This window comes from Akebia trifoliata, chromosome 3, assembly GCF_017979445.1.
Source record: "Akebia trifoliata isolate Shusen 1 chromosome 3, ASM1797944v1, whole genome shotgun sequence".
Taxonomy (NCBI): domain Eukaryota; kingdom Viridiplantae; phylum Streptophyta; class Magnoliopsida; order Ranunculales; family Lardizabalaceae; genus Akebia; species Akebia trifoliata.
Window position 1 is genome coordinate 52,106,307 of NC_141377.1, and position 72,089 is coordinate 52,178,395.

General features: G+C 32.8%; 2 protein-coding genes and 1 long non-coding RNA gene across 3 annotated transcripts; 1 reads left to right on the forward strand and 2 right to left on the reverse strand.

Moving 5' to 3' along the window:
- Nucleotides 1-1,275: 1,275 nt before the first annotated feature.
- Nucleotides 1,276-19,251, forward strand: LOC147407856 (CDPK-related kinase 3-like). The gene is made up of 11 exons (XM_086436622.1): nt 1,276-2,076; nt 9,674-9,804; nt 11,143-11,184; nt 11,344-11,452; nt 11,647-11,725; nt 13,682-13,978; nt 15,056-15,165; nt 17,356-17,463; nt 17,710-17,772; nt 18,672-18,839; nt 18,913-19,251. Exons 1-11 carry the CDS (start codon nt 1,528-1,530, stop codon nt 19,048-19,050), a joined length of 1,794 nt encoding a protein of 597 aa, XP_086292748.1. The 5' UTR covers nt 1,276-1,527; the 3' UTR covers nt 19,051-19,251.
- Nucleotides 19,252-34,875: 15,624 nt separating this feature from the next.
- On the reverse strand, nt 34,876-35,681 carry LOC147407857 (auxin-responsive protein SAUR32-like). The gene has a single exon (XM_086432864.1). It carries the CDS (start codon nt 35,440-35,442, stop codon nt 35,074-35,076), a length of 369 nt encoding a protein of 122 aa, XP_086288990.1. The 5' UTR covers nt 35,443-35,681; the 3' UTR covers nt 34,876-35,073.
- Nucleotides 35,682-54,564: 18,883 nt separating this feature from the next.
- Nucleotides 54,565-59,750, reverse strand: LOC147407858 (uncharacterized). Its single transcript, XR_015176921.1, has 3 exons — nt 59,173-59,750; nt 58,781-59,071; nt 54,565-57,387 (listed from the first exon to the last, which is right to left on the reverse strand). It is a non-coding gene; the product is annotated as an uncharacterized LOC147407858 (long non-coding RNA).
- Nucleotides 59,751-72,089: the final 12,339 nt, after the last annotated feature.

A 72,089-nucleotide genomic window follows, 5' to 3' on the forward strand; every position in this document is an offset into this window, starting at 1 on the left:
CATAAAGAAAAAATAACATTAACTTACAATAAAGGGGTTAAGCCTAATCTCCCATTTTGCAAGGGGGTAAATATAATATCACCAATTTTATAAAGGGGTGTTTCTAAAATATTCTATTTTTATATATTTTAATTGGAATGTAAATAAGTAACAATTGGTCTGCCAATAACAGTTACCTTTTATTTTTATCTTTAAATATGAATTGGTGGGCCTCCCACAAGTTAAAAGCGCGACGATGCTTCATAGAGAGAGACGCGTAACCTCCATGGATTGAGTGATTCAACTGCAACTCCGTCGTTTACTTACATGAATTTTCATAAGTACAAAGTCAAAGTCGTCGTATTCAGTTCCTACGGCGTAGATGTGAAGTGTTTGATTCTTCCATTCTTTTCTTTAATTTTATTATTTGTTTCTTTCTATAATAAAAAAAAAATGTATTTTTTATAATTAAATTATTAAATTAATTAATAAAATGCGACAAGAATACCCCACATGCAGAAAAAAAATAATTTTTGTTTCCCAGAAAGGTTCCTTTTCATAATTAACATAATTAATGAAATTAACAAGAGTACCCCCACCAGAAAAAAATAAAAAATAAATAAAAAACAAAACAAAAACAGGAAAAGACAGAAAGAACAAAAGAAGGCCTGGAGAACATCTTCGCTTACATTGAAAAAAAAAAAGATAAAGAGAAATCCAAAGTTTCAATTTTTTTTTTTTTTGTCTTTTAAAACAGCTATGATTCTGTACTTCAGAACTTGTATAGATTTCCAATATAGCGTTTCCTATGCATGCCATTTGGCCCAATCATTCTGGCCCATTAATATTGGCCCACTTTTGTAAAAGAGCCATGAGTCTGTACTCCAGAAGTTGTATACGTATCCAATATAACGTCTATACGCATGCCACTTGGCACAATCAATCTGGCTTGGCCCACTTATATAAGTAGGCTAAAGTCTATGGACCCACATCATTACAAACGTGGCATGTAAAGAAGACCGAGTTTGTTCGAAAGTCATGGTACCCTGGAGTACTAGATCTGAACTTACCAAGGGCCATGATTACGGAGCGATATCTACTATGACAAGCAAAACTCCTGCACTACTTAAAATAATGATTCACTACTTCCTACAGTTGAATAGTTATTTAGCTCTCAGTTTAATTTCTAGCCACGCCTAATTATCTGGTTCTGTTAGCCATGTCCCTCTCTTATTAGCGTGCGTGGCGCGTTACAAAAGCGGTAACCAATTAGATATCTAACTCCATAAGGCATAAAATCACTATTTTTTCAATGTCTGCGGATCTTCCCCTATATTACCTCTCTCTGTGAGTTGGTTGTCTACTTGTCTCTATCACTCTTTCTCTCTTACTCAGTTCGATTCATTCTCTCTGTTTAACGTTTTCTGACCGTAGATCTCTCTCTTTCTCTCTCAGAGGCCGAAATCCTCAGATCCGTACGACAGTCGATCATCACCGACTGATGCTTGGACTTTGACCAATCACGATCACAACGTCGTAGCGTAGACGATGGGTCTGTGTTACGGCAAGAACATTTCCGTCGTCGAAGACGACAACGCAGTAAGTGGCGATCATCCTCAATCTCAAACGCCGTCAACTTCAACGACAGTTAACGGCGCTGTTACCGTTAAAACTCCGTCCGTGAAGCACACACCTGCTCGCTCCTCCTCTACAACCTCTTGGCCGAGCCCTTACCCTTACGGAACAAGTCCTCTCCCCGGAGGAGTATCGCCGTCACCGGCTAGGTCAGGTAAGTCGACTCCCCGATCATTCTTTCGGCTACCGTTTCCTCCTCCGTCACCGGCGAAGCACATAAAGGCGGCGCTTGCGAAACGTCAGGGATCGGCGAAGCCGAAGGAGGGACCGATTCCTGAGGAGGGATCGGAAGGGGAGCGCGCGTTGGATAAGAGCTTCGGATATGGGAAGAATTTGGGAGCGAAGTATGAATTGGGGAAGGAGGTGGGGCGAGGGCATTTTGGTCATACTTGTTCAGCTAAAGCCAAGAAGGGAGAACTTAAAGGACGACAAGTGGCGGTGAAGGTCATTTCCAAAGCTAAGGTGAGATGGCGGTGGTTTTATTTATTTATTTATTTATAAATTATTTTAATTTTTCTTCCGTAGTAAATGATAGAAATATTAGAATTACTTCTATTGCAATAATCTGAAATTGAAAAAAAAGTATTCTGTTTGGGCTTCATTTACAAATGGAGAGTAATTACTGCAATCCAGCATGGTTATTAGGTTGTGTAATTATTTAAATTTATTTCCTTGTTGTAATCCTTCTGAACTTTGTTAGTCTTTGAGATTTAATTGTTGAGTTAAATAATAGAAAATATAGGAAGTAATTATTGTAAACCTTTAAATAAGTTGAATTGGATGTATTTTAAATGTTAAGTTTTTGAATGAGAAATAATTGGAGAAGGACCAATTTTTGAATTATTATTGCCAATCTGTTGAGATACTTATGGTATCCATCGAAAAAAGATTCAATGTATACCAACAATGTTGCAAGACTTTCGGAAGGGAAAACATGGTGATCAATGTACATTGCATCATAAAGAAGACCTAAACAACGCACCATGATCGAAGGGATTTGAGGAGAATAGTAAGAACTGAGCAATAAATGCACACATACCATCAACAACTATCAAAATCGACTTACCAAGATTTGATGAAATAATCTTGTAGCGATAGATTGTAGCCATTTCTTTGATCTATTTGGTGGTGATGATATACCATGATACCAATGGATGACAAAGATTGTCTTAATCAAGCTCAACTCACTCAAGCCCTAAGTGTTCAGTTTGGACCAATGGATGGAGGTGATTTGGGTGGCGTTCCATCCAAACTTCGTCAAATATCAACAATTGATGAATATCAATCTCAATTCAAAGGATAACAAATCGGATGAGTCAATTGCCTTAGTCATTCTTGCAAAGTTTTTTTTGGTCTCTGGGTTAAATGAAGAAATTGTGGTTGGAGTGCAGATGCATTGGCCCACCAGATTAGGTCAAGCTTTCACCATTGCATTATTGTAAGAAGTAGTTTTTGTGGCTCGTTTGACAGATCACTCTCTTCTATTAAAAATTCTCTCTTTTTCATCCATCGATCTACCATTGAAAGAAGGCCCTCCAATAAAACAACTCACACTGATTGAGTTGAATGAACGAAGGAAAAAAGGACTTTACTTTGATTATGATGAAAAATATCAATTAGGTCATCAATGCAAACGCCTTTTAGTTATTTTGGATTTTGGATGGTTTTGAGTCAAACAATCAAACGATTGATCATCTCCATGAAGAGCAAAAGACACTACAAGTGTTGATCATTGACAAGGCTTGATGTCAAGTGTGGTTCCAAGGAAGGGGGAATCGTAGGACTCCCATTCACACGTGGAAAGCAATCCCTACAATCCAACATATTAAATTGTGTTTATTTTTAAATTTATTTCTTAGTTGTAATCAAAACGTGATGAATCTTCCTCTTCTTGTGGGTGGTTTTGCACCACGACCTCCCCGACTAGGTAAAAATAGTAGAGATTAAGTGTACAAGAAATTTTATCATTTGTCTGAACGATAGATTGTGGCCATTGCTTCGATTCATTTGGTGGTGATTATATACCTTGGTACCGATGGATGGCAAAGACTGTTAGAGAGTTGATTAAGGTCAACTCACTTGAGCCCTATGTTTTGGTTTGGACCAATTGATGGAGGTGATCTGGGTGGAGTTCCATCCAAGCTTCATCAAATATCAACAATTTATGAATATCAATCTCAATTCGAAGGATAACTAATCGGATGAGTCAATTGCCTAAGTCATTCTTGGAAAAATGTTTTGTCTTTGGATTAAATGAAGAAATTAGGTTTGGAATGCATATGCATTGGCCCACCAGATTAGGTCAAGCTTTCACCATTGCATTATTGTAAGAAGTTGTTTTTTGTGGCTCGTTGGAAAGGTCACTCTCATCCATTAAAAATTCTGTCTTTGTCATCCATCGATCTACCATTGAAAGAAGGCCCTCCAATAAAACAACTCACACCGATTGAGTTGAATGAACGAAGGAAGAAAGGACTTTGCTTTGATTATGATGAAAAATATCAACCATGTCATCAATGCAAATGCCGTTTAGTTATTTTGAGTGGTTTTGAGCCAGACAATCAAACGATTGATCATCTTCATGAAGAAAAAGAGGGTTCAAAAGACGCCACAAGTGTCGATCATTGACAACGATTGATGTCGAGTGTGGTTCCAAGGTAGGGGGAATCTTAGGACTCCCATTTACATGTGGAAAGCAATCCCTACAATCCCACACATTAAATTGTGTTTATTTTTAAATTTATTTCTTAGTTGTAATCCTCGTGAATTTTAGGAGCCTTTGAGATTGAATAGATAACTCAAATAAGATAAAATATAGGAAGTAGTTATCTACACCTTTACATAATCTGGATGTAATTCGAAAGTTAAGTTTTTGAATGAGAGGGATAAGGACAATGGATACAAAAATCCACAATCTTTAGATACTCCTCAAGATCTGAATGTGATGAATTCTTCTCTTCTTGTGGGTGGTCCTGTACCACAATCTCTCTTACGATCGAGTTAGTTTAGGTAAAAGTAGTAGAGATTAAGTGTGGGGAGGGAAGAAGTCATATCTTTTTCTGTGTGGAATGCCTGTATTTATAATGAATGGGGATGATCTCTCCCAGAACTTCCATTTGGATTTGACTATATCTTAATTTAACAACCTTTCATCTTTACCTTATTCTGTTTATTAAATTTTCTGTCAATTATATGTGTTAGAATAATCCCAAGGAATATCCTGTGTCCAGATTTTTTAGGGATTTGGTCCAAATCTGTCATGTTGGAAGTACTCCGACTTCCTGACCTATATACATGGCATGGAAATCCGTCTTCCAACAGAGTACAACCTGCCATGGTTACTTCCTCAGATTCTCAAAATCATAGGTCCAAAGACTGATCCCTAGCTGACACGTGGCGTTATTATGATTTTGCCCTCCACAAGGACCAATTTTGAGTTTGTTCAATTGATTTATTATTGTCAAACCCTTGAGATACCTATGGTATACCAACATATTCAGATTTAACAAAGACAAAATTTTGATTATTGGATTAGCTTTTTTGTTGTTTTTGTGAACATTGAATCATTTTTACCTGTTGTTGTCATGGTTCAAAATATCAACATGTACCAGCCAATGCATATTGATATCGGCTGAGTTGGAAAATTGATGTATCAAATTGTCTCAGATTGTTTTGGAATTTATCGGAATGTTATGGTTGAGATAGTATTGATTTTCTCTTGATTGAAATATTGCCTTGAGACGAGATTTTAAACCTTGATTGCCCTGATGGTCTTTGAAGTTGGGTTTCCTTCAAAATTTAAGATTATTTCTAAAGGAGTACTATATTGTTGATGTAGGATTCGCTAACTTGAAATTTTGATTGGCTTTGAAACTTTAATGATGTTTGAGTACTCAATGGGGGAATTCTTACCACATCCGCTTCTAGTTATGGTCTACACTGGGGTTGAAGGCCTTGAGTTATCCATGTTTGAGATTGGTTTTCTTAAAAAGTGAGTCACTGATAGACATAAATTGATCATAATCGACAATTTGTTGAATGTGTACTCAATCAACCTCAGGCTTTGTTTCTAATAAGGATGCAGTTCAGCTTCGTTGGCTGGCATGGTGTGTACGGAATATCTTGTACACCATTATGAGCAAATATTAGTTGTTTCATGACTTCTAAATTTGATCAATTGTCACACACACACCCATCTCTCTTTTCTCTGTCTGTTAGGTGATTGTGTCTCGACTTGTTTCACCATCTTCCAAATAAGGCAATACAACCAGCAAGGTATTAAATTTTGATTGCTGTGTCTGTTTTGGTTTGCTTGGAAATGGACATATTTCAATCAGTGTAGAAATTAATTCAATTTTTTGAAATGACAAAAAAATCAAGGAAATTTTCATTAAAACTGTAGGAAATGATAAAATTAGGCATTAAAACAGACTCATTAAATTATCAAAATACATTAAACAACCATATGGAGTGTGAAAATAAGATCAACACTGTTTTGCCTCTTGACATGTCTGACCGTCTTCCAAATAAGGGTATACAAACAGACAAGGTATTAAATTTTGATTTCGGTGTTGGAAATGGACATATTTCAATCAGTGTGAAAATTAATGCAATTTTTTGAAATGCCAAAAACATGAAGAAAACTTTCATGGAAACTGTGGGAAATGATCAACTAGGTATTTTAAACACTCTAGACATTAAAATACACTCATTAACTTATCAAAATACATTAAACATCCATATGAAGTGTGAAAATGAATATCAACCCTGTTCTGCTACACATACGTCGAGCGCAAGTAACTGAGGGCCAACAGCGAAAAAGATTGCTACTCTATATGAAAATGAAAATGATAATATCACATTAATTACATGCTTAAATGAAGAAATAATTAAATTTTGTATTCATATATTAGTATATATTTTTTAATATGTATGAATAAATTAATAATGTATTCAACTAATTAAAACAAGGATGGTTGTCTTAACGTACTGATATGCTTAAAATATATCAAAATAAGATGATTTAGAAATTTAACTAGACATCTTTCATATATTCTAATGAATGAATGTTGTCCTAATATGCTCAATATTTTCTGCGTAATTTTTTCAAAAAAGAATATTTTGGTTTAAGTTTGCTATTCACCAAATTGTTTCACCGAAGTCTTGCATTTTTGTACCTAAAATTTAATAATTTCAGTTGAAATCCACTACTCACTGAAATATTTCAAGAAATGAATAATGATTTCCACAGAAATATTTACAAACAAAAATTCTCGGTTAAGTTTCATTTGGACCTTACGGTTGTGGAAATGAAAATATTTTGATATATTTCGTAGAAATATGTCCAAATTTAATACTATCCAATTAGGTAAGGACATATTGCATCTTCTCTCACCTATCACATGCCAATTGAACTCGACCAGTTCTTAGTTGCCCACGATGCTATGCTTTGACAACTGTAAATAAGAGGATGATTACCGAGGGAGGGATTTCTTCGTCCATGTGGAGCTTTGAGCATTATCGCCAAGATATAAACATGGTTGACGCCTAAAATCATGGAAAACATTGCATGCTAATTGGGCTTGACAGTTTTTTGCCCATGATGCTATGCTTCGACAACTATGTGTAAGAGTAGGGCTACTGAGATAGGGACTCCTTTGTCGTTGGAGAGCTTTGACCTTTATAAACAAGGTATGGATATGATCATTGGACTGCTAACTTACATGTATGGTAGACTGCCTATAATTATAACAACTTATGAATGGGGAAAAGATAAAGGGATGAGAGATTGTGAAGTGAAGATTGAACTGTCAAACCAATTTCTACTTCACTAGATATTGAGAATCTTTGAAGCCATTAAAGAGGCACAAGTGAAAACATGATTGGATGATCAACTCAAGCCATATTGGTAGATGGGTAACAATAGGAGGAGGCTGATGGTTTCTTCATTTTTTTTTTTCTCTTGAAAACATGCTCTTGGAGTACGTTGATGCTTCACTTTATTTGGAGAATCTTCTGCTATTGGATGATGTTGTCACATGTAGAGGAGGAGAGATAGATAACGTTGCAAGTGATGTGGGAATCGGAATGTTGATGATGAGAAAGTGTTCTTTCTTGATTCATTGTGCTACTTATTGCATTGCTTTCGTGTTAGAAGAAATTAAAAAGATGCTTGTAGCTAGAAGGGATGATTGGCAAATCAATTGTACATTGGTCAATTTCTTGAAGAGCATATGAGTCTGGTTGTTACAACAATTGCTACATCATTACTCACATATAATGCATGTACTAGGAAACTAATATAAGGACATGGCTTACCAAAGAACCATAGCTTTGTGGGACATGGGAAAATCATAGAATAGGTAAATTATGCAAACCTTGTTCCAGAGTAGCTTTTCTGTTATGTCAAATATATTTAGGACCAGTAGTTTTGATTCTTCGATTACATGATGGGATGAATTTATGTCTTTATTGATTGAATTAGCTAAGAGATTGACTTGGACGATGACCTATACATTGCTGAACTTTCACAAAAGCCAAACATGGAAGATTGTTAAGGAGAGAGAAACATGCAGCCTCAAAATGGAGAAATAGGTCTCAAAATGTTGAGGGAAATAGTTATAGGTGTAAAACGGAACAATGCTTATGCTTTACAGGACAACAGTTTGACAATAAGAGTTTGATTTGCTAGATCATCAATTTTTTGATCGATGTTATTTTGTGTTTAAACTTCAAATTTTTATCTGTTGTCTTCTTAAGAGTCAAGACACTACCAAATCCTAATACTTTGGTAATACAGTTGATTGCTACTTACCATCTTATTTAGTGTCCTTATGCCTGCCATGGATAATCGTCTGAATGATAAATTAGGGAATTTGCACAATCAATCATTTGAGGGTTCTATATTTCCTTTTTTTTGGGGGGGGGGGGGGGGGGTGGGTTTATAATCACTCTTATGAGTTACGATGGTTTGTGGTTCTATGATAAACACTTGTTTTTTTATTTTTTTCAAAGAATGAACCGTGGATGTCTTGCAATTTCAGTTCTATGGTAATGTATTGCAAAATCAATCGTTTTCAGTACACTTTAATTTAATATATTTTGAAGATTTCAAATGAGTTTTGAAGCTCAAAATGAGAACAGTATGTTACTAAAAAAAGAAAGAATAAAATTGTGCCCAAAGTTCCACTGTGTGCTTAAGAGTGCCTTTGTGCGTGAGTTGGCAAGCTCCTTAACCACTTTTTTCTCACAATCATAAATTATTTTGAGTCTAGAAAATTGTGAAAATAATTTATAAAAAAAAAATGAAAATGAAAATGAAGGAAAATAAGATCTCATATTGGCATATGGAATTCTTAAATTGTCAAATTATTAAATAAGATTAATCATGATTATTTGAGCTATATTTGCCAGGCTAAAATGAATCTCAGGAAACAATTTAAGAAATGCCTCATTTTGGTGGTGATGTGACTATTATGATGCTTTGGCAATATTACCACCCTTGTTATATTTGTATAACTTATTGTACGAAACCAGAAGCCAGAAATGTGGGTAATTGTTTCTTACATGAGCTTGCCGGTAACTACAGTTTGAGGATTCCTCTTTGTAAGTTCATGTTTGGGATCTAAAACACCTGAAACTTTTTGGTTCAGGTGTCTATCTTTTGTGTTTCAATGTTTTTCATTATTGAAAAATATTGTGTTGGAAGTCAGGTGGACAAAGCTAGGTCTTTTGGAATTGCTGTTGTAGTTTCATCCTTCCTAAGGTGATGTCGTGACATAAGTCAATAAAATCTACTGGGAGAAAAGAATGATTACCAATTAATATGAATTTATTTTATTGATGCCACATGGTTATTCTTTGTATCAATTCTACAATTGCTGCTAATGTGTTCAACAATATTACAAATAACATGTTGGCATTGTCCAGAGACTTTTCTTTTCCTGACGGTATCTTGATTATTATTTGTGATATTAGGTTTACTTATTTTTTAGTACCTTATAGACGTTAATGAGCTTGATGACTTGAGGGAAAATCTTAAATGAGCTTAATCTGGCAGATGGCAACAGCAATATCTATCGAAGATGTTCGTAGGGAGGTGAAAATCTTGAAGGCATTATCTGGACACAAAAACTTGGTCAGATTCCATGATGCATGTGAGGATGCAAATAATGTCTACATAATCATGGAGTATGTTGCTTCTGATTTTCATTTGATTCCCTTGAGACCTATTTTTGGCAAATATATATTTGGAGTTGATAAGCTTGTTAGGATAACCCCAGGATATTTTCTGTGTGGTTAAATATGTGTAATGACCATCCTTGCAAGTTTTTCAAGAGGAGTGCCATCATCAGTAAAAAAGAAGAAGGGTGAGCTAGACATACCCCTCTGTGTTTTCAAACTGATGACATACCCCCTTTAACCTTGGTCTTTTCTTAAAGAAATGATCTAAATGCCCTCATCTTCAACATCTAGCCAAAAACCCTTATTTTTCTCCCCTAAATATGTCATCTTCAAGCTCTTCAACCTCTATGGTGAATTATTTTGAATCAATTCGACCTCATCTTGTATCCATTGTTTTCAATCTCACCTTAACCCCTTGTAGAAAAACCCTTGCTTTTTCTACCCAAAATTCCATCATCTTCTACTTCTTTAAACATTCTATCTTGTTATTGAGGTTTGAAAGTTGAAGTATGTAGAATCTTAAGGTTGAAAATTAAGGCATTTTTTTTATCCAAGAGGCTAAAGATTACTGGTTTTGGAAAGAAAATAAAGGGTTTTTGGCTATAGGTTGAAGATGAGGATACTTTAAGACATATTTTTTTTCAATAGTCTATTTGAGTAAACCAATATCAAGGGGGGCATGTCATCCGTTTGAAAACATAGGGGTGGGTTGGTGGCATCTCAAATTTTCACCGAAACATGGAGGGATATGTCTAAATCACCCTAAAAGGAAAAGCCTTATTTCTTCTCATAGCTAAGAGCAAAATTCATAGACCTCTTGAATATTCCAAAACTGCTAGCAGTAGTGGCTTTGGTGCTCTAGTTGTCTCGTATGTTCGAGAAAATCTTTGTTTTATCGAATTATGTTTTAGAAAATAACGATTGACCAAGTTCAAGGTGTGGCACACAAAATCATAAATTTCCTTAATCTGATTTTTGCTATGAAGTTGTCGAGCTTTGGTCCACTATTACTTCCATCCTTAGGTTTGATTCAGTAGGATCTGTTTATGAGGTCAGCATTTGGGGGATGTGGGGATTCATCAGTTATGTTTTAAAAATTTGAGATTGATTTATCCAAGTGTATTTCCATTTTGATGAACTTTCTGTGAAAGAAATATCATCATATATTTTTGATCAGTGATTTTTGTGTTAAATGGTGATCTTACTTTTGAAGATTCTAAATTTAAGCTTGTGATAGTGGCATCATATGATCTGGTGGTAATTCCCAGGGTTTGTTCTTTTTCTTTTTCTTTTTTTCAATTTTTTTTCCTGGAATTTGTTAAAGTTTGTTTCTTTTCTTGTCAGATTGTGTGAAGGTGGAGAATTGCTCGACAGAATTTTATCCAGGTAAATAAGAATTACTTATTTTTGTAATGCCTATGGTAGAGGCTCTTATATTCATTGTTGGATTAAGGAAGGATTTGTCACTTATCAAAAGGAAAAAAAAAAAAGAGTAGGATTAAGGATTTATTTGAAGTCATTACATACTATTCTTGTGTTCTGCAGAGGTGGCAGATACACAGAGGAAGACGCAAAAGTCATTGTTCTACAAATTTTGGGTGTGGTTTCCTTTTGTCATCTTCAAGGTGTTGTGCACCGAGATCTAAAACCAGAGGTGTGCGTGATGAACTCATTATTTCATTAATAGTTGTACTCATTTAGGGTCTTGAATGTGTTATTTCCTTCTAGAATGGAATGGTTTCTTCCTCTTCATGTTTAACTGCCATTTTCTGTTATTCCCTGTGCTGCAAAAAAAAAATTTAGTGGGACTTTTAACCACCAACACTCTTTGCTCTTTCTGCTTGACAGAATTTTCTTTTTACCACCAGAGATGAAGATGCTTCGATGAAGCTTATTGATTTTGGTCTTTCTGACTTTATCAAGCCAGGTAACAATTGATTGTTGTGTTGAAATTTGTTACCATTAGTCCTTGATTGAACATTGTATTTTGCTAAATTCAGTGGTGAAACTATGGAAAATGAAGTTCCTAGTTCTTCTAGTTATAATCCTGCTTTTATATGATTCTTATGACTATTAAATCACTTCTTGAACACTCTTACTATTAAATTCACTTCTTGAAAGTGTTCCATAATTCTATTGACACCAAGTAGTAACGTTTATCTGCTTTGTTTTATGCCAGTACCGTTTGATACTTGACATCTTAATCATTTAAATCTGTAAGTTTAGGTTGGTTTGCTTTGGAATTGTTTCATCTTTTGCCTTTATCTGGATTTTTCAAGACGTTGTCCACGATGAAAAAAGCATGAGTGTTTGACAGGTAGCATATTCTAAGGATGTAAGGAGTAAATTTAAAAATCGACTAAAGAGAACCAATTGACCTATGTCACCTCCTTTGGGCCTTCGTGGATGTGAGACTTTTTTACTTAAAACGTTGTTCATTCATCTGTAGCACTATGTCTTATAAAGACCTTGGAACGGAGAAAGAGATACCTCATTGACTGAGTGTTAACAGTTTAGGTACTTCCCACAACTTAGGTCCAAAGGGTGCAGGCACTGAGCAATCAATTCAAAGATCAACTGAAAGAAGTGCCCTACTTTTATTCCTGTCTTGTTCCTTGGATAATATGAAATTGATTCTTCCTATGGAGCAAATGCAGTAGTGAGTGCCCTATGAATGGTTGCAGTGCCCCATCCCCTTAACACAGGAAAGAAAACTAGTCCCAATTTGAGAATGTACTATTTTTTAAACCAATAAATGGTAATAAGCTAGTTTGTGAGACTCAATCTTGTTGGTATCAGGATTAGACTGTAGTTAAATCTTATCATGGTTCATTCTGGAACGGAGAGTTGAACTTTGAGAGTTGACAATAGCAGTTGAACCAAACTCCAGCATTATGTCATTCGTGGGAGATGTTGGATGCCAGATGGTCTTCCAAGAGAGTACTCTTGCTCTTTTTAGCAATGACTAAAGAATAACCTCAAGGTTGTTGAGGCATGCAATTCGGGTGTGGTGCGTGTATATAGTCTTGAGGCTGTAGCATCAGGTCTGTAAAGAGAGGCTATAGGCTCAACAGGTTGAGGCATTTAACCTCAAAACTCCTTGTGAGGCTATAGCCTTGATGCTACAACTAACCCGACTTGTAAAAAATCATTTCTTTTTTCTTTTCGACCCAAAACATCTCTAATAATTTTAACCCTATTCCTAAAATGATTCTAATGGTATATGTTTTAAAGTATATTATCTTTTTTTTTTTGAGATAATTTCTTCTAATTTGAATATTTTTCTTTTTTTGTCTACAAAATCATGTAAAATCTCTTTCCCCACTTTTTAGTTGCTTTGTTCTTATTATTCTCCTTTTTAAATTGTTAGAAGATGGTGAGAGGAGTTGGATTTTGGACAGTTGGAGGTTATCTGTTAACTTGTTAGCTTCGTACTTGGATATTCGGATTTTAGATTAGATATTTGACTGATTTGTTATTTGGATATTCGGTTTATAATTCAAGATTTAGTTAATGATTTATGCTTATTTAAGTGACGAGTCATGTTGATGATGCATCGATACCGTGTATTTGGTTCAAAATTGTCGCTAAGGTAAATCATTGGAAAAGAATATCAATTTGCAACCAGATGACTAATATTTTCTTTACTCGGTGAAATGATTCTTAATATGTGGAAGATCTATTTCCATCGGACCAAGTTCACAAAAAATCTCATGAACTTCTGAAAATTCATGCAGAATATTGCCTTTTAGTTTCAGCATTCTGTGCATAATTAAGTTGTTACCATGGAAACTGCTATTCCTTTTTTTTCAATATAGTCTTGACTCTTGAATAAAGATGTTAGTTTAAACTATAAACATTTTTATCTTATGTTTTCGTGCAGAGGAAAGGCTCAATGACATTGTTGGCAGTGCCTACTATGTTGCGCCTGAGGTCCTCCATAGATCATACAGTCTTGAAGCAGATATATGGAGTATTGGTGTTATAGCGTATATCCTATTATGTGGAAGCAGACCTTTCTGGGCCCGAACAGAATCAGGAATTTTCCGCTCTGTGCTAAGAGCTGATCCTAACTTTGATGATTCACCTTGGCCTGCAGTATCCCCAGAAGCCAGAGATTTCGTAAAACGGCTTCTGAACAAGGACCACAGAAAAAGAATGTCTGCTTCACAAGCTTTGAGTAAGTTGTTGATGTCATTGATTTCTTTCCAAGTATTTCATAAATGCATCAATTCAAACCATCCAATGAGTCAATTAATTCATCTCTTGAATGAGTCATGGTCCTTGATTCAGTTCTTTTCAAGGCCATGTATTTTGTCAGTTCAAGTGGGTTCATATACATGCATGACACTACCTCATACCACATTCTTTTTGACTTTTGTTCACTCTTTCAGGGCCTTCAACTTGAAAGGTGCCGACTTAGCTAAGTTGGTCAGGCATGTAGAGTGTTGATCCCACAACCTAGGTTCAAAAACTGTTGAACCCACTTTCACATTGATCACTAACCCCTTTCTTGCCTAGTCAAAAAAAAAAGGAACCTTCAACTTGCATGTTCTTTCTAACTGAATTTGTAACTGGTCTTCACCGCGCATGTCCAAACCATCTCGATCGACTTTTCCATGGTTGATCACCTAATGGGGCTATCCCTACATTTCATGAATGCGTTAGTTTCAAATTTTATATGTCTTACTCTTTCCTACTCATCCGTCTCATCATGATCATCTTTGCATGTTCTCCATAAAGCATAGCCGGTCTTACTAGCGTCTTATTAAAATTTTCTTTTATTTTGATTGGGAGAGTTAATCACATAATGCGAAGCGCCATCCACTTTAACCATCTAATTCTAATTCTCTCCATCCTTTTATACAATAGAAGGATGAGTTAATCACATCTTATAAAATTTTCCTTTTAAGTTGATTGGGATGTGTTAAAGTACATAATACAAAGCACACCTCCGCTTTAATTATCTGACTCTAATTCTATGGAAATCATTCCCCCGAATCTCTACATCCTTCTATATAATGGAACCAAAGATAACGAAAATGGTTGCTTCAAGTTATTTCCCGATCATCAATTTTAATGGCTCCTTCTTCTTTATGGGTATTATCACTAGAGTTGCACTGCACATATTATTCTTGGTCTTAATTATTCTTTCAGTTAAATGTTGAACATTTGGGATATCTATTGTTAGTGGTAGCATTTGGGTATGGCCTATTTATGGCATGTTGGAAACTAACAAACACTTCTATGTTGTCAGCTCACCCATGGTTGCGAGATGGAAACTGCTCTGTGCCTTTAGATATATTGGTCTATAAGTTAGTCAAATCATATCTTCGCTCTACACCATTCAAACGTGCAGCCTTAAAGGTACCATTTATTTCTCTGTTGTCCATAATTTTATGGAATTAATGCTAGAGATATCATTTTGTTTTCCTTTTGCCACAAGTATTAACGGACGATACCTTTCACTCAAACCGTATGTTCACAGGATGTTTGTGATTTGTTTGGCTATTTCAATGAGAATGTGTTCTCTTTGTTTATGTTGAATTTCTTTGTTCCAAGGCATCGCATTTGACAGTGAATCTGTGAATGATATACTTTCTCTCAATCCCTAATACTACTGGAGTTATTGTTTACTAAACCATGCATCATTTTTAAAATATTTATTCACGTAATTGGTTTTGTTATCTCTTGGCCATGCATTTCAGATTAACAAACTGCTGTAGTTTCCATGCATTGTTTTCACTAAATTATAACCTCTACAAGGAGCGAGTTAGAGCTTCAAAGAGAATTTTGATTTTTTGGAATACATAAGAGAACTAGTGATGCTTGAACAACACATGGTCCTTGCCTGGGAGTGCAAAAATTAATTAGTAATTGATTTTTGGCATCCAAATTTTCAGCGACAGTACAACCAGAAACAAGTACTGTTGATCTTTTCATTGCGTAGATAAGAGATAAATTAGTTTGGTCTTCTCATTGCTTCCGTACCCCTCCCTCCCCAAAGGAGTGATCTCCTCAGCTATAATTTCCAAAGCCACAACTGTTGTCTATTATACTATATCTTTTTGGGGGGAGAAAATTCCACTTTGTCCCAAATAAATCATCAACCTCTCTGTTCCCAACATCCCCCAAAGTAATTCTAGCTAGGTTATCCAAGACCTCGAACCCTTTAAATCATGATTTCATCGCAATAAGAAGTCACCTAAACCATCTAATGGCCTTGTTTGTCCTGAAACCAGTTTCAGAAGGCTATGGTTCTTGCTGAGGTGGTGGACTTGGTTTCTCCCTGGGTTTTGCAGGATCAACAAAAAATAACCCACCCATCCAAGAACTTTGCATGTTAACAAACGACTACTCCAAAAGACCAATCTGTTGGAGGGGGGAGAACTATGAATATAAGAGGGTCACGAGGCTTAACTGGGGTATAAGACACCAAAGAGCGGAGGAAAATATACACTCAGCATCGCATTCATCCCCTCCTGAGCCTTCTCAGCCATTCTAGGTTTCGTATTTGACAAAACCAAATCTATAGTTGCCAAACCTATATTTGTTTTCACACGCATAGAGAAAGACTCTTTTTATGGTTGGATTATAGTCTGGATTTCCAATTTTCGGTCTAGTTTTCATGTAAGTAGGTATATAAAAAGGGGCTGATATTTTGTGATGGTATGAACAAATCTCCTTAGGGTTGGGTCGTCAAACATGGTATGGACTAAGAACAGAGAGTAAGTATGGTCTATGTATTGTCTATTACACTTAATAGTTAATCTTTTTCAATACCCCAGCAGCTTCTTAATCATTATATGCATTATCCAGTTATTGGGGGAAGCAATATGAATTGTTTAAGGAGTTTAGTTCTAAGTCATCACCGGGCACCATACTTTGAACATGATAATTGATAACCTCAATTACAAAAAAAAAAAATACGACGAACTGTTTGAGTTTTCAATGAAAAATCTATTGACCTAGTACGCATGTGGTTAACCAAATTACAAATATTTAAATCATCTTTATAATAGTGGGACTTGGTACTTGTTTCTTAATCAAGATGGTCCTTGCCAATCTGGAGAATACAGTTCTTCTGATCCAAGACTCCATTTGGTTGGGTTGTGTTTATACAAGAACTGTAGACTTATCCAACCATTTGAAGAAATTATCTTTACAATTTAATTTCTATTTTGAGTGTGTCAAGCATATGAGTCTATCTGAATTTTAATACATACAGCATACATGGCTTATTATAGTTTTCTTGATTTTTTTCGTTTTTCAAATGATTGTTATTTGGCTCCACTGCCATAGCCTTTTTATCATGGCTGTTTCTTTGTTACATTTTCAGAGGTTTGTTTAATAAAACTAAAGTGCTATTGAGTAGTTGAACACATGAATGCATTACATTATAAATATTTTTTGGTTTGACATACATCATTGTAGTAATGCAGTTAATCCAGAAAGTGTACATATTTGTATTACTATTGGATTCTTTAAGCTTTGAATTATTTCCAATTTTTTGCTGGTATTTTTTAGTTCTTATCTTGATATTATACATGGTTTCAGGCTCTATCAAAAGCTTTAACAGAGGATGAGCTTGTGTATCTCAGGGCTCAGTTTAAACTCTTGGAACCAAATAAAGATGGGCGAATCTCCTTTGAGAACTTCAGAATGGTTAGTTTTTCTTCTTTTTGTTATTTTTAAATTACAATTTAGTTTCAAATATAGTAGAACTTGGAATATACTTTTTGCTGGCTATATGGCATGTAGAGAGCTTCTATTGCACACTAAATTTACTTAGAAACACTCTATGTTGTGTGTTAATTATTTATTAGTGTCATATGAATTGGCATGCTCTAAGAACATATTGGTGTAGCAATGGAAGTTCTCATTCATTTAACAATCGTAATTTTTTTGCAGGCTCTTGTGCGAAACGCAACTGATGCCATGAAGGAGTCAAGGGTTCCTGACATTTTAAATGCGGTGAGGCGAACCATACTTTCGCATAATTTTGCCAAAATCGTCCTTGCTAGAATCATAATCTCAACCACAAATGTTCTTCACTCAATTCCACAATTGATACTGGAGTTTTAGATATATCTAGTTGTTTTCGGTCATATATCATAAATTAAATTTGCATATAATCCAAGACTCTTTGAAGAACTTAGTGGACATACAGTCTATTCCGGCATTCATGAAAACTAACCCAATTATTTTTAAAATGCTGAAAATAAATTTATTGATAGAGTTAATTAACATAAGAATGTGGATTGAGGTAGTAAGATCGCCTAGGAGCACACGAATTAACTGAAACCATGGGTCTAGACAGAATTAAATGGACGAAGAAGCTTCAGACAACCCCAAATTTTTGGAAAAAGGCTTCGAAGATAATGATCATGAAAATGATTTTGGTTACATTTTGAGTCCCAGATTGTATAACATGTCAAGAATTCTATGTGATTAATGTGAAAATTACATTGTCACATCTTTGCAAAATTACTTGCGCACATATATACACTTGAAAAACCGATATAACTGATAATAGCAGCAATTGATTACGATCTTATTTAGACATACATCTTAAATCATAAGGTATCAATTTATTAAACTTGCCGTCATTCAAAGTTTCGTGCTGTTTTTGAATGTTTTGGTGGAACATTCTGGTTTCAACCAAGACTAGAGCGAAACGTTGAATATTTCGAAATTTTTATTATTTTGAAAGTTGTTTCTATTTCAGTGTATTATCGATCTCTGTTATTTTGGTAGTTCAATAATGTTTCCATACGTTTGAACCAATGGATTGTTTGCCCTTTTTTTCTCCTTTAATAATTTCCCCTTAAAAATCATCGGTTTCTAACTGGGTTGATTGTTTTTATTTTTAGCTGGGACCACTCATTAACAGAAAGATGGATTTTGATGAGTTCTGTGCGGCTGCTATCAGCATATATCAGTTAGAAGCTCTTGAAGGCTGGGACCAGATCGCAAATACAGCTTTCGAGTATTTTGAACAGGAAGGAAACCGAGTCATCTCTATCGAGGAACTGGCACAGGTACGTATAGCCATCACTCGTGTCCGAATTCTCTCGTTATCTATGACTATAACTTAATGAGCGCTTCACACAGGAAATGAATTTAGGCCTAACAGCTCACTCGGCGCTCAAAGATTGTATAAGAAATTCTGATGGGAAGCTATGTTTCTTGGGGTACACCAAATTTTTACATGGTATCACAATCCGTAGCACAAATACTCGATATCGGTAGCTTTTGCAGTCATACAATGGTTTTTCAATTTTATGATTTACAAGGGTTTGCAGGCCCCCTTTTTTTTTTCTCGAGAAATTTGTGTAGAAAAAAAAATTTGAGGTTCTTGTGGAAATTTATATCCTGGACTTTGTCCATTTCTCTGGCTTGTCTTTGCCTTTGCATGAAAATTGGAGTTGATGACAGCGTAGTTTTTATTTATATATTTTTCTTGGAAGCAAAGTGGATAAATCACGGAGCGGGTTGGGAAAATGACCCTTTTTTTTTTTTGAGAGAGCTGGGTTTGGACCAGGGTGCAGGTAAGTGGGCCAAACAACCCAAATGGATCTGAATCTGAAATTGATCCGAGTGAAGTCTGGCCAGTTTTGATTCTTGAAGCAGATGTGGAGTTGGACATGAAGTGTTGTTAAGGCTTGGCCCGGTCCATAGACACCAATGTATTCCTATTTCTAATTTTCTACAATACAGACAAATCCAAAGGACAGCATAGCAATTTATGCATTAGGGGAGGAAAGATAAGGCTTGGGTGGTTCAAACTAGAGCCCAAACTAACTCTATTTTACTTTGGTTTGGTTGAGCCACCAAGGTAATCACCTATGAAGCGTTCTATTTCTAGCACAAATGAGGGTGTCTATGTATCTTACAGACAATTATACTCTGTATGTAACAAAATGAAGTTTACAAAATTTTCCCAAGTTATTGGGGAGAAAATGTAAATAATACCTATGTTTGGGGGCTGCAATATCTTTATGTATCAGAGGGCCTATAGTGGTATGCCATGTGGCATAACAAGGGGACACTAGAGGAGGGTCGGTATCCAAAGGGGACTCTATGATGGGCAGGTTTCCTTAGTGGAGTTGAAATTAACACATACCAAAGGTCCAGTCTGGTAGACTACCATTGAAAAAAAAGAAAAAAAAAATTCATAATGGGATCGGTTGGAAACAGATGAAATCCCAACATAAAAAGTAAAAGTTGATTTGAGTTTTGTGTATGTTTTGATGTTTTTTTTAAATAGAAAAATCAATTAGTTTTTAAATCTAAATTCAATCATGCCTCTAGATATTAAACCGGCTTGGTAGGGGGGATTAAATCAGTTAGTTCAAACTGAAATGAGGCGGACGGGTTTCCAAAACCCGGTTCTTGAAACCATGAGTGGATGCCCCCCCCAATCTTTGAGATAATCAAAAGCTACTTCCACATCCAAGAGCATTAACAAGTCATCCAGTCTTTGAGACAATCATGCCAGGCAATTTCCCTTTTGAATTAGAGAAGTATACAAATTAAATGAAGGAGCTGTGTTTGAATTGACTTGGATCCAAAAACCCAGACATCTCACACTTAACAACCTGTTTGTTCTTTCTTTCATTTTCTTGGTGGGCCATCTAGGGCCTAAGTTAGAGTATGGGATTTGGTAAAAACTCAGATTTTTTTTTTTTTTTTTTTTTTAATTCGAACAAAATGTATATGGTGAAAATGGATTAAAAGTATAGCTTTCCCAATTAACTTCTATTTTTAACATGGTGCGAATATGTTTGGATTTAAAATTATAGTTTTTTTTATTTTATTTTATGAAAATGCTTTTACTTTTTTAATTAATGACTAAAATAATTTTACGAGTATCAAGGGTCTTAAATCAAAGATTGATGAAGAGAGCTGTTATTAGTACCCCAACTTTTACTTATTACACCCCAATTAAAAATAAATAAAGTGAATGGTTGAGAATAGGTAAAAGTTGGGGTGCCAGTATAAGCTCTCTGTTTTTTAAAACTAGATTTCTATCGTTTGGGTTTAGGATTTTATATGAGTCTAATCATGATTGTAAACAGCTGAAATTCTTTGAGCAAGTGTTATAATGTTAAGATAATAATTCGAACCAAACCTTTGTAATGTTTGAATAGTGTGTTTCAATCGTTAATATTGGGGTGTGATAAATAATTTAAGAAATTGGATTTGTAATAAGTAAATATTGGGGGTGCCAATAGCAACTCTTGAGCTCTAGTTTTTAATAACAAATTTAGAATAATGCTAAATTGACCTCAGACTGGAACCTCATATCACACTCCTTGACGTGAAAGTGCATGAGAATCATAGATGCTTTTCATTGAGATACGAGTGAAAAAGCATTTACGATTCCTATTAACTTTCACGTCAAGAAGTGCGATATAAAGTTTTAGCTTGAGGTCACTCCAACATGATTCAAAATTTTAAAAGAATCATGTCGAGTGACCTCAAGTTGAAATCTCATATCGCACTTCTTAATGTGAAAGTGAATAGAAATCATAGATAAGCATCTCAATGAAAAGTATCTATGATTCTCCTACACTTTCACGTTAAGAAGTGCAACGTGAGGTTCAAGCATGAGGTAATTTCAGCATTAAAATACATTTTATCAAGATAGGAGTGAAAAAATATCTATGATTCATATCCACGTTCACGTTAAGGAGTGCTTTGTGGAATTCCAGCTTGAGGTCACTCTAGCATGACTAAAAAAGAAAAAAAAAAATCTACTAAAAAGCATTTCCCAAACATTGTTAACCAAATAATAAAGTACATGACCGTAAGTTCACCAAAAGCACATCTGACAGAAGTACGAGTCCAAACAAGGCCTTTGCTCTTGTGTTTCTCTCTGTTTTACTTTTCTTTGCTTGGTAGGTCCACCGGGGGGGTTAGGTCTCTCTTTAAAAAACCAAAAATCAACTTGTAATCTACCATATGGTCCTCACTCCTCAACAACGATCGTGACTTGAAAGTTAAGTCGTACCTTCTTATCCTCTCTCTCTCTCTCTCTCTCTCTCTTTTTTTCTTTTTACATGTTTTTACCAACCTTGTTTTTGGTGGATGACCTAAAAGCCTTGTCACTACTACTACACTAATTATCGTACCATGAGGCGGCAGAGTCTGCTTACCTTATCATGATGTCATATATAAATTTAACGATGCTAGCTAACTGTTCCTATTTTAGTCATCGCACATGTGATTCACATGGATATCATATTGGACAATCGTCCAATAGCAATTCCATTATGATAGTATTGATAAAATGTGAATCTTCCTCAGAGCTTAGAGTAGCTCCAACACATCTTCCAAATCAAAGGCCATTTCTCTTAGATTACCATTTTTGGAGTGCAAAACCTACAAGAGGGGTCTCCAATGCAATCCTCATATCTTATTCCATTTTGGAATTTCAAGTTTTCAAACTCCAAAATGAAAGACATGTAGAGTTTCTCTAATTTTTTTTTTCTCGAAAAGATTTTAGTTCTCAATTGCTATTTTAGAGGGTCATTTTGAAATCTTAAAGTCTCCAATGCAATCAGTCATCTGAACTTCATTTTGGATTGAATTAAAATTTTTTTTTAATAATATTTATGAAAAATTGATTGAAATACAAACCCTTTGAATATCAAAAGTGGTAGTATATATATAATGCTCTCCTTCTCCATTGTGGAATTTCTCCTTGGAGTTGCTCATTAATATATCATATAAGGGAAGATCCTCATATACGTCGAGAACTAGAGAATACAATAAATGCCAACTGATGAAAAAAATTAAAGCGGCCCACCTACTTCAAAATCTTGGAGGAACCCTCCCCCTTAGATGATAAGTGACCCAATTGAAGAAATTCCCCTTGACCTTTGTCTTTTCTTATAGATTAGTGAAAAATGACTTAAACACCCTTGATTTTTATTTTTAGAATTCCTAATCTTTAATCTCTTAAATATCCAAGATGATGATGATGATAAAGATGATGACAAAGATAAGTATATTGACGTCATTTTTCATTAATCTATTAGAGAAGATTTAGGTCAAAGGGCTTGTTAACAATTTGAAAATATGAGGTATCACAAATATTCATTGAACAGTATGGTCATGTTATAAACATAAAGGGCTGAGTCGTGCTAGCATGACTCACCAAGTGGCATACTCAATCGATTCCTTGACGTAGATAAGTTCGGAAACCGTAGATCTATACGCCTTGAGATTCATGATTACACTTTCCCATAAAAATGTATCTCGATGCATACAGATCTACTGTTCCCGAACTTGTCCACGTCAATGAGTCGATTGAGTATGCCACATGGCGTCATATTATCAAGATTCTAAAGGCTTATGTACATGTCATGTAAAGAGGAGGGATCTTCCAAAAATTTTAAGCAGATTGGTTGCTTCAAAGTCGGCCCAACTAACAAAGGTAAGATTATGCTCAAAAGGACATGTCTTTAGATAGTTGAAGCAAGGCCGGAGCCAGGATTTTTTCCATGTGGGAACTAAGATACTTAAAAATTTTAAAATTCATCTTGAGGGCAACAGCAACAGATTTTGTTTTATAAGTTACTGTAGATGCAAGAATTTGCTCTACACTTTTCCTCTGTCCTAGCTCGGGCGGACCTGCAAATTAGCCCACTCCAACGATCAAGTTAGACAAGTTGATCAATGTAATTTAGTTTTTTGAGAGAGGAAGAATTCGAACCTCATTTTCCTATAGTTCTCTTCCTTTTATAAATATTGAATCCGATCGTTTTCTATGCCATCCTCTGAAATGACCTAGGGCAGTTAGCTCACTCCCTGACATGTCAGCTGCAGGGCAATTGCAACTGCCCTGCCACTTTTGGAATAATCAGAGTTGATCTGACATGATGTGGGTTGTTAGAGCTGTCCATCAATGGCGCACCTGTCAGATCCGTCTCTCCGACCTATACTGTCATTGTCCGAACTACTTAATTAGTCGGTGACTCAGGCCTGAGTTAGACATCCGTGCATCCGACGAGTTTAATTGACCGAGCCAAAGTAGCAGTTTATCCGAGCTTAAAATCAGTAATACCAGACTTCACTCAAGTCACGTGTCCATGCTTAAGAATTTCCCCCACAGTTACAAAAATTCTTGTGGGGCAAATGCCCTCATTACCTTACCTCCCACTGTAAATCCGCCTCTGAGTTGAAGGATTGGTAGACAAAGAAAAACATCAAAGTTTGAGAGGTCCATTCAAGATACATTAAGGTGGGCAGGCATTTCTATAATTATGGTTAAAATGGTGTATGGTGTTATATATATGTCATTGAAAACCATTAACATGTTCTTAAATCCAAATCATAATGTAATGTAATTTATTTATTTTTTTTTAAATTGCTACAGGTAACAGGATTATAACAACAGTAAATTTTAAAAATATTTAGTTAATAATATTGTTTTAAATTTAAAATTATTAGTTTTGAAAAAAAAATCAGACTAAAACATTTTTCAAAAAAATATTGTAACCGTTATTTTAAATATTAAAATAAATGAGTCATGATTTTTGGTCGCCCTCTCTAACACACGCCCCCATTTTCCCTTGACGTGGCATGAATTAGAACCATAGATTATTTTCCCTTGGGATAAACAATTTTATGTACATCTTCTATAAATATGTGTAGTTGTGTATTTCGAGGAAAATAAATTATGATTCTAACACATGCCACATCGGGGGCATCAGAAAATCATTATTCAAAATAGAATTGTAGAATAGGCATTACATAACAAACTTTACCAAATCAACTTCAACTCGTGATGGAATTTCGAGGATAAAAAAAAAAAAAAAAAAATTCCAAACCAGTTGTTTGATTGGTAAGATATGGAAGAACAACATTAAAATGAGAAGTATTAACTTCGTGGGCCCATATATAGATGCCCAGATGATCATTAAGCACTACTTATACCAAACGTTTCTCTCTCCTCTTTGGGAAGATTAACAAGACAAAGGAATAGACCATTCTTCATACAAAAATTTCAGAATTTGACTAGTATTGCGTGTGGACAAACACTGTCAAATCAAATCAAAATTAAATAAAAGCAACAAAAGATTCGTACTAATTTGCTTTGATTTCAAGGGACATTCCACCACAAATCCTTGATTTTAATAAGAAAAAGATAACTTTGACAATATAACAAAACGACATCACAATTAGCGAAAAAAATGATTATAAAAAGAGCATTTTCTACCACTTTTAAAAATGTGTTGGAAATTTTGAGAAAGAGTGTAAAAAGCAATTCAATGAGATTTAAATAAACAAAAACATGTACACACACTTAGAAAAGGTGGAATTTACATATCATGGTGTACAATTTAGTGGTAGAGTCCGCATTTACAATTGATAATAAGACCAAAGGGAAGGAGTGTGGAAGTAATTCTAACTCCTATTCTTCTTCTAACATTATTTTTATACAATAAATATTAGAAGAAGAAAATTCACTTTTGTGAGTGTATTTTTTGGGTTACCGTGATACCTTATAAAATGCATCACAAAATATAAGTTATTTCTAAAAATGATTAAGAAATAAAAAATAAAAAATAAGAGACGATGATTTGTTGACGAGGTTTCCACAAATTATTGGATACGTCCCGGACTCATTGGGCCATTTTATTATGAAAAATCTAGAAAGAGAATCCAATTGATCTCCTCCACTATTGATTGTTCCCTCTACCATTAGTAACACCCCCTCCCCCTCCTAAGGAGAAGGGGTCTATTTATAAATTTACAACATAGTGTCTTTATGTCATTTAAAACCTTTTGAGATTGTAACAACAATCTCTTAAATTCTCCAAAGAGTTACAATTTTCTGAAGAATGTCTTTTGGATATTTTTTGGAAAGTTTCTTCAATGTTGAGCAAGTAGTTGTGTGTGATGACATGTGTGATGACGTACAATAATGCAAAAGGTGCCACATGGATAGTGGATAGCTTATGCAAGTTTTTGGCGATGTTGGCTAGAGCACAATGCGTGCATCCAATTTGTTCTTTATCATCCCTAAATAAGGAGTTAATTTTAATGTTATTGACTAAATAAAAAAGGGTAAAATACCATTTCGTGCTTTAAATATGACAAAATTCTGATTCCACCTCACTATTCATTTTAATTCCCAAAACATGAATAGCAAGATAATAGGTATTTTAAAGTGATGATCGCGTTGGTATAAAATAACGACATCATTGATATTTATTTGAAAAGTAGCAATCTCTCTAATTTTTTTAAGTGATGATCTCGCTAGCTAAAAAGTAACAACCTGGAAGATTGCCACTTTTCAAATAAATATTAGTGATCTTGCAACCTTAAATTAGCGAGATTGTCACTTTGAAATACCTGCGATCTTGCTTTTCATGTTATGTGAATTAAATGAGCAGTGAGCCGAAATGGGAATTTTTTTACAAATTGAACATGTTTTTGAAAATTTCTCATAAAAAATCCACCTAAAATAATGGTGTAATTGAATGAACAAGATTTCTCAACTTTAAACCAAGTTTCGATGAGGAAATAAAGAAAGTTTTATATGAATTACATTTTCATGAGATTGATCTCTAAGATATGAATAACTGACTCCATCAAACATAATATATGTCCTAAGAGCCCTACAACATATGATATCCAATTTCATAGTTATTATGGTGCATTATACCAAAGTAGTGGCATTCTTGACAGCACTACTATAATGATTAAAAAAATTGGGATTTTTTTCTTTTTTGTGCCCTTTTTTTAAGTCCAAAGTGTAGTCAACTACACTTTTTTAAAAGTAGTTTAAGTGGGAGGAGTACCTGGACAAGACCATCTTGAGAAGGAGATCATTTGAGACAATGCTACGTTGTTACAACTTTCATCCAATGTTCCTTATAAAATGAGAGAAATTTAGTGGTCACGAATCATCATCACAACTTTCGCTTTTTTCACTTTTCCAAATAAAAGGAGGTAAAAGAATATGGTTCTACCTTCCGAATGGGTGGCTTGATTTTTTGGTTCTTTACTTAGTGCATTAGGTGTCTCAAATTCTGTCCTTATTATTCCATCTTTTGGTCCATGTCATTGAAAAATGGAATTGCCGTATTGACCTTGATTATTGATTACAAGAATCCTAATAGAGTTTATATAGAAAGAATCATAAAAAGATTTTACGATGAATTAAATTCTAATTCATTCAATCAAATTCTAATCTCATCCAATGCTGATTTTTACGAAATTATGATTTAGTCTACTTTCAATCGTTGATCCAATCCTGAAACACAATTTGGTGTTCTATTATACACCGTATTTCAGTGCATCATAATCTAATACTCTATAAGATTGAGATGAATTGTAATTCAGATAGCATTTCTAATTCATTTAGGCACTGGTATGGTTTGGCAGTTGAAAGTGATGATACGCCCAAGGCATAAAGAGGATCGATACAAAAGAACATGTCTTGATTGAAGATATATATAGTTTATGGTCGAGTAAAATGATGAAATATAATTTATGTTGCTGGACCATTTAAGATAAACTGTAGAAGATGGTATCGATGATCAGTAATTAATCAACCTTTCTTCTAGGTTATGCTCCACTCAGTTGAATGGATGATATTAAGATGATTTAATTCTCAAATGTAGTGTTGTCAAATGGCATATGTGATGCTTCTCTATTATTTTTAATTTAGCGTTCAACATGTAGCATGTAATCCAAGAGTTATTCATCAATTGATAGGTTTTCATCGTCATCATATCCATCAATCTCAACACAATTACTAAGGATTGTGCCCTTAATGGACTTGATACACTTTCCCAAATTGATTATTTGGGTGACTAACTTCGTTTTGATTTTCTTTGACCAAGATCCATTATTCTAGATAATCAACATTGCAAGATTTCTAGGTTCTATTTTTTTGCATACAAGCACTGTAGTGTCAGAGGAGCCCTTGCAAATTGGATGATTACATGGAAAGACAAAATACCATTTACATGACATGAAAAAAGGGTCAAATTAGACATCAATGTCCGTTGAATTTGCTTGGCTAATCCAAGCAAATTCAACATACCTTGGCATCGATTTTACCCCCCTTTTTTAATGTAGTGTTATATGTTTTCTCAATTTTTTGGTGTTGTATAGGATATGTTTATACATAAATACTATAATTTTTTAGGCCACACCAATAACTTTAATACTTAATGATAAGGTCCCAATTATTCAATTTTGGGACCACAATTGCACTAAGATTACCATTACATAAATGTTAGTTCCTTTAAATAATTGCAAAATTATTTTATTTATCCAAATTAATAAAGCTAATGATATATTAGTGTTAATTGTAGCGCACGTGGAAGCCAACAAATCGCGAAACAATTACGGTTACAATACACGAGTCGAAGGGAAGTTTCCAGAAAAATCTCGGTCGATTTGGGCGCCACGTCACCGCGCCGCGGCTAGGCATGACCGCGCCGCGGTCATTTCGAGGAATTTATCCTCGAGATTTTTACAGAAGCTTCTAGAAGCTTCGGTGGTTGTAACTGATTGGGTAGTTCGAAGCAAATCATCCGAAAAGTTGACCCGATTACCCGAATACAAATGTTATAAATTGGGGGCTCTTCTCTTCTTCTCTTGTTCCATAAGTTTTGATTTTTTCTTCTTTTAATTTTCTGTAATTTTTCCTTTTGGTGAGATCTTGAGTGTAGTGAGAACATCAAGAGTAAGCCATTGGCTCTATTGTAACTCTTTTGAAAGATCCATTCAAGAAGGAATCAAGTTGCATCTTCATCTTCTTCTCCCATCTTCTCTTTGCTTTTTAGTATTGTTCCAATATGATCCTTGCGATGATCGGCTAGATCCTCTTTAGAGAGATCAATGATGCCGAAGCAAGTTTATCCCTCTAATGTAGTTTTAATTCCTTATTTTGCTTACATGTCTACTATTCTAGAAATTCTACTTTGATTAGATGATCTACTTATATTTTTGATTCAAACTTTGATAGCCATTACTTAGATAAGCTCAAGAACGGCTATGCTTTGTGAAGAATCTGAATATAAGCTAGGCAATCTCAATTAAATCTGAATTTTCATGAATGTCTCTTGGTTACCTTTAATAATTAAACCGCTCCACCTTCCGATCCATGAGCAATGACTTGCTACATGGATTGAGATATTCTTGGAATTGATCTACATTATGGATAGTTTGCAAAAGCTGATTTGATTTCTCTAAACCTCCTTTCTTTTATCTTCAATCTCTACTTTCTGTTTTTATTTCAAATTGCAAGTTAATTTCCATTTCATTTATGCAACAAATCTGTTTTGTTTTTAAGAAAAATCTGTTTTCCAATTCTGTTTTGGACTTCTAACCGTATGAATCTTTGAATCTTCATTGTCCCTGTGGAACGAATTCGATTTGCCCAAAGTCTTAATTCACATCTTAATCTCTGCATCTCTATTGCAAGATCTACAACCAATCACTTAACATGCCTATGTCATTTAACATTAAATTTATAGTGTCTCGTGCTTAGCGACCAATATAAATAGGGTTGGTTTTTTACATAATAAGGAGATCGATAACTACATAGAGACTGCATTGTTTTTAATGACTTTTCACAACATATTGTTATCAAATTCATCGATTATATAATCCGAAATTTAAAAAATAAATGAGATTGTTTGGGAATGGGTCAATGCATTGACCATTTTTAAAAATATAGTTTCATATGGACAATTTACGTTAGAGAATAAGATGCACTATATTAAAATGCATAAGATATACTGTATTATTGTTAAAGTATCTCATCATAAATTGAAGGTTGTGATGAAGGATATTTTAGAATATATATTGATATTTAGAATATATCAATTAAGATATTCTAGAATATTTATATTAGGTAGTTTTCATATATCTAGATTGATGTAATGTCTATAAATACCCTATTGGGACTTTTGTAATATTCATCTAAGAATTATCAATAAAATTCAATTAATATTTACTAGAAAGTCAATTAAGGTTTTATCACACCTATTGGTTGATTTAGCAACATTACACTACGAGAAAAAATGGGTAAACTTGACACCAAGATTTGTCAGTGTTTAATTTGCTTGGATTTAACCAAATACAATGGACCTTGACTTCGAATTTACCCCCTTTTTTTTCAGAGTGTCAGAGTATGCTAATAGGTTTTCTTCGTCTCTTTATCCTCTACAATAGAAATTTTGGTAACATCTTCTTTTTCCAAACAAATTTATCCTTATTTAAAAGATGAGAATATAGTTTTACTCTAAGTCCAACTTAACTATCCTAATACTTCAATTATTATTTGGAAGCTTTTATTTAATGCCAGTGAAAGCAAATGCCATCTTGATATAACCATTTAGCTACATATTGGATTATTTTTTCCCTAAATTTATATTTAAATAATTTTCTATTATTGTTGATGCGGGTTCTTTAAACTGTATCTCTTTTGTCAACTACATGTTTTAGATGTGGTCGATATCACCAGTCTAACTAGTAGTTCACGTCCACTAGCTCTTTAATTTAGGGGGTTGAGCTAGTAATGGCGGTATATAATGTCACATTGATTGTGATGTGGAGATATCATAAGAGTCGTGATAATCTAACCTTCTTTTTTCAGACGCCCCCATCACAGAACTGTAGATTATTTGCTTCGGGATACACACAAAAAGATTTATGGCTCTATAATTGTCAGGTGTATGGGGATCGTCGGAAAAAAGAGGGTCAGATTATCATTAGTCATATCATAATTACCATAACAACTATCATCCGTATACTCTTCTAATATTACAATATTGTCATCTTATTCTTCCTTAAAATTTTGTCTAGGTGCAAAACAATGGGGCATGTCGTGACATTTGATCTTGTCATATGCACAAGTTGTTGTTTGTATTGTGAAATATCACATTGTCTTAATTAGTCGCACAACTCGTAAATAAGACAAGAATACATAATGATATTTATGATAATTTCGGGCTTAGACCCATAGTTTAATTGATTTGACACATTGCAAAACAAGTTTCAGGACTTGGGTTTAAGTCCAGTTTACTCATAGAAATAAATATTTATGTTAATTTAAATTATGGTTCTCCTTTTGAAAAAAATTTCATTATTTATGAACGACAAAATTTCCTAGGTATTTTTTTTATTCTTCTTCTACATAACAATATTTAAGCTAATTTAAATTATTTAAAAAATACATAGTGACAAGCTAAACTTAGAGGGGATGAAATGATGAACTGAGAATTAAAGTGTAGGACAAAGATTTTATTTAAAATTAATGTATTTGGAAGAAAGTGTACTAACAAATATGGGCGTTCCACCTATATATAAGCAAAGAGGGAAAGAAATTAACATAAAAAAAATTAATGGTAAATCATCTGCGCATTATGCCATCACATAATACATTATGGCATAATAGCCCAACTAGAAGTTTATGGCATATGCCTTCATGACATGTGCAGTAAACCATCCCAAAATAAGATATACAATCGCATATGCGTATATACTAGCGCACTTAACAATAGTGTAAAGAGATTCATGCTCTAATGCTCTAATAAAAGAGCATCGAGAAGCATCACACATCCCTTCATGGGTTATATGGCTCTTTTTCTTTCAAGTTCTTGAAGAATACTTATGTCACTTCAGGTGCCTTTATGCTCTCTCTCATAACATGGAGGGTTGGTAGTCAGAGAGTGTTACTTAGAGAAGATGCTCACCTCTTTGAATTCCAATTAGTTTTCTTCTCTAAATCATTATTCATCCTCTAAAAGACTATTCAATCACTTTAAAAAATTGAAAGGTGGAGGGGACGAAAATAGTATTTAAAACATGTTCATGATTAGAAATCATTTTTGACGTGTATGAAAAAAGAGAGATAAAATTAGTATTAAACTAAGGTCAATAGTGACTTAGAAATGTGAACATTAGATCTCTATATTTAGAGACGTGAACAGTGTTTTAGGGGGACTTTCTCTATTTAGAGATCGGTTGAAATTAAGTTTGGACGTCCCTATTTCTAAATTTAAAGATTTAGAGACCAATTGGAGTTGCACTAAGACGAAGGTTTAGTTTGAAATAAAAATGTCATTTTAGTCAAAATAGGACATTATGTAGATTGATATTAAGGGATATTTCATCTTTCTAAATAAATAAATAAATAAGGATATTACCAAATTGGCAATCCATCACCACAACACTCTAGATCTCAAGGAAAAACTCAAACAAAAAAGATTCAATTTTTATTTATTATTTAAGGTTTTAAAAATAGACGGCTACTGAATTTTCAAATTTAAAATTAAAATTTACTTATTAAAATAATTTTTTTTATTTTTATTTTTGTAAAGTTCATCGAATTTTATCCTCTCTATCTCTGTTGCAGTGGATAATATTTTTGGATGCCATAAGATGAGCTCAACAACCCTTATTAAAATTTTAATTCTTCCAAAGTTAGTAAGACTACACTTCATAAAAATTATAGAGATTTACCCGGCAGAGTTATTTGTAATTTTTTTTTTTTTTTAAACCCTTGGAGTTCTCACAACTCCAAGGAACCTTACTTTCGTGAAGGTGATCGAAGTGGAGGGCCTATAGGGAAGCTTACCAGAAACTTCAAGAACCTCAACTTTGTCCTATTGTACCCGGAGCTTGGCTTTTGCCTCGAGAACCCGTCCAATTTTATTCTGATCCCACACATTCTTTTTTCAAATTATTATTAAAACAATAACAATTAAAAATAAATTATAATAACTTTTAGAGAGCCCATACCAATAAGAAAGTAACAGCTGTTCAAGAAATAAATCGGAAAGAAAAAAAAAGTCCCCAAACATGTAGCTCAATACTGTTGTAGTTGGATGCTCTTTGTATCCCGCAAGATTATAAAATTGTCCTACATAAAGTGCTGAGTCCGACTAACCTTACTAAGATAGCGATAAAAAAAAGATCTCACTAAATCTCATCCATCATCAAAATGCCTCGAGATTCATGAAACAAGTCCTCAAGATTCATAATAAATCTCGAGGTCTTATTTTAAGCATCTTGAGGTCTTTTGATGGTGGATGAGACTTATTAAAATCTTTTTCGTCACTATCCTAGTAAAAAAAGGGTTTCTCTAAAGTGCTAAGGTGTTATCATTATTACTACCACTAGAGACACATAAAGGAAATTTTAAAGATAAAGATAATCAGTCTCAAATGAACGTATCTAACTCCATTAAGTTTGTGACATTTGGGGGAGCAAATCCTCTATAGCACTCACAATTTTAGGATTTATTGTTTAAAATAATACCTCAGTCCTTTAGGATTCATGTTTTTCCGTATCAATTTGAATGTTATATATGACACCATATGTTAGGACTTAGGGATAGTTAAAGTGTCATTGTAATTTTTTGTTAGAAATAAACAATGAAGTCTAAAAAGGTCAAACACAACCATTGCAACTAAATTAATCTAGATTTGTGGTTTTAGAGACAGGGATGTTTCATTGAGATTGTTAGATTATAATTCCAGATTTATAATTTGGATTGTCAAAATTAGATTACGAAAATTGATTTTCAAAATTCAGAACCTCATGGTTCGGTTATGCTACTTCTAGAAATCTTTTTCTCAATCTAGAATCATAATTTCCTTTTGTTGATCTTGTTTCTATAACTGTCATATGGAATAATATTATTTAGGACCTTTAATTCTAATCTCAAACGAATGGTTAGGATAAGAGAGAAAATACAAATCTCGTAGAGATCAGTACTGATCTATTAAGGATTAATACATTTTTTCCTAGGGAAACATTTTTCTTTGAAATCCCTATCATCCTAACCGTCAATTTGATCTACTATTATTTTCTTAGTATATATCTAACAACAAAAAAGTCACATTAGCATTAAAAAAAAAAATCCGCAAAACAGAGTCAACCTCATTTCAATTTAAGTAACCTTCTAATTTTTTTTTATCTTGGGAGGAATCACTTTTATAATCTAAACCAAACAAAATTAGAATCAAATTATAAAGAAGGTTCGGATTCTATAATCTGAAACAAACCTCAAGACTTTGTACTTAATAATACAACTCGTACATACTACCCTACCCTATCATATCCAACTTGTATTTTATTTCTTTTTTGGCTAGTTGTTTGAAGCCTATACCCGGAATTGATGAAGGGGTCACAATCTCAACCACCTTAAAAAACTTAGAAAAGAGGTAAGAATATTTTGATTTAGTCAAGGGAGGTCTTATAGCCATTCTTGTTTTATTTTTGTATGTGTTGAGTTTAAGTCATAAGTAACAGTAACTCTAAATTTTCAATTTTTATTTTTATTAATAGTAAGGTAAATAATCCCCTCTCCATCTTACATTTGGTCACATAAATTGTATTTCTTATTAAAAAAAATTTCCAAATGTTCTTTAAGTATATTATATTTTAAACTTATGTTTTGAAAATAGTGACTTTGAATTTAAATTTCAAATTTTATTTTATTAATCTTTTGGAGATTTACATTGGAGAAATTTTTTACCCACGGATATTTCACATAGTTCGGATCCATCGTATGTATTGAATCATCCTCAATTTACAGAAATATCCCAAGTAGAAGTCCTCAATACATGTATTAATCAATTTATGATTATGTGAAATTTCAAATTGATTTTTCAGTGCACAATCATTTGTACTAGAGACGTGGTAATTTTATAACTCAGTATCTTGATAATTCTACTCGGAAATGAAGAAAAACTTTTTCAAAAAATAATACATTTTGTGGAAACCATTTTACTATTTTCCTGTAAATTATCGCACCCCACGAGTTGCCATTCATATTATAGATACATAATCAGGACTTTTGCAAAGGTGATTGGGTGCTTATGGTCATATACACAAGGAATCAAGCTCCTAACAATCCTCTTAGACCCCTTGATCTTAGCTGTCTTTGATATCTTCTTAAGGAATCAAATCTCTCTCTCTCTCTCTCTCTGATCATCATCATCATACCACCATCAAATTGTGGTTTTCATGTGCTCGCATCAGTAAGAGTAGGAAACTAAAAGAAAAGGAAACGAAAAAGATAATAAAATTGAAGAACAAAAGTAACAACAAAATCCTTCATATTTGAACAACTTATGGTCATCACCAATGTATAATCTTCATCATCTAACCTAAAAGAAAAAAGAAAAAGAGAGAGAGAGAGATCCAAAGCTCCAAATTTACAGAATTACTGATAATAACCTTACATACCCATTTATAATTAGGTTTTGGTACAGTATAATTACACCATCTTCAAGCCCTAAAACACCCAACATGATGATGATGGTGATGGTGATGGTGGTGGAAGGACTTCTCCTTATCAATCATACACCTAACATGCCGAAACTCTTCCACGTGGCAAGGGATGGTGATGGTACCCTTCTGATCAAACCCAAACTCCTCCTCAGCTTCCTTCAACAACTGAATGAATAATGGGTGATTGAAGTATACAACAGGGACTACAAACCTTTGCTGTTCCTCACCTTGACCCACCATGATTGCAAGACACCCCTTTGGGATCTCTCTTACTTCCTTCTTTCCATGATTAAGATGAAGATGGAGATGGAGATGGGGAAAGTGCAGATGAAGGAAGTTCAAGAGATGCTTCTCTCCACTACCCATATCTTAGAAAGAACACCAAAGGAAAAAAAAAAAACAAAAACACCCTAATTTTCTCTGTAACCCTTAAAAGAATCAGAACCTGAGATACATAGGATGAAGAGGGTCAAGGAAGAGTGGTCTCTTAAGGATGTTATAGGAATGTCGCTCATGATAGAAGATTAAAACACAGATACAAGCTTTGAAGAAGATAAAGAGGTTTGAGGGGAGAAGGGAAGGTGGGCTTAAAGCTTTTATGTATGAGATGTATAGATGGGATTTGACTTGCTTGCTTTTGTACCCAAAGTGGGGTCCGCAATATGAAGGACCGAAACTGGTACGTTTTCGGGTAATTTCCGTCGAAGGTTGGGTTTTAATTTAAACCTTAAATTATTATTATTCTTATTATTAGAACAACTGAGTTGTCGAGGTGTTGAACTATAAGGCATATTCACCAAATTCTATGATTTATTGAAAAAGTTGCAACTAAATTGTGACTTTTTTCCTTCACTAATTTAATCACGATTTTCACGAACTTCTTGATTAATCACGAACCTTATGATTAAATTGAGTTTAAACAAAAGATGAAATTGAAGTACTAATAAGAAAAGATAACCTTGATGAAGATGATCATGGTGACCATTTATTGATGAAGCATTAGATAAGGAGGATGACATTGAATATTTTTAAATTTTGTGAATGTATTGTGGATTTGTGGATGCAAGGATGATAACCATATGGAACTTAGTCTGATTACTTTCCAATTTTTTTTCTTCTTATTTTACCAAATTTCTCCCTTACTAACTACTTCCCAAACCCCGACTAGGCGACTATGCCATAAGGAGTTGGATGCAACTCCTGCAACTAGTTTTATCGTTGAGTTTTTCATGTTGAGTAGAATCCATTGAAGTATGGCTCAAAACGTATTGGACCCAGTTCGAGTATATTTGATTTTTAAACTAGTCCAAGGTAGTTTGGGTTGGACTTTATAACTCATGTAAGTAGCCTATTTTATGGTATTTCTAAAAGGAGGGGTTTTGTTTTCTTTTATAAGAAGTCTACGTTTTTTTTAGTGGAGATAGTTAAAAAAAAAAAAAAAAAAACTCAAGAGAGAATTGAGGTTGAGAGGTTTGGAAAGATTGAAATCTAGAAGAAGATGAAACTAAGTGATAGAGGTGATTTCTTTGATTGATTTGCCTCGTTTTCTTTATAGTGAAATCGAATTTGAATGCTCATACCTACATGGATGTAGTCTTCGGATGAATTGTAAATGCAAAATTTTGCACTACCTTAAGATTTGTGACAATGGGTTATAATCTTCCCTTCTCGTATCCTTTGATGTGCTTGCAACAACACTTTTCTGACGCCTAAGTTAGGATTTAGTACAAAAATATTATTTTGTATGTATTTAGAGAAAATTTTTTGTACCTTTTAGTGCCTTATACCTACGTATTTATATGGCCTTCTTCTTTTAGATCTTTCTAGATTTTCTCTTGGGTGGTTCCATTCTGTTAGGGTTTTCCCTAGATCCTCATGTACGCAGTTAAACTCTTTATTTTAAGGGATTTGATACTCTCGAACTTCAATCATAGACCCTCGAGGCTCCATTGAAAGCTTCGAACAACCTTTCTTCCTCTATTGACTCAGACACTCGATTAGGTCATCTCGTAATTACCACGTGTCGCTTTCCAAAAAGTATCCTTTACATAAATCACATAAAATCTCGTGTTATTAGTATTGTGTTCTTACTCTTTTGCTTGATTATTTATCCTTCATTACCATTATCAAATAAAGTCTTTAAACATGTGGCATACAAGGTATTAGGTAAAATATCAATAGATGTTTGATCAAATTATTAAATGAGCTTCACTAAGGTGTTCACATACACAACATAACCATCCTTAAGTGGGTCATAAACCGATTCAAATTAGCAAGTTTTAAAAGACTCGACCAATTTCAATAACTCAGTTGAATGGACTAGTTTTAATCGGTTCCACTCTCTCATGATATATAATTTGCTCCCAATTTGTACAACATGAAAAATGTGTTAGACCATCTCATTGTATATTCAAACATTCTTACTCAATAAAAAGATCATCACCACCAAAAATCAACATGAGACGCAACGAGGGAGTGACCAAAAGAGATAACAAAGGAAATAGCTCGTGAGAGATACATAATATTGTCGTTTCTCTCTTCTCCTATTTTTCTCTTCTCTCTACCCGTCCTCTACTTGATTTTCCCATCTCATTCTCGATTTGAAGAAGAAAAGGGTTAAGTGTGGTGGGGGAATAAAACGAATCATTACCCATGTTCTTGAGCGAAGAATAAATTTCCTAATTGATGTGTTACAAATAAATGTGGGTGCAGAAATAGATGTTCTACTTTTTAAAACTTCTTCCATGAATGAAATGTGACAGCTGTCATCCCACACTCTTAAAAGAATAAAATTACACAGTTAGGACCTGTTTGAGAATGTTCCATATGCTCACTTAGGGGAAAGTGATTACACGTATTTTGGCGTCATTTACATGGAAACTTCATCTTCACACTTCCTGCAAAGGCAAGAAGCCCATTTTGGAGAAGCATTCCAAAGTCATTCTGCTTCGCTCTCCCCAGTGAGTAAAATATTGTCAAACATACGTTTTAATTTTACATTTCTAATCTCATTTATAGAGAACCAAACATTGTGTCAAACATTTTTAAAAATAAGGGTTAGAAGTTTCAGAATGGGCTGATTGTGAGGATGATCTTTATGTGAAGAGATCATCCTCACCAAAAATCAGCTCATTCCAAAACAAGTTGAAGAATTGTGGATCATCCGATTTTTATAAATTACTTTTGATGAGGTTAGAAGTTTTGGAATAAGCTGATTTTTGGTAAGGATGATATCTTCATCATAGAGATCACCCTCACAAAAAATCAGCCCATTCTGAAACCTCTAATTCATACATTGAAAAAATATTTGGCACAATGTTTGATTCTCTTTAAGGCCTCCGAACGCTACCCTAATATATATATTGTACTCCTACAACTATGAAAATTCCCGTAATTATCATAATTAAGAAGCATCCCTAATGCTTTTAGTCTCATTTTATTTTTTTATGTTTTATTCTTGAGTGAATTCCATTTCGTGAGCTGAATTTCTATTCATTTTAATTACCAAAACATGAATGGTAACAAATTCTTAGTAGCTTTAAACCTGTGAAATAGTCACTTTAAAATCTCCAAATCGTTACCATTCACATTTGGGTAATTAAAATGAACAGTGAGTCAAAATTGTAAATTCATCAAAAGTTGATCACTTTTCATAAATATCCCTTTAATTTAACCTTGTTTAGCTTTTAACTTTTGTTTTTTAATAATCATTGATACTTGATTGTTGATCTGTTTTACTGAATGATCAATGATCAGTGATCAATCTCTAGTGTTCTTTTTTTTTAGATATGACAAAATACATAATTATTAGTCACTGATTATTGATTTGTTTAACCAGATGATCATTAAGCATTGAAATTGATTTTGATCATTGATCAATCTCTCATATTTTTTTATTATAAAATTATATAATCATTGTTCACATATTGTTAATTTATCTGTTTTACTAAATGATCATCAATTATTTAATTATGTATTTGTATAGTTTAAATTCTGGTTTTTTTTTCTTTTCTTTTTTAATTTGTATTTACAATCGCATTATTATTATTATTAATAGTGGTAGTATTTGTGATCCCACAAAATAGTTGAGGACATATATAGTATTTGACTTTGATGAGCAAAACTTACCAATTCTTTTTTTTTCCATGGAGTAGGGTATTCTGATCAGTTTGACAAAATCCAATATCATGTTTGTCAAATTACACCAATACTTCTCAACTTCTTTTAAGAGTACTCCAATTTCAACTCTTTTATAATAGAGTCGTGATAATCTATAGACACGTGGCATACTCAATCGACTTACCTGACGTGACAGACTTAAAAATCATAGATCTGCTCTCCTCGAGATGCAAAACTGCATCCTTTTATGAGGAATCGTAATTCTATATCCACAGAGAGCACATCTACGGTTCTTGAGCCTGTTATGTCAGGTAAGTCAATTGAGTTGTCACGTGCCTAACTCTGATTATTAGCATTCTTTCCAATAACAAAATTTGGGAACTCATCCAAACAATTACTTTTTTTTTTTTTTTTAAGGGAGAAGAAGATTGATCCGTTATCACACGTGGCAGCTTTGCAGGTGAGGAGTGATGGTCGACGATAAGGTGTTGTGCATAAGTAAGCACTAATGGAGAGCCAATAGCAAGTCTTGAACATGTCCAAGTAAACATCGAGGTGTCACGTCAGCATTCTTAATGCGTTGATTTTGTTTATCTTTACGTGAAAAGGAAAAAAGTGTAAAAACTTGCTTAGATTTTGTTTTACTTTTTTTTTTTTTATTCCCCCCGATACCCCGGAACATGGGATGGGATCATTAAACCAGGGCTATAATGAGGAAAGACATGTCCTTTTATTCCTTCTGAAGTACCCACCTTCAGAGTCCAATAAATCCTTTGGCAAGTGGGCTGTCTTTGTCAACGTTGGGAGAGTGGAGATATTATTAGGGAAGTGATGCATCAAATCCCGAAACCTAATCATTCCCACCCTATAATTTATTATTTGGATCCATTATTGATCAACCATGTTAAGGTTAGATAAAAGGGTGAATTATCATTTCGTGAGTTGAAAATGAGTTATTTACAATTCCGGCTAATTATTCATTTTAATTATCAAAATGTGAATGATCACACTTTCGTTAAAAAATTAGAACGATAATAAATTCAACAGTTTTAAAATGCCTATTTCACAGATTTAAAGTGACTATTTCCAATTAGTGCTCACGTTAAACCTGTGAAATAGTTACTTTAAAAACCACCGACTTTTTGGTAATTAAAATGCGCAGTGAGCTAGAATCATAAATTTGTCAAAAGTTGATCATTTTTTCTTAAATATCCCTAGATAAAATGTGAGAAAATATAAAGTTTATAATATTCAATATATTTATTTTATATATTTGCAAGAGGTATGGATAAGGTATTAAGCACATATGCATACACGTTAGATTGAGTAATCTTGAGTTATTTTGAATCATTTCTGAATCTAGTTTATAGACTGTCAACAATTACCATTGCATCGAAAATGAATAAAAACATTTAGACCGGCATAAAAAGAGAGTTAGATGACCGAATGATAGAAAATGAAGTTAGTACGATGCAGTGTCTAATTGCAGGAAAAATATTTACCTAGCAAATGATGTGCTAGCAAATCTTTTTCAACTGTTTGATTATATCATGGAAAATTATGTGGAAAACCTCTTTGTACTCTTTCATTTAAATTGGATCCTATTGATTTTTTGTTTAGTTTTTTGAATAAGTCAAGCCTAACTATCATGGTAAGATTTCAAATCTTACAAGGATTGTCACTTTGTGGCATGCAGAAACATGATTTGATGCCACATGGATGTAGAGGAAAAAATTCTATGAACTATATTTTAAAAATAAAATAAAAACATCAAAGAAGTTATTTTTCACCATTAAATTTTAGTTTTAAAATAAGTAGTTCAATAGCATCTTATTTTCAAAACCTTGGATCAAGTCCAAAAGTAATTATTCATTTTGGATCTGAATTTTTTCATGAAATCTAAAAGACTATGGTGTTGGATTGCCAATTTGATAATTCATCTAATCTAAACTACCCTTAGTAAGATTTGAAATCTTACTTAATAAGGAAAGTGTCCCTTTTATAATTAGATTAGGAGGTAGCATCAGCAAATAAATATATATTTGTAATTTAAAATACAGATTAAGGGTTTTTTTAAAGATTATATAATAAAAAAGGATATTTTTATAGTTTTAAAAACTAACCAACTTGATTATAAGGTCGGCGGTTGCAATTTTATTAATTTTTACCAAAATGACCTTGCTTATATCAAGTTTAAACGTAAAAATAAGGGAATATATGAGATTCAATTTGGTGTTGTGTGACAAATCATTTTCTTAGTATCTCATGCGTGGCTAATCATTTTCCTTGCTTTTTGTATTTGTTTTTCACTCAAACACCGTTAAATTTAAGTTTTTAATGGTAAATTATTTTTCTTAGAGTTTATCATGTAATCAAACATGCTCTAATAAAAAATTTTGAAATGTTTTAGAAAATAAATTTCAAAGATAAATTTTATTAAATTGAAGATGATTTTTGTATTGTAATTATAACCCTTTTATAGAAAAAGAAATCTAATCCTGGTAAAACATGAAAATAAATAAAAGTAGTAAAAATTATTAAAAATAGTAAAAATGAACTTATAAATATGAAAATAAAAACTACTTAACCTTAGAAGTAAAGCAAAGTGATTCTAATTTCTGTAAGTAAAGTTATTAACAAGCAAACTTTCTTAAAAAAACAAAAATTCCTAAAAATGGGGTAAAGAAGGAATCGGGACTAAAAATAAGAAGTCTTAGAAAAATTATGGATCTTGATGATTCCATTCAAGAATGGGTTTCGTCGCATGATCTCATCTCCGGGTCCATGATTTCTACTAGTGTGTTTTGGTTTTCTGTTTTGGCGATCCATGAAATCTTATGCCACGTGTTCTACCTCATAGCATTAGTTAGATAATAAGACAATAGTAAATCTATGATTCCCTAAATGACCCTTAGATCTTAGTTATTGTAGTTGTGAAAATGCAAAAAAGGAGGGTAATGTCCCTAGCAATTTACAAGTAATCTTGTCAGCATTGGTATGTAGCTTTTATCCCAACAGTTAATTCCCTTTGAGGAATCCTATAAATAGAAAGTATAGGACTGTTTACATGAATTAGGGTATTTTCTTTTAGGGTTTGAGAGATTCAAATAACTAAATATTATTCCAAAAAATTGGATATCGAATTTGAATTCTGATGAAATTCCATATCTAAATTGTTATTAAATATGGATTCGGTAATCTAAATATCCACTCTGATAGTATTAGATTACACATAATTATTCTATCTATACATATATAACATATAATAATTATAAAATATATATTAAATCTGGATATATATTATCAGATATCCAATAAAATAATCAAATTGGTATTTGAATACTGATTTACTAGACAAAGATTTTTCAACACGAAAATGTCTCCGGATGAAATAGGACATGTATAAACAACCTTAAGAACCATTGAAATTGGAGTCCAATGACTGATACCCGAGATGAATATGACCTAATGGTTGTCGAAATAGGTACAAATGGATCAAAAACTCAAAATCTCGACTCAACTTAAATATCCACCAAGTCAGAGTTAACTCAAAGATTTTGTGGTTTGTGGTGATCAGCTCTAGCAAGTCAAACAAAATTTGTATTAAATACTTAAAATATTTTTAATATTTTACAATTAAGAATCAAATATAATCACATAACTACTCGTCAAAAAAAAAAAAAACTTGGCAAACTTGGCTGAGTTTATAATCTGAATCGGTTTATTTCCAAGTTGACTCAGCTGAGTTTTTTATTTGATTGAAGGAATTTGCTCAAATTAATTCAGTCAAATCGGGTGGACTCAGCAGAGTTTCGAGTATGACTCAACCAGGTCTAAAACATAGACCAAAACCACTTGATTGAGACATACTATTTTACTAGAGGGATTTATTTCTAAATAGTCCCTAAGTATTGGGTTCTAGATTACTAGGACATTTAGTAACCTTTTTAACTCTTAATGTTCCCTCATTATCGGTCCTTTTTATTTATTGTTCAAACTCACATTTTTTATTATCGAATTCACCTTTTTTTATTTATTGTCGACCTCAATACTTTTTATTTATTGTCAAACTTGACAAGAAATAAAATGGTGAACTCGATACTAGTAAAACCCACCAATTTTAATTTTCAAATTTTTTTAAACTAAAATACATGAAAATATCAATTAAAAACTTGATATAAGAACTTGTTTTGATGATTTCAAGTCAAAAGAACAATTCTTAATTGATTTTCATATAAAAATTAAGAAAAAAAAAGTGAAAAAAATCTAATTTTTTAAATATATCTTCAAAATATTTTAAAATGACTTTTTTTTCCTAAATCATTTCCGATGGAATAGAGTCTCCAAAACTCAATTGAAATGTCAAAAATTTTAAAATAAGAATAAAAATGAAAATGATGAATTCGAACGGTTAGAACATTCAATCGTGAGAAATATGAGAGATGAAGTCTAGGGACTGTCAAAAAAGCAAAATTCACTAAATTGACTATTAAGAGATCATAAAAAATTTAAGGGCTATTTAGAAAAAAAAATCCCTTCGTCAAAGTCCTTTTAAATAATTTTCCCTTGCTTTTAATAAGTGTGAGATGTAAAGTCAAGAAAGCACTGCGGATAGGACTTACGAATCATCCATAGTCGATTTGCTTTTCAATAAAGCAAAAGTAAAGTTGCAAGGAAGGGTCCCTTGCCTCCCAACATTTTGTTGAAGTATAATTATACTTTTGATTATTTAGACACAACCCTTTAAGCTATGGTGAATATTTGAGACACCCCATGTGTTTTCAAATTAAATATATACTCCTTAACCTTCGTAGTGACTAACAAGATTAATCTAAATATTCAAATCTTGACTATTGTCTCCTCTGAGAGACTAATGTAAAGAGACTTAAATGCCCTTCATCTCAACTTCAATTCCAATAACTATCAATGAATTTTCTCCCCAAAATCTGTCATCTTCGATTTCTAAGGTAATTTTATTTCTCAATCTTATGATTTTATATCTTTCAACCTTCAAACCTCAAGAACAAAATATGATTTTGAGGGAAGTAAAAGATTATATATAGAGTTTTAAGTAGAAAAATCAAGGATTTCAACAAAAAATTAAAGACAATTGACAGGATAAAAATAATTTACCCTAAAGATTGAAGAGTTTGAAGATGACAAATTTTTAGGAGACAACAAAAGGGTTATTATTGGAGGCTGAGGACGACAAGGATGTTTATTAGATTATTTTAGTTAATCTTTCAGAAAAGACCAGGGGTATATCATTAGTTTGAAAATACAGGGAGTATCCCAAATGATATTCACCAAAATGGGAGGGGTATATATAAATAACCCTTATATTTACACTTCTACACATAGAAAACAAGTATGATAGGAGGGTCAATGGGTCAAGGTTAGAGGGCAGTAATGGCACATGACATGTGGTACCACTAGTGGAGGAGTGCCATGTTCCTGTTGAACATCATTAGCTACGACTCCGATTCAAACTTGTTTCATTTTGGCACACCTTACTTGAAAATAACACTTATCCATACTAAACGCGGCATTGACTATGGATAGCAACATTTCATTGAGCTATCAATTTATTTAGAATTAAAATCTATTATTTACAACGGCTCTGATTCCCCCAATATTAAAAGAAAAATAAATAATCAGATATCCATTTTCTTTATTAAAATGAGAAAAGATCTAAGAAACGTCTATATTTTGCTAACTTACTTTTAATTTTGTACGGAAACCCAAACATCTCTAACTGAAGCCTACTATATCCAAACAGTCCCAGTACTCTAATAAATTAATAGATCTCAAACTTGGACACTCGGTTTAGGTTGAGTCAACTCAGTCAAGTATCAATTTGTTTGGTACCCATTGACCCACTTAAACATCACTACAACCCTCTGATTGATTGATTATTTGCAGCTTCTCGGCAAAGAATCAATCATTCTACTCTGGATCAAAATAGGCTACATTTAATTACTTCTATGATCGTTGTATGGCTGTTGTTAGAAACCCAATTTAGTATTTAGATTAGATTCTTGTAGATTTTTACTTATTAGATTTGTTTGATTAAATTAGGATTCTTTCCCATTTGAATTAATTTATTAGGTTACCTAAACTTTCCCGGGCGGGGGGGTTGTTCTTTAGTTCAAGTCCCTTCATTTGCCACCATAGGGATTCCGTCCCTGCTTATCTGGTATGTGTGATTTGTAGGAAATTGCATGTACCAGGAGTGTTTGGGCGAGATATTGTGTTCTAAAAGGCTAGTTGTCTCATCCTGCTAGTTGGGCCTACGGGTCTAGAACCCATCGTAAAAAAAAAAGTTACCTAAACTTTCCTATATTATTTATGGTTATAATATGGATTTAGGTAATTGAGAGAGAGAAAATAATTAAGAGAAGTACATTAGGATGTTTGGTTCCCGTGTAGTGGCAAGACCCCTTGAAGCAGTAATATCAAATATATTATATGTCAATGTATTCTATTTATTTTTATTTTCAACTTTATAAAAAATAATATCAAAATATTTTCCTAGACTAAATTTTGAGAATCAATGGAAAAGGAAAATGTTGTGAGAGCTAAAGAATGGAAAAAAAATCCATCTCAAAGTTGTTATTTGAAGGAAGGCCTCTCTAAGTGTTTGGGTTTGTCTTTGTCTTTGTTTCGAGACTGTTCAAGAATCGCATCGAGCTTGCATGAGGATTTAAGGATTGCAAAGACTTGAAGAAACATTTCCCTCAAAAGAAGATATGGATATTCCTACCCATCATTTTTTTCAAATTTTAACCTCAGAAGACAAAATTTCACTAAAGGACGGTGAAATGTTAGGAATCCAATTTTGATATCAATATATATATATATATATATATATATATTATATATATATATATATATATGGGTCCCTATCCGTGGCCAACAGTTTGGCAAACATTTTGGCAAACACTTTTTCAAAACATGGGTTAGAGGTCTTGGAATGGGCTGATTTTTGGTGAGGATGATCTCTACGGTGAGGAGATCATCCTCACCAAAAATCAGCTCATTCCAAAACTTCTAGCCCCATTTTACAAGTTGAAAAATCGTGAACCGTCCATTTTTTGTAAACCATTTTTGATGAGGTTAGAAGTTTTGGAATGAGCTGATTTTTGGTGATGATGATCTCCTCACCATAGAGATCATCCTCACCAAAAATCAGCCCATTCCAAGACCTCTAACCCATGTTTTGAAAAATGTGTTTGCCAAAATGTTTGCCAAACTGTTGGCCATTGATCGCTACCCTATATATATATATATATATATATATATATAGATATATATATATATATATATGGGTCAGGTTCAAGGGCCTTATGAGAAAACATATGTAAAAACTTTCGTTTTTAATAAAATTTTAAAATATGGGTTAGAAATTTTGGATTGAGCTGATTTTTTGTGAGGATGATCTCTATGATGGGAAGATCATCCAAAAAAAAAAAAAAAATCAGCCCAATTTGAAACTTCTAATCCCATTAAAAGTGATTTAGAATGTAGACCGTCGATTTTTTACCAATTTTTATCACTAATTTGTAAATCACTTTTGATGGATTTAGAAGTTTTTGATTGAGCTGATTTTTTGTGAGGATGATCTTTTCATCATAGTGAGCATCCTTGCAAAAAATCAGCTCAATCCAAAACCTCTAACTCTTATTTTGAAAAACGAAAGTTTTTTCATACGTTTTCTCATATGGCCCTTGAACCGCCCCCTATATATATATATCAGTATGACAGGAGTGTCCGAACTTACGTTCAACTAGGAGGACCGGAAGAGCTAGGGCCAAAGCCAAGTCATATGAGTCCCTCCCCGAGGCACATGCACCACCTACAAATCCCACACACTGGGTAAGTGAGGGTGCGCCCTTGTAGGTATCCCCAAGGAAATACTGTTCATACTGGGTATCAAACTCTCAACCTACGGACTCTCACTGCTTATGGGATCCAAATTTGCCATTGAGCCACTCCCTTGGGGTTATATTTTGAATATATATATATATACCTATTAGATTTGTTGGATTGGGTTAGAATTTTTAGCAATTTGAATTGGTTAGGATACCTAGATTTCGCTACCTAAATTTGTTATAAATGAGAGTTTAAGGATTTAGTTTTAGCAAGAAGAAATGTTTGGAAGAAAAAAATGTCTTTGTGGGACACTCAATTGGCCCACTAACCCAATAGAAGTTTTGATAGATTTATACCGAGACATATGTGCAACTCAAATTGATTCTTAGCCAATGACTTTGATCCATTTTTTTAATGATTTATATATAATTAATCAACCTTATCCTTTCTTTTACTTACAGCAAGAGAATATCAGAATACCACAAAATCAATGGGTCCATTTATTGTGCCATAATACATTTTCATAAGGATCGTATCAACCATTTTTTTTTAATGAGAATAACAAATTACCCTTCACATTAATGAACTTTCGGTATTATTGCAGTTAGGATGATCTATCCATCCATCTATTGGTACATTGCACATCTTTTTCTTTTTATATGCATCAAACTTGTTCTCGCCGAGGACCCCAGACTAGTCGATAATTAATGGAGGTTGTTTGTAATGTTTTCAAATCCAAATTAAGATGTTGGTTTCACTTGGTCATCAATCCAACCAACTGGTCAAATTCAAAAGAGTGTGGTATGTATGTCCAAGTTATGTAAAAATATCCAGATTCTTGTTGACCCAAACCCTTGTGGGATTGATTCATATGTTCATCGGTTCGACCATTCAATTAGATCAACTTCAAGAATACCTATCACAAATTAAAGGCAATTCCTAGTCAAAGTCGAAGGATTCAAACATAATCTTCTAATAAGCCATATATGTTTAAAAACTTGATAATTGAAGAACGGAATAAGAATATTCGACATAAAAAGTCTAAGTCGAATTAGAAAACCAAATACAAAGTACTTGGACAAAACTTTTTGTGAGGGTCGAGTTGACAAGTCAAGAACTAAAGATGACGAGCGAATATATTATTCCTATTTGAGATCGACACTTCTTAAAGAATCAAGAATGAGGAAAAATTAAGGTCGTTGTGACTAGGACAATCTAATCGTATCTCACACAAAAAGTTGATTTCAAATTAAAACAATTTGGACTATACATATAGCCATTACTTAAGATAAACTTTCTTATATAATAATAATTTTGTACAAATTATTATTTTTCTTACAATGATCATCATGGTGAGAATAGCCGAACGTAAAATTGAATCGTCCAAAAATTTTACCCCTGACCAAGTTAGGGCTTGGCCAGTTCAGACCTGAGGCGTAATCTTGGACTTGGATAGGGTTTAGATTCGATAAAAATGATAACTTTATCTGGAATTATAGTAAGAGTTAGAAACAATTATCATTGGTGAGATATTGAAGAATAAGAGATAAGCCTTGAGGTCTCACACCAACTTTAGCACAAAAGATACAGGCCATGGCCTCATTATCGTTCACAGACCAAGCCATTGTTGTACTTGTGAATCACATTCAAGACCGAACCCAAGAGACTAATTAGTTTGGATGTAAGGGGGAATTTGAATTAGAGATCCGAGTGTTTTTGCCATAACTACCTTCGTTTTCTGAGAATCATGATGTTGTTTTGTTAATATTATGAATTGTTTGATTCTGATACCAAAATTTTATTTTGGATGGTTAGTATTAAATTATTAAAATTAATTTCCAAATTTCAGTATCCCATTTGGCTATAGAGCTTATGGAAATTGATTTCAGAATTTTAATAAACTTGTAATAAAAAACGCTACTTTTGGGCAAAAAACGATGTGGGATGTCAAAAACCCGAGGCCCGAAGCTCGGTCTAAGTGTAGCCCGAAAAACAAGGCCCAAGCCCGAAATTTAGCGGGTTGGGTATGCACCTAGGTTTTGAAAACCAAGCCTGGTTCGAAGTCCCTCTCCCCTTCAATTGTCATCTTCAAACAACTAGATTTTGTTTTTGTGTGTGCAAATTACAGACACAAGGAAGCCTTTTGTCTAAAAATTAAATGGGCTGGGATTCGTAGATTCGTGAAAGTGAACTCATAGGTTCACACTCATCTTCAAAATCTCAACCGTGTATATTTGAGATCCAATGGTTGATATTAATCTTAGAGATCCATAATACATTCTTGGGATACATCTTTTTTCCCAACAGTTGGATGTCACATATAAATGGTGGTATTATGTGTGAACATATGAGTTCACTTTTCATGATCTATTTGGCTTTCTCTCATCATAAGTAAAGATTTCAAATTTATTTATATTTAAAAATTTAAAAAAAACAAAATAAAATAATTTCATATCTATAATTTATTTAAATTTTGTTTTTAATTTGATGGGCCCCAACCCTAGCCCAAATCCAAGTGGACTTCGGGTCGGACTTGAGTTCAACATTTTTTTCTAAGCCCAGCCCGATTATAATCGAGGCCCAGTCCGGTCCATTTACATCCTATAAAAATAAGAATCACAATCCAGAATTACAAGAAACGGATTCTGCATCATTGTTTATTCTAATCCATTTCAGATTTTCATTATGGAAAAATCGCTTTTATGATCGGAACAAAACGTGACAACAGATTCTAGAAATGGATTGTAGGTTAGAAACCGAACCGAATAAACCCGCTCAATTCCACCAGATTACCCAGGCCCAATCTGAGCTAACCCAGGTCGGACTTTTTCAATTCTGCCCTCATTAAAAGATCGAAGGCTAGATGTGCGTATTGTTAGGGGGAAACAATAACTTGGTACCAAAGTCCATATCTCCCAATACTAGACCATGTTCATCTAAACCAAAATGGTAATGGGCTCTAATATTGGGAGATATTGAAATGGAGAGAATTATTAGGCCCACAGCCCATTGTTTTTAGAAACAAGTGGTGGGATTCAAATCGGCATTCGTTACCCATTCAGTATGGATTGAACATATCGATCCATTAATTCTTTCTTGGCGGAATTGAATCCTTTTAAATTGATTTGATATTAGTGAAAGTTTAGGGCATTTTGATCTTTTGGATATTTCATATTTTTCTATACGGAAAAGAATATTAGAGTATTTTGGCTATTGAAAACTAAATGATTGTTCACTAAATAGTATAATTAAACCATTTTGCAAAATTATTAACAAAATTTTTTATATTTACAAAAGTATCATTGCATGAATATCAAAATGACCTTACATTTTTCACTCATCTATTGTTGTATAAAAATATATTAAAAGATGGAAACATTGACAAAAAAAGTTAGAAATCTAAAAACTTCGACTTGAAGGTCTAAGGAGTCAAGTTAGGTCAATGACTCACAAGTCAACTCGGATGACTAAATAAAAAATTGAGATTTATTAATATTTGAAAAATAATTTTATTACCTTTTACATATAAATTTGTTTTAATATTTGTTATAACCATATAGCTCTTTTAAATTTTAACAAACTTGGTGTTTTTCCTAGCTCAATCGGATGAGTTGATGAGTTCACTTGGAGATTTGCTGAGTTTACCAGGTGAATTAGTTCCATCGAGTTTTAGGGCTAAATAACCTCGAAATCTACTCAAGTAGTTCATATAGGAAATCCTAGCTATTATTGTCTTTAAACTCCAACAGTTTAAATATTTTTAATAATGTTTATTTTCTTTGTTCAGGCTTATAGATTAGAACATGAAGGAAGGTGGTGGATGATTGATTATTTGATTGTACTTATTACTTAGGAGTTAGAACACAAATTACTGACTTATTACATGAAATAATTATTCGATTTTTTCTCTCATTAAAATAAATGCTATTTGGAAGCAAGTTTGAATTATATTGGCAATGTATGAATCAAACAGAACCAAACCGACCTTAGTTCAATTTGGTTTGGTATGATTTTAGGGTCCAGTTAACTTTATTCAACGAATATCCAAGTCAAGTTTTTTAATTGTAAGTGTATCGCTTTCAATGTTAGTCTATAGTTATACGCCTTGATTTTATTCCCTTTCTATATTTGTGCTTGTGGGATCACATGGATATCATATTGGACAAGTTCCAAATTTGATGGAGCTCCTTGCATTGATTTCATGCAAACCCTACCCATGCAAGAAGTCAAGAGAGTCCTCTCCCCCTGAAATGGCTGTCAAATTTTTTCTCATGCTGAACACTATAACCTTACATTGAGTTCTACTGATTGTCAATATTGACTCCAAAGTGGAAAAAAAAAAAAAACTAATGCTGGAGTGACACTAGATTTATTGAGATTTTTACATTTTTGTCGTAGAAGTGTGCACATAACTGTAGATGTTTTTGTTGGTATCACAAGGAAACAGCATCTACGGTTATGGGAGCACCTCCATGTCAGAAATGTAAAAGGTTCAGTAAATCGAAAGTCATCCCAGCATGACTCGAAAAAAAAATTGTTATTATTTATTACATTCTTGATTCATATGATTAATCCTATTAATTAGATTGATTTTTCTTAATGATAATTGCTTATGTTGGGAACAATTTTCAATACAATTGGATTGTACAATATGACACTCATGTGGTACCTATGAACAGACTACAAATAGGGATTAATAATAGAGAGCAAGTGTGGAGTAGACTCTATCTCCCTGACTGTCGAGTACTTATGGAACACATTACATCCATTCATCCAATACTTACAAAAGTTTTTGCTGACTTCCTCAAGTAGCTCACATGTGATTATGCATGCAAACATCAATAATTCCTAAAAACTAGTGGGCCCAATTGTGGGAATAACTATCAAACAAGACACTAGGCACTTAAGTTACCACTGTCTACACTGTAAAAAATAGTGGACAAGCCAACAAAGGGGTTTCTCTTTTACCTGTGCAAAGTCAAAAAAGTTCAATTTCCCAAAAGGGAGACAGCATCTGTGATTTCACTTCTCATGTGAATTACATTCCATGAGTATTGTTATTGATTTCATTATCTCAATCCCAGTAGGCCACATTCAATACTTGTACACATTCATGATTTTTAATGTTGGATAAATTTATACCTAGAGACTTGTGATTTAAACGATTAAGATCATTGATTCATCTTATTAGATTGTCTACTAATTCCACCTCAATCCTCAGATCAATAGAAGAACAAATTTAAAAATAGTTCAAGAATTGAAAAAGCACTTTTGATTAGCCCCCTTTATTGATAGAGTTCTCATCTCTTAATCACAATAGATTGCATTCATTATCACACATTTATTCCATGAGAAACGTCTCGTTTCATTCCCATGTTATATGATATAATTATGGGATTTATTTGTTATGATTTGATCATATCTCTTGCGTATTGGCATTGTCCAATTAAGGAATTGGATCTTTGTCTCAAAGCCCCTCCTAGCCAGGGAGTTTTAAACTTCGGGGCTAAGATCCGAGCATCTCAAGATGACCTTTGTACTTATGTAATGGCAAATTATGTTTTCCTCCTATAGTAGCAATTGGTTGTTTAAGGGTTTTTTTTTTTTTTTTTCCTTATAAAATAAAACATTGGCTTTAGTATAATGAAAAAATATTTAAATCTAAAAGCTAGAGATCAACAATTGTGATTACATCTTTAAATCGCACTTGGTTATAATAGAGTTTTTTTTTTTTTTTTTTGCATGGCAAGCAAGAGGGTTAGTGGTAAGCGTGAAAGTGGGTTCAACAGGTTTTGAACCTAACGAACTTTGCATCACCAGAATCATCGTGGAGAGAAATCACACATGTTTCACACAACGGACTTTGCATCACCTATGTTCAGGATACAACTCCACCTCAAACCTAAATCAACATAACTCAGTCATATGTCTTTTAACATCGCAAATAACCATTGACTTTTAAGAACCACCAGCTATACCATTGAATCACTATGATCCATCTCGACTTGATCACAAGACCAATGTACATGTGTAATTGTCCTAAGCCGACTCCCTAATCAACTCTAGAAAGACAACTTGACTTGTCCTTTCAAATCGTAGGAACTTCTTTCTGAAACTTGATACCATAAATCCATTTCTACCCTATTTGCGAAAAAGACCCTCTATAGAAATCTACTACTCTATGTAGCCCATTTTCAACCTTTCGTCAAGGTCTTGAACATACCATATATCATTGTATTTTCCACCATATTATATAACTCACCACTATTTTCTCCCCTCATTAAGAATATTCAATCACGCATGATTTTCATAACTCGACCTCCAACTGAATACCTAATATTAAACTTTTTCCGCATTTTAGGGACAAAAGCTACACTACCCAAAATACATACTACTCAATCAAATATTTCGATCTTTACTGTACCAACCCACATGACATCACAAATCAATCCATGATCTTTGAAGACAACACATGTTTTCTTCTTCTAATGCATATCAAAATATAACTTTTTTTTTTTAACTTACATGAATAAAACAATTTGAATCTAATAAACACTCATCTTAAGAAAAAGTGTGCATAACTTTGAAGACTACGAGAATATCTTCATAGTAATTTTAATTTCACTTCCATCTTTCATTGTGATGGTCACATTAGCACGACACTTTCTTTTTTGTTTCTTTTACATATGAACTAGATGATCCCGCTTGACATAATCATATTCCTTGCAATATTAGCAATGTACATTACTCTTCCCCTTCATTTTGGATCTATTCCTATAATTTTTCAAGTACCTTATTCGAAGTCCTTTCTCGTCGATTCCGTCCATGAATAGTCAACCCTTGACCATTATCTTTAAGATGGGGTCTTCTTCTAATATCGTTTGATAAGAGTGTTGCTTTGACATCTTTTAGCTTCACCATATTATTTTCAAACTTCATTGTCACCAAATTAATGTAGGAATCTAAAAATGGGATAAAAAAACATAAAGACAGTCTTTTTCCTCAAACTTAACACTAACTTTGTCCAGTTGATCCAAGATCTTATTGAACACATCCATGCGTTTCAGAAAATTTGCACCATTTGTCGTCTTCAACCCATATAATTGAAAATTTTAAAATAACTTGTTAATCAAGTTCTTACACTTATAGAAAAATTTCAACTTGCCCCACATTTCAATTGTGTACTCCTCCTTCACAACGTGAAACAAAATGTTGTCTACAAGGAAAATAAAATAGTACAAATCGTTGTCGCCTCGTTGTCTTTTCAATTTTCATATGTCATATTGCCTGATTTATCAAAAATTCCTTTTAACACCCTAACCCCTTGTTCAACTAGGATATCTTTCATCCTTTTTTGCGATAAATTGAAATTGTCATTCTCAATGAATCTCTCAATCTCGAATTTTGTGTTCAAATTCTTTATTGTTATTGTATTAAATCTCAAAAAAATAAAATGTACTATTACAAAAAAAAAAATATGGTCGAACTAGACTAACTTTCTATACGACCTAATTGACTTCGATACAAATTTGTGAAACAATGAAACAACAAAAGAGAACAAAAATCACACCCAACACAATAATTTACTTGGTTCAACATTATTCCTACATCCAAGGATCAAATCATGACTAATCACTATTTTCTTTCCTTAAGTTTTATAGGCATAGAAATTGAGGCAGAGCAAGGATTTTGTCTATGAGGGGCAACTAAAAACTCGTCAATAATATTAAATTTGATTTTATTAAATCTATAAAAATTAACTTTTACTATATGTATATCCAATAATTTACAATTATAAATATTAATTCATAGCATTTATACAAAATGTTATCATTGTTTCCACCAAAAAGGCAATTGCTAATCTATATACATAAGTTTTCACAATTGTTTACTACGAGTTCTTATATTTTGATCACAAGTCTATCGTACTACCAATCTAACACTCACGGACTTCACCACAGAGAAGGCACCTTCAAATAAACAAAAACAACGTTTATTTTATAAAATTTTGGGGGAATATTAGAGAAAACCAAAAATTCAAGCATTGATGCATTTCTTAACTCAAGTCACCACTAGTTCAATATAGTCCCAATTGATTTGAATGAAAGTTGTTCAGGAGTAAGGTATAAATATTTTTAAATCAAGATCAACTTAAATTAAGAAAAATTATGACACGACATCTAAAAAATATACCAAGATCAATATATTTAACCTATTGAATTGAATATTTTGCGATTCGATAGAAGAATTTATATGAAATCGGATAAAAAGAGAAAAACATTCAAAATTCTGAAATTTAAAGACCTTACATGTAATAATTTACAATGTATCTTACTCATAGGGATGAGAATTTTACTCATGAGTTCATCGGGTTTAAAGGAAATTTAAAAAAAAAAAATCAATTAATAATTTTACCACTCTTGCACTTATCTACAATTTTATCCACAAAAAAATTAAAAATTAAAAATTTGACAAAAGTAAATAATTACAAAAAAGAAATCTCATTAAATCAGACCTTGAACTATGAAATTGATTACTTAAATAACATAACAATCCAAAGATTCAAGAAGGAATAGGACAAAAACTTGCTTTAGGGTTTACCTATTGCTGTGAGAACGTGTTAGAGAAATTGCAAAGAACCTCTCTATTTCTTTTTGAAGTTTTTTAAAAAAAAAAAACAGACGCTAAAAAGTTTTTAAAAGAGATATTCAGCCAGCAGACTTAACTGTTGCATTTTTATTACAAAAACTCCCTTGGAGTTTTGACAACTCCCACAGAACCTTACCACTTTATGAAGCTTATTACCCACCAAACCTTACTTTATCAAATTTATTACCTAGCAAACCTTGGAGTGGGGATCAATGTCATTAAATTCAAATTGATGCAGTTAATTTGTGACTTAACACATCTTGGAGTGGATCCTAACTAAATCAATTTGTGGCACTCAAAAATCTGATGTCATAGGGTTATAAAGGACAAAATTCTAAAAACGTTGAATTTTTTTATTAAAAAAAATTCTTAATCTTAATCATTATATTTGAATTTTAAATTTGAGAACTCAGTAGCGATCCATATTTAGCACCTCAATCAACCTCAAAAAGGTTTTTTTTTTTTTTAATTTATTTCTTGAGTTTTATCTTTTGAATATGAATTTTTCATGAAATCTAAAAGGTTGTTATGTTGGATTACAAATTTAATAATCCATATGAGCCCAACAACCCTTAGTAAGATTTGAAATCTTACTAAGTTAGTCATGCTGGCATAATCATAAAGTAAGGTTTGTTAGTAACAAACTCGGTAAAGTAAAAGAGATTTTGTATAAAATTGCAACAGATGGTTATACTGATAAATCTATTTTTTTTTAAATTAAATTATTAAAAAATCTTTTAAATTTTAGAAGTTTTTGAGGGGCAAACTCTTAAGAAATTATAATCCTTTTTTTTTTTTTTTTACATTATTAATAACTCCTTAATGTTTTTAAAATTCTTGTAGGGGCAATGGGGGATTTTAGAAACTTTTGTGGGGAGGGAACTCTTTAAGAAATCAAAAATAATTTTAAATTATTAATAGCTCCTTAAGGCTTAAAGTTAAATAAAAAAAAATTCTTGAGACAATTGCCCCCACTGTACATTATTATTAGAGATTTCTATTTATAAAATAGGGAGTTACTTAAAACAAGTCTATCTCCCCCAACAATAAAAACCCTGAAAATATAAAATAAAAAAATCCGAAAAAATTAATTTCTTTTTTTTTTTAATCTAGAAAAATGAGATAAAATACAAGAAAATTACAATATAGGTAAAACATTAGATTTTTGAATGTTTAAATCTAATGGTTAGAGACCAACCTTTAGGATGACATTTGGTGGGTAGGTCCACCCACCTAAAGTTGGTCGATTTAGTCACGGGTCGATTTGGCGTTTGGTCTGCTAATTGAGACAGTTGACATTTTATGTCGTGGGTAATTTACAACATTAATTTTTTTAAATTAATAACTAACCCTAAAGAAAAGAAAGAAAGAAAAAAAAAGCGGCACATTTCAAAGCTGACTTTTTTGTTTATTATATTGTAAATTAGAAAACAATTTGAAATTCTGAAGTTCAGCATTATTTAGATCAAACATCATTCGGTGACAGTTTGATGCTGACTGTGTAAACGGGACAGAGAGAAACATCATTTTCAGCAACTGATCATCGCATGAGTCACCCGAGAAGCACTGGTCGTCCTTCACACGTGTCCATTATATAAGAGATTTTTCTCTTACCCATCTTTTCAGCCATCTGTTCTTTTGTCTTTATGTGTGTAATACTGTGTGCTATCCCTGAACATTGATTGAATCAATAAAAAAAATGGAAAAGAAAACTAAAAATTGAGAGAAACACAAAACCCAGTTTCCATAACATTTCAAAAATGATGGACAGACACTTATTATAGAGAAATTTAAGGTTTCAAAGAAGAGATTAAGTGACAAAGATATGGCTGTGAGCTACAACATCTAACTAATATGTGAATTATTTATTTATATAAGAAACCCATTTTTTTCCTCCTGAGATCAAAATCTTCAAGAGAAACTCAAAAGATGAAATAAGATAGGTAGTGCATGTGGATTGCGTCATACCTACAACTTATTCAAAGTATGTGATCCTTGAGATGAAGGAAAGGACCGGAAAAGAAAGAGGAAAATTTTAAAAAAAAAAAAAAAATCATTTATTCTATCTCAATCAAATCACCATAGATGATCTAGAGGAAGTCCTGAGAAAAGAAATAAGGGTTTTACAGGAGAGTTGATATAGCTAAGGCAACTGGGTTGTCTCAGTATTATGACCTTTTTCATGGTTTAACGAAGTAAACATTACATATTGTTCATATCTGTCTCACTTGAAAGGAAGCCAATGACCCAAAATAAAACAGAGAGAGAGAGAGAGAGAGACAAAAGCACCGAAGATGATCTAAAGAAACTACTCTGAAAATCTCTGTAAATAAAGGTTTAGCAAACAAAACATTACATGTATGACACTTAAAATGAAACGAAGAAAGAGAAAGCAAGACCAAACCCATCAATAAGATTTAAAGAATTTCCTTGATGAAGAATTGGGCTTGGAATAAGAGATGAAATGTTAAAGCAAGCGTGTTGCCTCTCTATACATGATTCGTGTATTTTTTATCCCAAACCAACACACACTTTACAAAAGTTAATAACGTCTCTTCGAATGATATTGATACATATAAACAAAGACATTTTCAAGAGAATAGAATGTTTCCTTGAAACAAATTCAGGGTAGATTGGATACTACAAGGTAATTATCAATCTTAGCTTCAACTCAAACGAGTTTGGTCTTCCTCAAGTCCTCAATTATACAAGAATTTAAATCCCAAATATTCTGCCAAATCAATCAGAGATGAAAAGATATAGTGTTGCAAGAAAAGAACAAAGCTTTAAAGATGAGAAATAGTAAAACAAAAAGGACGGAGATTACACAGTTGTGAATCATCACCAACCATCACCTAACAAGAACAAGTGCACACAAACAAACACACACACAGTATACCGTTTACCCATGTTTATAAACCTTGAACTTAATCTAGAAAAACTGATCAAAGACTCTGATCATGGATACCATGGATGATGATTACACAGCTTTACAACACAAGTCACCATCAAATACAAGCATCAGGTGAAGAAAAGAATAAAAAATAAGTTTAACGACTATTACCATCAATCAATGTTTACAGTCCCTGAAAGAAAAGGCTAGAAACCCAAATCTCAGACTTAATCATCAATCAACTAAGGGTCATCTTCATTCTCGAAGACCTATCAAACAGATTAAGTTATATAAATCAACAAAAGGGTAACTTGTCAAATTATATTTGCACTTCTATTAACAAAAATTGTCGATTTTGGTAGAAAGAAAACAATTCTAAAAACGAAGTTGGGATTTGAGACCCAGATCTTAATAGGGAAAGCAAGAAGATCAGATCCTTGAAGCCATCATGAGAAACGCAATCTGCCCAATAATAAACCAACAAAAGAGTTGGACTGACAAAATCACAATCATGATAACAAGATCTTTAATAAAAAAATGGTGAAAAGAGTAATGATGAAAACCTTTCTCCATTCAGTCAGAAAAGAAAGAGAGTCAAAATCTTTCATCATTGCACCAATCTTCCCTCCCAACAACCCTAACTTCTTTCAACCAAATACACAAAAAACATAAGAAAATTATGAAAAGTGAGGGGGTTGAGGAGAAAACAAAAAACCTACACTAGATCTAATTCAAGATCAAGTGGGTCCTGATCTAGCTTGATGGGTGTGAGTAGAAGCTGTGATTGGGGGGAATGAAGCCTGGTCCGACGACACAAACAGATGATCAACGGATCAAACGATCGAGATCGAATGATAGAGTTGGTGGCCTCGAGCCAGACAACATTCCCCTCAAAGAGAAAGCTTCCTCACCTCTTCAATTTTAGCTCTCGGTTCTCATCTTCAGTATTCTTCGCTCAACGGGGTATGGAGAGGAGAAGAGATAAAGATGAGTTTGTGTGATGGTGGTTAAGAGACTGATTTGGTGTTATAAAAGGGCAGTGATGAGAGGCTAAATAGAAGAGTGAGAGAAACGACAAAAATAAAAGTGCTGCAGTCCCAACCCTAAAGCTGGTTCCAGAGATGACCCCTTCCCCTAATAGTCGATATATATATTTATAGGCTATATTACCTCCAACTAGTGTTTTCATGATTTCAACACTGCAAACTAGGGTTTTCAAATTCAACAAGGGGTATGCGTATCCGTACGAAAAAGAATGCATTTAATTGAATATTCCATGAAATTACATAAATCTAATTTGATGTATATCGGAATTCTAACTCTCATTTATATCATCCTATTCAATTATGAATTGTAATCAAAATGCTGAGATGATCTTATGCTAAATTACCGAGTTCCCATAATTTTTTTTTTTTACACAAGTAAAAGAGAGAATACGAAGAAACATAATCAAATTTCTGAAAAAAGTATATGTTGTATCTTCACTATTTAGTTCATCCAACCAAAAATAAATGGATCATAAAGGCTAAATTTTCTAATTGATTAATGTGTGATTTGTTGTATTCAACAAATCAAGTACAAATTGGTATATCAAATTTGCTTGAATTTAACCGAATTCAATGAATCTTGACGTCGAATTTACCCCTTTTTCACATAGCGCTGATAGGAACTAATCTGGTAACACAAGTTTGTTATATGAACACCATAAGACCTTTAGGAATGTGGTGTGTTTAGCAAGACTTGAGCCTTTTCGTCGGACGCATTCTTAAGAATTATGGTTAAGTAATTGTTGTTTTATCATCATATTTAGGAAGTGTTTTTTAGGTCTAGAAGCAAGGTTGAACATTTGTAAAATTAAATTTTTTTATACTGGATTGTGAGTATATGACTACAATACCCTTCGAAAAGAATTGGAGAATTAAGGAAGGGTTAGAATAATCATAGTTGAGAATGATCATTTAGTATTTTCATAGAAAAAAGTAACAAAAAGCAAAGAGTAAAAGAAGTCCTTGAAATGATAATTTTAATGCTTTTTAATAATAAATAATGAGGAATAAAAAGGAAACAAACATACAAGAGAAAATATTAAATTTGGGTCCCATTCAACTATGAAAGCTCGTCTTGCAAATGTATATGAGAAGCCAAAAGTAGGTCTATGTTGATTCTCTCTTCTTCCCAATTTGGTTCTTGCATAAGTGGGAAGTGCTTCTCAAATTTAATTTGCCAAGTGGAAATTTTAAGTTCATAAGAAATTTGGAACACCAAAAGCTTAATAACCTTTCTTAAAACACGTTCCTAATATTAACAAAGCATTTGATAGGGGAATAGTGCCTCTAAAAATTTGAATCCCATCTTAAGTATTTCAATTACAATTTGGGCTTAAAAAAAAAGTTAAATGGGCAAACATACAACATAGGAATAGTTTAGGCATAAATCATGTACACTTACTCAGAAAAAAAAAATTCATAAACCATTCACTCTGACCAATAAATCACATGATATGAGCCTTTCCATATTTAATCGAATTACATTGATTTATTATATTTTATGAATACAAGGGGTTTTTTTATTATTATTTTTTTGAGTTGTGATGAATGCATACATTTTGTATGTGATTAACGGGCAAGGACACTTAACCATAGTTCTTTTTCTTGGGAATACACAAGAATAAGATCTACGGTTCTATGCCTTTGCCACATCAGATGTATATGATTTATTGCACGCATTCTTCATTCTTTTTTTATTTTTTTTTTAATTTTTCCCCTACCTTGTAGATGTTCACATGTTCTCTTGGTATGTCATATTATAAGTTACCATGATTTGGGGATATTCTCAAGCCTGACATATCCCAACTTGGATTATATGTTGATTTTTGCTTGACCAATATGCATCCTCCTTTAGTGTTTCTAGTAGGGATTTTGATTCTCTTCCTATTTATATCTCAATCATTTATGCTATTCTTGAAGTGACATATGCTTAGCCGGTTGTTGAACAACGTTACACCCTCCATGATTTCTCCTCTTTAGTTTTTCTTATTGGAATCCAAAGACAAAGAAAAGTGATGAATAGTGATTGATATTTTTCTATTATATGATAATTGCATAATGAATTGTATATTTTTTCTTATATTCGCATATATACCATTCAAGTCCCTATATAGCATTGATATAAATGCTCTACACCTAAACCAACAAAGCTATTCAGTTTCTGGCCCTAGACATGGAAAGTCACTATGAACCGTTGATTGATGTGATGATTAGATTATGATGACTGTAGAAAGCTGTCAGACATACATATACTCTCGCATATCGTGCTGGGTCAGGTCAGTGGAGTTATTGAGTTCAACAACATAAAAAAGAAAAATAAAAACCAAATCATTAAATATGTTAATTAATGTATTTTTGAGTTTTTTATGAAATAAAAAAGAAAAAAAAAAAAAAAACCTCGTGTGGTCCGTCCGTTCTTTTTTACATTTGGCGTAGCTTTCGATGATTCATTGGGTCAGAATCGACAACTCCCTCTCCTTGTTGTGTTTATACATTTAAAACTGGACTCGACCTGGAGGCACGCCCATTGAGTTGAATCGAGTAAAAAACTTGGGACTCGACTCAGCCCAGTCACATGAATAATTATTAAAATAATATATATCTATGATCGGTCAAAAACACTAAAAATATATATATTTAAGATTCTACATGATAACTTTCTAAGGGTGGCCTTAATGCAATGTAGGATGTTTCATGATTTCTAGGCTTAGGAATATAATAAATAAATTCACTCTTTGGCTTAAATCCCTACTAAGGGGGAAAAAATGTGCACCAATCAGATTTTATAGTCAGCCTAAAGAAAAGAAAGATATGGATAAATTTCCTGCTAGTTTCGATATACTCATCTTCCATCCCAATTTCTTGCAAATTCACTTCAATCCTACAAGATTTTAGTGGAAAAAAAATAAAATAAAAAAAACCAATCCTCTTCAAAAGAAATTAGAATTAGAGAAGAAAAATCTTTAAAAAAAGAGAGAAAAAATGGCTCTTACAGCTTAAAAATGGTAGAAGTGAAGATGACGAACAATTTTAACTGTGGTTGTATGATACTCGACAATAAAGTTGCAATCAACGTGGCTTGTAGCTTTACGTGTTGATCCAATAATACTGGAGTTGAGTAATGTTAAATTGCTCTATGATTTTGTTTTTCGCCGTCTAGCAATCTTTCAAGGTCATTGTGACCTATTTAAACATTTGATCTCTTTTCATGGACTACGCCATAATGATATGCTTTTTCGTCAAATTTTAATCGTTAGATTCAAGTTTAGTGTGATTATTTCCTAAATTATTCTCATTATTTTTTACCGATAACGAGATTTGAACCCAAATCTTTAGTATCTTCATCCAAAGACTTTACCAATTAAGCTAACTAACACTTGTTCTTAAATTACCCTTTTATTTTTCATAAAGGACAACATTACCTCTTTGAGGTTACGATTTTTTTTTTTTTTCAAATGTAAAAGTCTAAGACATGTTTAACTTTGAGATTAAGTGTTTGGTTGCTAAAACAATTGTTTTCTTAAACAAATCTTTTTATATCTCCCTTTTGAAAGATTTTCTTTTTACAAGATTTTATAATTTAAACCCCTTCTCAAAAGTTGAAGAAAAACTTTAGCATATGTTAGTCAAGATAATAACAAATAAAAATAAAAACTCACCAAGGCTTTTTGTAGGGGTGGCAATGGGATGAGTCATGTTGAATTCATGTTATGTTGAGGTAAGGGTATTCTGAAATTTACCCAACCCAAAGCCGACACATTTATTAAATATGTAACCTAGTCTAACCCATGTAACCTGTTCAGTAAAGTTAGAAAAAATAAGTTTCATTTCTTTCATAAAAAATAAAATATATTATTAACAATAAAATTACACAACCATAAACTAATATCTACCAACGTAAATTAAGTATCACAAAACATAAGTTAAATATAAATAATAATAAAAATCAAAATTCCTAGAATTTTGTCTTCTCCATCCTTGTGGTATCAGATCATGATTTTGGATGCCACAAGATAATATAATAAGAAAAGTGTTTTTATTTCCCAAACTAAAAATTTAATCTTTAATTATTTAAAAATATATTAAATTATATTTTACAAAAAAAAAAAAAAAAAAAAATTATGATGAAAAAATTCTACAAAATTTTACTTAAAAATAAGTAATTTTAAAAATCTTATAATAATTATTAATGTTTAAGTTAATTCTCATGTTTCATTATTTAAAAAATGTTTAATGATACAATAACTAAATGTGCAAAAATAGATTAAGAGATTTTACATTTTAATCTAAATATAAAATATTTAATAATTACATTAGACTGATTGATATCATTATGACCCAAATCCAGTTAACTGAATCCAAACTTACTAATTTTATGTCATTTTCTATTTGGTGTTGAGATTGCCATCCCTAGTTTTTAGTACGCCGCACAGGGGGAAAAATTGACTAAAGTCGGTCATCTTGGGCGGGGGTTGTAGTTGACTAAAGTGAATTATGTTGCACAAATTTCAAAACATGTCCAATCGGATTGATGTTTGCATTGTAGGCCACTTCCCACCAAGGTCATGAGTTAGAAAAGGTGTCCATGCTACGTGGCATTGCTTTTTTTTTTTTGCAACGTTGACAAACTTCCAGCTAGTCCCTTATAATTGTCAAGCTAGTTCGTAATTTTCTAATATTACTACGGTCAAGGTCTGTGTTTTTTTAAATTGAAAGCCAGGTCTCATCGAAATTGCCAGAATTTTGGAAAGCGTGTTACCACGTAAGTTAAACAAACATTGTTTCTATTATCAGAATTTACGCACTCTTTAATAAATAGATTTTGAAAATAAGGGTCTTGGGAGTATTTTTTTATATATAAAAATAAAATAAAAAATGTTTTTTAAGAACTTTTGAAAAAAATACTATGAAGGGTCAACCTGATTAAAATTAAGTCATGATAATTTCACTCAAGCGTTTGGCATATTCAATTGACTTACCTGACATGACAAGCTCAAAAATCATAGATTTACTCTCCTTAAGATACAAAACGACATTTTTTTATTGGGAATCATAATTCTTTATCTTGAGGAGAGCACATCTATGATTCTCGAATTTGTCACGTCAGGTAAGTCGATTGAATTGTTATATGCCTAAGTCAGATTATCAACATTCTTTATAAAAAAAAAATTTGAAAAAACCCTCTTTGCATCATAACAAGTGGTATTTTCAGGGAGGCACCACAAATCTATAACAAGTGGTATTTTTAGGGAGGTACCCTAAATCTTTATTAAAAAATAAAGGATTCGAAATAAATCCAAAAAGTCATGATACAAAACCCTTAAGGCACATGTTAAAGAAACCCTCGTTTTATTTGTACACATCCCACAACTCAACTCGTGAATCCGATTCGAGCAAGTGAAATAAATATTGGGTGATTTAGATTTTAGACATACTCCCCCACCCCATGTTTTGCTCAATATTAGAGATATCCCCTATTTTTTTAAATTGATGACATGCTTCCCTTGATTCCAGTCATCCAAATAGACTAATGGGAAAAGACTCAAAACCCTCATCTTCAATAACTAGTCAAAAACCTAAATTTTTCTTCCAAAAAAGAATCATGTTTAGTTTTTAAGATAAAACTTATAAAATGATTTATCAAAATATGAGTAGAAAATACCCAAAACAACATATTGTTTATTTTAATTCAGAATTAAGTAAATTATCATTTTCATAATTAAAATATTTTTGTTAAAATAAATATAAAAAAATCTATGATTTATAAAACATAACTTCTTTTTATTGTTTTATTGATGTTGAAGCAAGAAAATATTTACTATTTTAAGAATAAGGAAAAAAAATCACTTTATTGAATATATTTTAATTCTAAAAACAGTTATTACCGTTTACTAAAATAAATTTTATAGTGTACAATTTTTTAAAATTTTCAATATTTGCCTACCCCTTTGGAAATTTTAAATCCACATCTTAAAACTTAAGATCCTATCTTCTTCAACCTTCAAATATCAAGGGAAGATATGATTTTTAAGGAATTATAAAATAATAAATTTTTGTATAGAAAAATTGAGAGTTTTCTACAAACGACGCAAGGTGGAAAAATTATGGATGAAGGATAAGGCTAAATAGATTCAATTATAATAGAAGTTGAATAGCTTGACAATGACAGATTTTGGGAAAAAACAACAAATGGGATTTCTGAAGAAGTTAAAAATGATGAGATTTTGATTAGAAAACTATAGGATTTTCGATAAAGGGTTAATTTTATATTGAAAACAATCGCTTGAAAATAGAGTTGAGTATATGACTGAAGTAAACTATGAGATTTTGGCTAGAGGTTGAAGATAAAGGTATTTGAGTTTTTTCCATTAGTCTGTTTAGAACAATGAGGTCAAGGTAGGCATGTCATTAGTTTTTAAATATAGGGGGTATCTCTAAACATTAAAAACATGGGGGCCATGTCTAAAGCACCCTAAATATTTTGACATTTAAATATATATATATATATATATATATTAAAATAAGTAAATTCAAAAAGGAGGACAAATGTAGTAAAATTTTATGGTTAAAGAGTACATCTCAAAACAATTATTTCTCTAACTCGAAACTATTATACATATGAATAAGGAGATTGAAAATGTTATCCATAATTTAGTTAATAGATTAATTCCTATTGGATTGAACTACAAATCAATATGAAGTCAACTATTTCGTAATATGGTTCTGGCATGGGTTGGTGGAAAAAAAAAAATCACATACTCACCAATTTGCCCATTCAACCAGGTATCTAATTAACTGAATTTTTTCATAAGATTTTACAAACTAAATAATGAAAATATAATTTGTACTATTTTTTTCCTCAAGATTGTCAATAAATAGTCGGAAATTTGAATTCGATTCGAATTTGTATTTGAAATTTCGAATATTATTTTAGTATTCAAGTGGATTTCGGATACAGATTTGGATGTTGATACATCTGGTCCAATAAAAATAGATTCGATTAATATATTATACATATAACATATTTATATTATATTTCATTTAATAAAAAATCATTTTTTAAATCTTTTGAGTTCCTTTCCTTATCAATTCTTACAAGAGACTAGTTCAATTAGCGAGAAACAACACAAATATAAATTTTAACAAAAAATCCAATGATTCAATAAAGATGTGCTCTTATTATGATCATAAAAAAGCGTGATCCAAGAAATTAAACTATATAATCAAAAACAAAATGTAGGGGAGAAAAATCTTAGAGAATATTATGAGTTGAAATCCATTCATTATAAATTTAGTGGCATCGAAGATGTTTTGGCAGGTATTAAGATAAAGATTAGAGGCAAGTGACGAACACAAAAGATAATCTAACCGTCCAAAGAGTGATCTCGAGATGCACGTGATTATGAGTAAGAAATCAAGTATATAACTTCTATTATTATTTTTACCTTTTAAAATAAATATATTCACAACGTAATAGAGGGAAAAGTAGCAGCTGTCTAAATCTTTATAGAGTCTGCCATGAAGTGAGTGACAAAAGGAGAAGACTGCTTACGTGCTCCAGTTTTCAAGGTGTTTGGAAGGAAACGTCTCGTAAATTGTGAAGAAGATACAGACAGAAAGAGAAACCATAAGAATGCCGAGTTGTGCAACTCTAACACATGTTTACCGATATTTACATAGTGATGCGGACGTAAATAAATAAATAAATAAAAATTCAAAAGGACATATCTCTCTCTCTCTCTCTCTCTCTTGATTGTGTTTGTTTGTTCATCTTATGGGTTCCACCACAATAACCACTCCACCGACCATTAAATATTCAATGTCCTGATATCTCACTGCCACGTGGATTATTTATGGGCCCACTTATACATTGATATGCTATTATACAAAAAAAAAAAAAAAAAATCTGCAATAATTTGTTGAGGATAATAAAACATTTTAATTAAGATTGTTGATGGACCCAAAGTTTGGGCAAAGATTAGACTAATTAGAATTAAGACTTTTATTTTCAATGATTTTTTCTAATCTCATAGAACATTGAAACTTTTCATCCATACATATAGTTTAAATAAGGGAAAAATATATAAATTTTAAGATATTATTACAAATTATTCAGGATAAATTATCATTTCATGAGTCAAATTTTGTTGAATTTATGATTCTAGCAAACTGTTCATTTTAATTACTAAAATGCGACTGTAAGAAATCACAGGTTTAAATTGACAAATTCGTTGATATTTTCGCCCCAAAGTGATATCTTAATGATTTGTATAATGACAATTTCCGTAAAAATAGCTAAACTTGCAAGATTGTCCCTTTAATCCTACGAAATTGCCACTTGAAAAACCTTTGATATTGTTATCATTCTTATTTTGATAATTAAAATGATTAGTAAGCCAAAATTGTAAATTCGTCAAAACTTGGTAATGTTTTCATAAATACTTCTAGTATTTAGGGTTCAATACTAGAAGTAATTCGAATCAATTAACAAGAGAAAATATAACTTTGAACAAAATGAAATGGAGGAGATAGCCAATCCTAAATCCTTGAAAAAAAAGACATTATTGATGATGATTTAAGTTTTGTAATTGGGGATCCAATATGTGTCAGTGGGCCAGAAATTGTGTTGGGTGCCATGTGATCTATTGCAATTTGTTTCATATTTCAATGTTTTTCCCTCTATTTTAAATTCTTTCTAAATACTAAAATAACAAGTGTTGTTGGAGTAGTTGAAAAAGTGAGCAAACTTTGGGTTAGCTTTTTTGCCACTCAAAGTAGTGGGTTTTTTTAAGAAAGAAGATACTCTGTTAAAACATCAAGAAAGAAAAGCAACAAAAATACACACACTACAGTTTTAGCTTTGGGGGTGTTAAAAACACAGACAGAGACACACCATAACACCTTGATTTTCTCATTTTGATCATTTATTATTGTTTCAGATTGAGATTGGTTGGTACAAATATGACTTACATTAATGTTTGGTTTCCATCTAATCTTATAATATATAAAGCATTGAAGTTGATGACAGTGGGGAGAACGTTGAGATTCCCTTTTAGTGCTTTTCAATTTAAATTTTATTTTTTTTATTTTTTTATCTATATGGGTGGGAGTGGGGATTTGTGCCCTATTATGGACTTTTCACTAGGTCAGGGTCCCTTAAATGTGGAAAAAGATAGGTCTTAGATACTCTATTTCATAATAGCCTTCTCTCATATTCAACAACACTATGTCATTAAATGTAGTAAGGGTTTTTTTTTTTTTTTCCCCAACTTAGGAAGTAAGATTGGATCTCATGAGAACCGTGTGGGTTGAAATAATGTTAAGTACTTGAAAATTAAATCGAAGGAAAGTGTAGACAGAAGAGAGTGAGAGAAATGGGCCAAGTATTCATGGGCTCAGTGGGCCCACAAAAGTTTGACTCCAAGGCATTGTAGGTAGGTTACATAAAGGGTTTTGGGTAACTGTCACTTTCCTCACGTGATAAGTGCCTATGTCTGTCAATGGATCACATTCATATCGAATTGGTATTAAATGGGTATATAAATATCTGATCTGATCCAATAGGAAAAATCAATACTTTTGGATTTTTCTTAGGGAAAATGTTGAAGTGAGATTGAAATTGACATCATTCCACACATTACTGATGTGGAATTGCTTGTATAGAATCATAGATGATTTTCATCGAGATATGAGTAAGAAGCATTGATGGCTATGTGCACACCAATGTGTGAAACAATGTCATTTTCAATGTCACTCCAACCCGACTCTTGTCCTAATCCAATATAAATGCATCATATATCTTCTTTTTTTAATTATAATCGGGTCTCCTTGTAGACAGTGGACCGGGCCTGTATCTGAGCGTTTCCCAATCCATAGACTATAGTCTTGTCCAAGGACTAGTCCCGGGGCATGTGCAATGCTTCACATCACACACCAGGTAAGTGAGGGTGCACTCTTACAAGTGACCTCTGAGGAATTAATGCTCATATTGGATATCGAACTTGCAACCTATGGACATTAGCCGCTTATTGGTCCAAAATTGCCATTGAGCCAACCTCTCAGGGTTTGCATCATATATCTTTATAAAACATAAAATAAAAATGTGCATCATGTATGGGTCCCTCTCAGATCAGAGGTTGGTTGATCCAAAATCCATCCAATAAGTTATGAAATTGGATCCTTGTCAAGACCCAAATCCTTGATCTGGACCCAGAGTTCTAGGATCAGAATCGATTTGGGATAAAGTGTTACTTTTGTGTAGAGAGTGCAAGAATCTTAATGGGCAGGGCTGAGCTTTCTGGAGTCAAGCCAGGTTGATGCAGAAAAGTTAAAGCCCAGGATGGTGTGTAATGGGCCCAATAGTCTTTCAGACCCAGATCCCTTGGAAACCAGTTTTTTTTTCTTCCCATCTCAGCCATGCGTCCGAGGTTGTAAAAGTCTTTCTAAGGATACTCATCTCCTCTCATTTATAACACTTCTGCCATAATCAAGAAAACTCAGATGGGCCAGGCTAATGAGATATGGGCCTAGTCCTGGGCTTCATAATTCCCCATACATATTTGAGCCAGACTCAGTTCCAATGTTTTTCAGTAGAAATAAGCTTTAGGTCCAGGCAAAGGTAAGTGGTCCAAGTTCAACCGAAATATCAAACCTTAGGCAAGGATAGGGTCCACCTACTTAAGCTAATGTTAGGTCGATATTTACCTCAGATGAGGTCATTTCTTTCGGATTCTAGAATTCGATTCTCACTCCTAGTCTGATTCTAGATTCGGAACGTATGTTTCGTTTATTTTGTTTAAGTAATTCTTTCATGATCCAAGTAAAAAAATAAAAAACAAAAAAGTCAAACTGAAACTTCTTTTTTGTTTTTGTTTTTTGGGCACTAAAGTAACATTTTCACACTTAAGTATATTATGTTGAATCACAACTATTAAACAGAAAAAAGTGATTATGATACCAAATTCTGAAATCAATTTCTAAGAACAAGGTAGGCCAACAAGGTTCGTGATCCTAGAAATCAGTTTCTATGTTCTGATTCTAATAATTAAAATTCTAATTTTAGAATCAGAATCTAACAATTCGAACCAACTATCAACGCTTTTGTACACATTTAACAAACTTGTTTACTTTTTTTGGGGACAGATGATAGTTTGCTCGTATAACAGCCTCATTTGTTAGTAAGAAATGTAGACTCTAAATGTAATAAACTCGGGTCACCCCGGATACAATGGAAGAACCGTTCTAAAGTGACTTCTTTGACATTAAATTCAACACTGCACTGACATGGAGATGTGTTTAGAACCATAGATGGTTTCCACTTATATCTCGAGGAAAAGCATATATGGTCCTATCCTATGCACACATCCACAAAAACACAGTGTTGAATGCAACGTCTTAGGAAGTCACTTTGGCATTTTCAACTAATTTTGTTCCAAAACAATGTTGAATTGCCTTTGACACTGCACTGACATGGAGGTGTGCATAGATTAGGGGTGTCAATGGGTACCCATTTTATTGATATTGAACCAAAATCGAACTGAAGCCCCTACTCCGAATCTCTTTTTATTGGAACTGATTAGAATTTGATCTAAAATAAAACTAAACCAATAGGAATCGAAATTGTTAGATTCTATCCAATAGCTACTCACGAGTATCTAAAATTAATTTATTTTATCATTTCTTTCCATACTATAAATGATTTAAGGTAATTTTTTTTTTTTTTCAAAATAAATGCATCTTATATAAAATTCTTCATTGTTTCATATAAATTATCGATTGGATCTTAAAAGGAGTAATCTTCTAAAAATTTATTACTTTTAATAAAGATATATCTTGTTTTCAAAAAAAATTATTAATTTGTATTTTTAATATAATAAATTATAATTAAATTAATAATTTTATTAATAATATATTAATTTTTTTATAATGATTTGAAATACTTTTTTTTTCATTTGATTTTTGAGAATCGAAATCGAGGGCACCCATGACTTTGACGGATTTCGATTTCAATTATTTTAAAATCGCCCACAAGAAATAAAATCGAACTAAATATCATGTTTATGATTCTAAGTTCTTTAGAATGAAACCGGGACCGACCCTATTGACATCTCTAGCACAGATTCTTTTTCATCTTCCATGCATACCTCCACGTCAATCAGCGTTGCATGAAGTCAGCATAAAACGACTCTTTTGTTCCTCTATTCAACAAATCAATCAAAGCCAATGACGGTCTACGTGACAACTGTCATGACAAAATAGTGTTGTATGAATAGTTACTCGAAACGCGTCCTTTGAGTAAATACGCAACAATGGTTCTATTGACACTCAACCCACTTTGATTGGTTGTGCGAATTGAATATATAAACTCGGATGGAAAAAATCGGTAATGGTGTCATTTTAAAACTAATGCGAGTCAATTTAACTAACAACTGATG

What these genes read in the sequence shown, in the direction of transcription:
- LOC147407856 (XM_086436622.1), top strand. Translation starts at nt 1,528, where the DNA reads ATGGGTCTGTGTTACGGCAAGAACATTTCCGTCGTCGAAGACGACAAC. An exon ending in ACCGAGATCTAAAACCAGAG is followed by an intron (nt 11,453 to 11,646) that starts GTGTGCGTGATG and finishes TCTGCTTGACAG; the next exon opens with AATTTTCTTTTTACCACCAG. An exon ending in CTATCGAGGAACTGGCACAG is followed by an intron (nt 18,840 to 18,912) that starts GTACGTATAGCC and finishes CGCTTCACACAG; the next exon opens with GAAATGAATTTAGGCCTAAC.
- LOC147407857 (XM_086432864.1), bottom strand. Translation starts at nt 35,442, where the DNA reads ATGGGTAGTGGAGAGAAGCATCTCTTGAACTTCCTTCATCTGCACTTT.